This window comes from Pinus tabuliformis, chromosome 4_1 (genome assembly GCF_031772625.1).
Source record: "Pinus tabuliformis cultivar Carrire ecotype Pingquan chromosome 4_1, CPIR1, whole genome shotgun sequence".
NCBI classification, from domain to species: Eukaryota; Viridiplantae; Streptophyta; class Pinopsida; order Pinales; family Pinaceae; genus Pinus; species Pinus tabuliformis.
The window spans coordinates 217,763,422-217,835,510 of record NC_142303.1 but is presented as its reverse complement, the minus strand read 5'-3'; the positions used below and the strand labels follow the sequence as shown (position 1 = coordinate 217,835,510).

The following is a 72,089-nucleotide window of genomic DNA, read 5'->3' as shown; positions in this document are numbered from 1 at the left end:
ACTTCAAAGACTGTCTACTAGAAGAAGTAGCTTGTAGTATGCTACATGATCTCGAATTTCACCCAAAATGCTCATAGAGGTCCTAATTCAGTTGGAAAATGAAAGTATCTTCAAGAAACCATAAGTAAAACCTCCTCTCTCACATTTGGAACAATAATTGATGTCTAGCTCCTTGAATTTATCAATTAACAAGTTTCGTGTGCCAAGGGTTTGAGTTAAATAGAGGGCGAGTCAGATTATTTTGTTGTCTTCAAAAGTTCAAAATGACCAAATGATTTAGAACAAGAGGTGCTAAGTTGATAAGTTTCTTTTTAAAAAAATTGTTTGAAGACTATGCATTTCTCTTAGCTACAAGATCCCTTGTTTCCATAGGAAAACCCTAAATTCTTGTAGTATCACAAAACCAACATTTCCTTGCAAGAAAATGTATGATCATACTTGTGTGGGTTGCATCATACAATGGGAGGGGGATTCAACAAGAGAGAACCCATAGATACAACTTGGATTCATCAAAATCCTGAGGTCAGGATTATCTTAGAATACTTCCACTAGTTAGGGTTCTTTGAGAAATTGAAAAATTACGATGATGAAATTGCCCTAGAATTTGCTTTAAACCTAAAACACCTTGAGAGTTATGACGTATTCAATATAGTTAAAGGATTGATTATATACATTGATGAAGAATTAATTAGCGGATTCACAACCCTTCCAAAAGGAATTCAATGGAGTAAAGAGGAGAGATATGAAGCCATCAATGCAAAAAGAGGATTTTTCCACCCTGATGAGCAACTAGATGAAGATAAAACTAGGATCATAATGGAAACCCTACCACACCCCTGGGATGATATACATATCATATCCTTAAATATATTTCTTTTGAAGGAAGATTAAGCATAGTCTATGCTTATCAATTTAGGATCCTTTATCAACTAAAATTCCAAGTTGGCCTGACTATTCATAAGAGGCTTAGTATCCCACATGAAAGAGATGAGAAAAAAATGATGGAGGGGAATAAAATTATATGGCCCCTCATGGTCTAATTAGATGGATAGTCATGGACGCACTAGAACATCTCTAACACCTTATCCCCTGGGAAAACTTTATTGACATGGATAGGAAAGCCTTCTTCAAGGCCCAAGTTAAATTAGTAGAGCCACAAACAAAGTTGGTTGAGTTAGAATTGACATATACAAGTTAGTAGAATCCCAAGCTTAATTGAAAGCCCCATAGACAAAGTTTTAAAAAGAGATAACAAAGCCTCAAGAGAAATTAATAGAACCTGATAAAGAGTTTAAGAAACCACAAAAGAGGCCAATTAAAAAGAAAAAGAAAGAGGCAACAAAAAGCCCCATAACACATAAAGGAGGGGAAGAGCTTCTCGAGGTGGAAGAAAAAAAAATTGTTGCTACATTGGCAACAATGAGCACTCCAACAAAACCCAAGGTAAGTAAACCTAGTCAACCACCCGCTTACTTCAGAAGAAGAAAAAGTACCAAAGTGCAGTATAGTGTCAAACCAAGGCCTCTATCTTACAATCCTATAACCATAGAAGAAAACCCTAGCCCTAAAAAAGAAGAGCCTTAGAATGTAGAAGGTAAGAAGCTAATGACATCAGGTTTACAAACATCAGTAACACCAATGCGTCACGAGGAAATGAAGCTGCAAATATAACCAGAAGGACTAAGTGCTTAACGACAGGAGAAAACTACATAGCTATAGGAACAAATTGTAGAGCTACAAGAACAAACAACATAACTACAAAAGGTCGACATAATTACAAATAAACTAGCTCCAAGAGGACCTACTTCATTCTTGGATTTAGGCATACAAATTGTTGAAGGAGAAGGAAACTTAGGTTTCAACCCTTGAAACAAATTTGGGCACCATGGCACATCTTTCCCTAGAAGTAGCGAATTGCAGGCAACCATAAAAACCTACTCCTTGTTCCTGAGGGAGCAACGGTTCCAATTTCAAAAAAAATGCTTGCATAAAGAGGATCTCTCCCTCTACAAGATGTCAAGGAATTCATTGACTTTTTCCTTTAGTGCAATATAGAATATAAGGCCAAGGTTGTTGAATTTTACATTCACAACCTTATGTTTCTAGATATGACCATTTGGGACACAAATCCATATTTGGGTGATGCACAACTAATGGAACTAGCATCTTCGCTAAGGCATAAAGAAGTCAAGGTTGAATAAGTGATAAAAACAATGGATGCTAAGCTGAAGGAGCCACTTTGAATTAGGCTAGAACATCCCAATCCATCTATCCTCAGTTCCACCCATGCACTTGATCCTAAAGTAGTGGAAATCTATAAACAGAGGTAAGTGGAGGCAATCCTCCACTTTGAGGATACTTTCAAATTATTGGGAGAAGAGAGCTCACAGGATTGATAGAGGAGATGTAAAACACTACCTTACAATATGAATATCCGAATGTACCATTCCCCTGATAGGTTGTAGGCTGCACTGGCCAAAACCCCTTTATATAAGAGGAACATTCAAAGACTTGAGGTCAAATGGATTGGACTCATATTTAATACACCCTTGTTTTTAGGTATTTAGGAACATTAGAGTCGAGAAGAAGAGTCAAGGGAGTGGTAAGACATTGAGGAAAATGAAAGTTTCTATTCAACATACATGACCACCGCCAACACAACATGGGATCTTAAACAAGTCATCATGGAAATGAATGAGGAAAAACAAACGAAAGAGAAAGAATAGGTCACTTAGAGGATGAAAAACAATTTCATTAGGGGGGTATGATGGGTCTCCCAATTAGGTAAAAAAATAAGGCCCGTCTAACCTTTCCTAGGCACAAAGATTAGAAAGGTTAGAGAGGTTTATCATGTTTTATGTATCTAATGTGATTATGACTCAAGATATTGAGAAGATTTGGCACATATCACGAGGATATCCTGTCAAAGAGATTTATGGGACCTATCCCCTTCTACAGGAAGATCAAACTCAACTAGCTTGGAGCACTAAATACTCCTCCCTGTAGCTACAATGTCACTCAGGAAGCATGATCATGTCTTCTAGGAGTTTTGGAGGGAAATCATTCTTCCTTTCAAGGAGGCTTCCCATCATTCATTTTGTATAAATAGAGGGATTGAGTATCCCATTAGGCAACTAGTTTAAGTTAGTGGAATTAGTAGAAGCATAACACTAAGATCACTCAGAGCTTTAGTTCTGCAACTTTTTATGTACAATAATTTTTCTGATTAATGAAAGACAAATTTGGTTCTTAGAATCCTTTAGGGGTCTAAGCCTCCTTTGGTTAGGGCTCACCCTAGGTGCTCAAGACGCCTTCTCCATTATTATTCTTTATGCACTTGTCCCTTTCTGCAATTTAATTTTTAGTATTGTTTCATGCAGGAATAATTAGTTTGTTTACAATCTTTTCTTGCACAATATTTGAGCATTGGATGGTAGCTTTAGCAATAATTATATTGTTTAGTTAGCATCTCTTTTCATGCATCTGAGTTCACTTTAGTTGTTGATATTTATTTGTTGTCCATTATTGTTGTTTTGTTGTGATTGCAAAGTCCCCTGCTTTTGTAGAGCTACAAGGGACTCTACAACAACCCTTTTTTTGAATAAATCCTTCTACCACTAACATGATGACATGGACATGATTTATTTATCATTTCTCAACTTTCATTAGACTCTATTTTCTTTCAAACTACGTCCTTAGCACATTTCGCTACCCGCAGGGCTATCTCCTATAGCAAAATAGGGACTCCTATAAAAAATTGCATTTTGCTTCTGAAACTCATCCAAACTTCCATCCAACTCATGATTAATCTTCTTTATTGTGTTATAACAACCATGGAACCCTAGAGATGGAATTTAGAAGCAAAGAGACCAAGTAGATACCTTGACGTAGTTTGTTGTAGAATTAGCTTTTTTCCTGCAGAATTAGGGTTTGTTATTTACATGCTTTATTTCAGTTGTGAGTTTTCTTTCTTTGCATAGCGGAATAGCAATGCTTTTATTTCATCATTGTTAAGATGGTTTGCCTCATTTTCTTGCAGTTAGCATAGGTTGCTTATTGGATTTCAATTCCTGCAATTATGATTTTTTCCTATAGCATAGAACAGTAAAATGGTCTTTGAGTAACTAGATCTCACCTCAGTGTTTTCACGCACATAAAACTTAGGAAAGGAAAAGGATAAGTACATACTACACACATAGTGTTGGCCCCTCTTAAGTTTGTATGAACCCAGGGTTGACAATTAAAGTTGAGACCGTTGGAAGTTGAAAAATTGTTGTTGCAATACTAGGGGCCACCACTTTTTGGTGTCGTTTCTGGAAAGTTTTCAAAGTAGGTATTGTCTTCTTCCCTAGTTGATCTACTCTTTTTTTCATTTCACTTCCTGCCAAAAAAAAAAAAATGCATTAGGCATTATTCATTTTCAAAAACAGAAAAATTGTTTTGCATTTTCATTTGTTTTTCGTAAAAACATAAAAATATATTGTTTTCTTTTATGCCTCAAAGAGTTAGGGATAAATCAAGAACCCCCACTTCCACTAACATTCAACCGCTTCTTTTTAACTGTGAGCCTCCAACCCTGTCCATAACAACTATTGAGGCTATTTCAAGTGAACAAGCGAGGATCTCTTAGGAGCTTGAAAAAGGAGAAAGACCTTCATAACCAACCAATACCATGGTTGAAAATAGGTAACTTGAAGCATTTTTTAAAGTCGTCGCCCTGGTCAATCTTGACACTGCAACTCTCTTGACACTGAAACTCCTAGTTCCCATCCCTCAGGCCAAAGTGAGGATCTTCATAACTTTGCACATGGTCCAAGCTCATCATTTCAGGTATTTTCTCTAAAACGATAATATGCTCATAGTGAAGCCCAAAAGAGCCATATAGTGGCAAGAGATTTGTTCTAAAAATTGATTATTGCTCTTGGGTTGACTCCATTTTTGATGATATTTCACAAAGTTCCCATGGGTCCTTTTTTGGCAGTTTTGATGAAGGGGTCTGATCAATGGAACTGACGTTTCGACCACAAAAATATGGTACTCTATTTTATCCTTCACCCCGAACTTTATTGCAATCAATGCAAGTTATACTTCAAAAGTTAAACTATTTCCAGGCTACCCTTATGCTCCTTAGGCATCAATTTTGCATGCAGCTGGCATCCCTTTTCTCATTGATGCCATTCGATGCTTTCCCTCAAACCCCAATTACATCGATTATATATCCCTCGACAAGGCTTTTCTCAGAGGATTTTCAATCATGGCTAGAGGGGTTTTCAAATAAATTTTATCAGATATTCATCAAAAATAACAATGGGAAAATAGAGATATTTTGGGTGTGGGAAAAACAAACTGTCTCATCTCTTAAACTTATGATACAAGACAGATGGGGTCTGCCTTTAAATCATTTGTGTCTTCAATTTGAAGGGGCAGTCATGATAGATCCTCTATCTTTGAAGGATTACAATGTAGTAAAAATATTAATAGTAATCTTGAATTACAGACTTTTTGGGAGTGAAAATGGTTGGTCCTCACATGGCCCCTCAATATCCTTCAAGGATGTTGTCCAAGTGAGGTCCATTGCAACAAAAGGGAAAGACATGTCTCACTTAGAATAGAACCAATATTTTTCCTCTAGTCCATTTTTGTAGACCAAATGGAACAAGCTCCTTCTTTGGAGGTAAAAATTCTCAGGTATCCCATCTATTTACTACATTAGAGACAAAAACCATCATTTGTAGATTTAATGGCTTCTGGCCAAAACTTGAAGCACTTCATCAGTGGATATTTACTTCTTGGACAACGAATTGTGACATTTACCTATGTTCTAAAGGATTTTTGTGGTTCAATTTGATACTAAAAAGGAATTGGATTTAATTCTAAATGAAAGACCATGGTTCTAGGGTAATGCAGGGTTATCAATTACTCCATGGTTTCCTGGTTTTGATGCAACAACCATGGTGGTTTCTTCCATTCCAGTTTGGGTAAGGATTCCAAACCTTCCCCTTCTGTTTTGGGACCACCAAGTTCTTGAAGACATTGGGAATAAACTTGGGAACTTCAAAAAAATGGATATGGAGAGAATAGAAAAAGGAATATTCACCTTCGCTAGGATCTGTGTGGAGATGGATCTTAGCAAAGGATTACCAGACCACATCATCCTGAAACATAACAACTTTCAGTGGACTCAAATTTTGGATTATGAGAACATGACCTTTAGATGTCATGTGTTCTTCAAACATGTCATCTTCAGAGCACTTTCCCACAGGCAAAGAAAATCCCCAAAAAGAAAAAGAAGTATCCAAAGATACCAAAAGGATGGCAGTTTAATGACTCTCCTCACTCAGAAGACGAGGATGCAGAAAACTAAGCGTCACAACTTGATCAATCTGAGGAAAAATTGGAAGGTGAGGCTACAACTCAAAATGTCTCTCTTTCTCTTTCCCCATCGAGCCCGGATATAGAAACCCAAATGTCTTTGGCTAGTCTAGGAGCCACCAAGCAAGTACATGTTTTTGAATCATCGTATTTAGACAAAGAGTCTCCTCGTCCAAATGTGGGCCAAGAACTCACTTTAGTGTTGATAGATCCAGATCCTCAAGTATGGCAGAAGGTGCAACGAAGGAAAGGAAAAAAAGAAAAAAATCAACACCAATGGTCATCCATAATATTTTATTTTCTTTTCTCTTTTTAAGATATGCTTGGCATGTTGGCTTATTTTGACGTGATGCATTTATATATGATATTCTCATGTGATGTTGTATCGCCTTGTGGATTCTTTTGCATACATACTATGTGCGCCTACAAAGTGTAATTTTTATTTTAATTAATAGAAATTACGGGTTTTTTTCTTGGGGGGGGGATATTGCCCCTTAGAGAAACAAATGAATAAGCCAAGATGAAAAACATCAATCCATATAACTTTCCACACTTCTATGGTTTGATTACTGAAGACCCTGCCACTTTTATGTTTGAGTTTGTTGTAGTTTGCATAACTTATGACCAAACAAAATAACCACCATCAAAAGGGTTCATGTTCCTAAAAAAAATATGTTAGAAGTTTTCTAGGCCTTGTTGGATATTATTGAAGATTCATCAAATCCTTTAGCAATATTGCTTCTCCTTTATTTTCACTACTAACAAAAGATGCAAAGTTTTGCTAGACAAATTTACGTTAGAAGGAATTTAAGGAAATTGTTGAAATACTAATGACTGCGCATGTCCTTAGAGGTCCAAAATGGACTTTTCCCTTCAATATCCACACATATGCATCAGATAAAGCGGTTGGGGTAGCATTGGGACAATTTGAAAGTAAACTTCCCTAAGCCATTTATTTTATTAGCAAGAATCTATCCAAAGCTGAGCTTAAATATATAGTTACTAAGAAAGAATTCCTTGCTATTGTACAGTCCTATAAACAAATTTAGGCATTACGTTACTAACTTTTAGGTCTTTGTGGCCAAATTTTTTGATGGATTTTGTGGGTCCCTCAGCGCAGGACCTCCCTTGACTTTGGGTTGGCGGATTTAGCTCTAGGCAACTAAGGACCATTTATGTTCACGTCTTGCCCTATCCATACGAATGATATCTGAACATTATGGATGTTTTTTATAACAATTTTAGGGGCATCCAAAGTTGAAAATAAATAGAGGGGCATGGCTTGTAAAACAGATTTCGGGAGGGTTAACCTCCCTATGAAGTTGAGAGCTTTGAAGGTGCAACATGAAATTTTCTTCTCAAGTTTGATAAGCAAATATTCCCATGATACAAGTCTTAATGAATTTTTTAGGAGAGGAACTCGAAGATATTTAGTGGGAAGTGTAATTTTCTAAATCCTAAGGGTTCTAGGTATACGGGTTTGAATAGAAAGAGGGGTGCTAAAAAATAATAACTAGGATTTGCTGGCATTAATTTGCATTCTTGAGGCTACTTAAAAGTCCTCCAAAATATTTCTGAAAGCAAGGTGTTGTCTACTAACTATTGGTGAGAAGCAGGATTAGATTCATTACAAAGTTTGAGTCCCTTTATATGATTGAGATTTGCTTCAACTTCAATGGTCCTACTTGTTGAAAAGTGTAACTAGGTTCGATCTTCATAATTTGTATCATAACTTTTTTTATGTGAAAGGAAAAAAAAAAAAAAAGAGGAAAAATATATTTTTATTATTGTCTCATTAGTTAAGCATGTTCTTCATTCTTGAAGATTTTGTTGAGTCAAATTCCTATTTGGACTTCTTGTAAAGCAAAAAAGAAAAATAATTTTTAAGATTTATTTTGGGTTAATCCACCTCAAGAAGCCAAGTCGGTCCCTCCTATATGACAAGTAGGCTCACCCAACAAATGTGTATTTTCACATGTTAGAACAACTATATATTGACATATGTTCTCCACCAAAGAGTAAGAAATTTGATTCTTTTTGTATAAGTTCTGAGGCAATATATGCGAAGTTTAGAGGCTGCTCTGTTGCTAAGATATGTGAGTTTCCTGAAGCTATATGTCTGCATAGATATGCAACTTCTTTGAGGTCATGGATCTGCAAAGAGATGAGAGTTTCATGAGATATATATCTGAAAGTTTTATGAGCCAAGATGATATGAGATAAATGTGAATTCTGTAAGTTATTGTGGCTGAAACTGATGTTATTTTTTGAGACTAAGATTGAAGGGATCTACTATGATTTGGAGGGCTTGATTTTGCATCTTGAAGGTTGGATTCTAGGGTCTTGGATTTCTCACTTTGATCTGATTCTATAAGAAGAGAAGTTAATTGGGTTTTCTCTCTCGTGGGGTTTTGCCCTAGCTTTGAGCCTATATTCTGTGTTCATTGTCTTTTGTGATCTTCATGTTTATGTTTTGGTAATTGTTTGATGAAAAAACCTAATAAAATAATGAGAAGCCAACAAACATTCACAAGCAATTATCAAGTAAGAAAAATCTAACCTAATATGCAAGCAACTTGATTTCTCAACATGGTATTAGAGTTGAGGTAAAGGAAGATTAGTTTGAAGGTCACAAATTGTTGGCATATTTACAACAGTTACACTGGAAGGTCATCATCTTTGAAGGTCCAAGGTCTATTTTGCTATATCGAATCTATTGTGGTGACCTGTGGTAGCATTTGTAAAGTATCTAATACTGTTTCTCCTACTCTGTGGAAGTTTGAAAATAGGAGGATAGTGGCTATATGGCATCATATTATATCTCTGAATTTCATGATCTGAGTGACCTGCTGATTAAAAAAAACACCAAGACCTTATAGCTGGTCTCCGTAAGACAACAAATTTGATGACAAATCAAGCGATTGTGAAATATTATGACTTGTAAGTATTCAAATTCGTGCATAAAGGTAACACAGATCCAAATTATGTGGAGCATAACAAAAAGACTGTAATCCAATCCTGTGACAGGAAGTCTGAAATCATTCATGTGACATGTAGCATTATGCTACAGTAAGAATATTACAAGAAAAAGGATGAAGTCTGGACTCATGAATTTTTGTGGAAGGTTTGAATCCTATTACCTGTGCAATTGAGATTAGCTTCATTGAAGAATCAAAGTCTATGGTTAGAAAGTCTGTGTATCCTGTGACAAATGACCTAAGTAAAAGCATCAAAATTCTTATGACAAAAATATGATAAAGCACCTAATTCCAAAGTTTTGGAGAACAATTTCATGTGGATAAGAATACATGATTTGGACCTGTATGGTGGCATCCAAATCATCTTTGTGGCACTAGGCCTGTACGGCATCCAAAATCTGTGAAATATTGATCGGAAGTCTATGTGAAGGTCAGAAGTATATTTTGAGGGAAATCTGAAATCAATACTCTTACATTGCAATCTGAAATGTAGTTCTAGACCGAGACATAGAAATTCAAGAGCTTGTTCTAGATATGTCAATCCCATAGTTAATCCCTAGGTAGAGCCCTAGAGAGAAAATGCTTGATTCAAAATAGTTGTGTTGGAAAAAGAACCAAAAGTATATTACTGTGTGAAAATGCTTGATTCAAAATAGTTGTGTTGAAAAAGAACCAAAAGTATATTACTGTGTGAAAATGCTTGATTCAAAATAGTTGTGTTGGAAAAAGAACCAAAAGTATATTACTGTGTGAAGGATGGAATATCATCATTGCAAAAATTGAACTCATTACAAATCCTTACAAAGGACAGACCTGTGACATTTAGTTTAATTACAGATCATGATTTAGTAAAGGGATCGAAAGCACAATTATGATAGCATCTATGAAGGACCTACTACATCAATTACCAACAACTCAAAGAAAAATGACATCTTGCAGTACAGACGACATCTCTCAAAACATATCTTTCAGAATCCAACTTGAGAAAGATAAAGAATAATTGTATAAATAATCCAAAGACCAAGACTTGTAAACTATGAAATTACTATATTTGAAGATCAATGAAGTTCATCTCTGCGCTATGAATATAAGAAGTTGTCTCTTTTGAATGAAGCTGATAAATGTCAACTCGAGAAACAAAACTAGATCTCTGCAAAAGAGGACATGTAAACCAAAGAGGTACATATAATTTCTGTGACCTACGTCAATTGCCTATAATGATTTAGGTCATGGATATGATCATAAAAAGGGTCTGCACAAATTAGACACAGTGACATGTAAGATATTGATGTTATGTTACATATGAAGACTAGGTCTTGTAATTAAATGAAATGGATAAAAGGCATGTCAAGTAGTATCATTAGGGTTTTGTAGTGTGCTAGTAGAATTTTGCAATGCTTGGATGACAAGTTTTAATTGCAATGAAGGATTTAGGGTTTGTATAGAACTTTGTATTTTTTTAATGGCAGGCATTAAAGGCTTTGATGTCTAGGGTTTATAAACCCTAGCGTAGTTTTTACTAAAAGAAACCCTAGAAACAACACCCTATCTAATCATTTTCGCTGTTAGAAGTCGACCTAACCCTTGATGTTTAATGTGAGAACAAGGTTGGTGAATTGGTCCAAGATTTAGAGGGACTTAATCCTTCTCAAAAAGATAAGTACTCTATATCTCCTTGTTTATTATCTTTGTGCCTTGTCTTTCATGGTCTTCTAATAAAGGTTGCAGGTCAAGACAAGATTTATCTAAAAGCTTCACTGTCAAAAGGAAGAAGTGGAAAAACGTGGCAAAGCATGAAGATGAAGGGAGCAGTTTGAAGATTGCATCAAGAAGGTCAATTAAGGACAAGGAGTTCACTTACCTAAGATGGAAAGAGGGAGTTGTAAATACCCCGATGGATGTGATATTAATTGAAGCTTTGAACACATTGATTGATGATTAAAAGTTGAAGAGCATGAAACAAAACTCTTGCAATATGAAGATAGACCATGCAAAAGAATATTGACCTTAGAGGGAACTAGCAACAAGATTTTGAAATCCCACACCTTCATTAGAAGCTAGTGTGATGTGGAAACTATGATAATGATGGGATATGGTTTGGCTTCTAGGATTTATTGCAAAGATTGTGAAGAAGCTAGCAGTTAAGATAACTTGTTTGATGATATTGTATCAACAATTGTTTGATTTGATTTGACAGCACATGGATTGTGTGGAAAACACTATTGATGACTTGGAAGAGCATGAAGGCATAATTGATTTTTGCAAAGTTGATCACTTATTGAAGAATATGAGGAAAAACCTTGTTATGAAGAAAGAAGGCATGTGCTAGCAGTTGTGAGGAAGTTTGGCTCCTTGAAGATGATAGATAAATCATTTGATGTAAAGTTGCATGATGATTGTCAAGATATAGGAAGGTCGAAGTTCGATATGATGTGATGCTATTAGGAGACGAGAAGCTCTGTAAAGATGTAGAATCCTTACAAGCTACTACTAAGATCTCCATGAAAGAACAAGTATCTAATGAATGAGACAAGAAGAAGCCTATGGTCATGTCTCCCTAGTTGAAAGGGAGTAAAGATCTCCTCCTTGGTTGAGAGGGAATGATGGTGGAAACCGTATTCTCCTTGTGCCATGCATTAGGCCGGGATTAACAACCATAAGTATAGTGAAGGCATCGGTAGGGAGAATGGAGGATTCGATAAGCATCTGGCACCAATACTCCTTGAGGATTGGGAATCCAAGATAGGAGTAGTCTTGAGGACATATACTCTTTGAGGATAAGGAAGAGTATCCAAAATAAGAGTATTCAAAGAGGACTTCTATTCTTTGAGGACTGGGAATCCAAGATAAGAAGTCATATAAGGACATACCTGGTGAACATCCAGATGGGTTATGTGCCTTGATAGGCAGTGGTGGTGTCCAAATGTATGCCTCCTAACATTGTGCTCTAATCTCGTGGAGAGTTAGAACTAGTTAGTCAAGGCCTTGATATATTGAAATCTGATAATGTTGGTTATGATGTTGATGCTTGATGATGGCTTATCAATCTAACTCTTCTTATGAGAATATTTCAATTTGAGAGTATCCTTGTATCCAGTTGTGTAATTATGAATACCTCCCTAGTTAAGAGTGAGCGTTGAAAAGTGTAACTAGGTTCGTTCTCATAATTTGTATCATTATGTATTTTATGTAAAAAGGGAAAAAGAAGAAAAATAAAATATTATTATTATTATTGTCTCATTAGTTAAGCATGTTCTTCACTCTTCTAGGATTTGTTGAGCCAAAGTCCTGTTTGGACTTCTTGTAAAGAAAAAGAGAAAAATAATTTTTAAGATGTTTTTTTGGTTAATCCACCTCAAGAAGCCAAGTTGACCCTCTTAGATCACAAGTTGGCTCACCCAACATATGTGTCTTTCACATGGTAAATAATTATATAATGGCATACATTCTCCACCAAAGAGTAAGCAATTCAATGCTTTCTATGATAAGTTCTGAGGGTAATATATGCGAAGTTCAAAGGTTTCTCCCTTGCTAAGATATGTGAGTTTCCTGAGGCTATATGTCTGCTTAGATATGTGAGTTCTTTCAGGTCATGGGTTTTTTAAGCGATGAGAATTACTTGAGATACACATCTGAAACAAATGAAAAGTTTTTTAAGCCAAGATGATATGAGATAAATGTGAATTCTGCAAGTTACCATGGTTGAAATTGATGTTATTTTCTGAGACAGAGATTGACGGGATCTACTATGATTTAGAGGGCTTGACGTGGCAACTTGAAGGTTGGCATATTGGGTCTTGGATTTCTCACTTTGATATGATACTATAAGAAGATAAGTCGATTGGGTTTTCCCCCTTGTGGGGTTCTGCCCTAGCTTGGAGCCTATATTCCGTGTTCAGTGTCTTTTGTGATCTTCATGTTTATGTTTTGCTAATTGTTTGATGAAAATAACCTAATAAAATAATAAGGGCCAACAAACATTCACAAGCAATTATCAAGCAAGAGAAATCTAACCAAAATACAAGCAACTTGATTTCTCAATGCTACTTAAACATTCAACCATGAGTAGGAAGATGAATGGAGATAAAGGATCTCCTTGTTGAATTCTGCTGGTAGGGGTAAAGGTGGTTGTAGAAGAACCATTAAGCATAATGGTAGAAAAAGATTTGGATACTAAAGCTAAGACCCAATAAATCCATTCTTCTAGAAATCCAAAAGAAGCAAGCATATGGCACATATATTTCTAGCTAAGACAATCAAAGTATTTTGAAAGGTCAAGTTTTATAAACATAACTTGTTTCTTAGAGGTATTTAGAGAGGATATTAGTTCAAGTTTTTAGAGAGTACATTAGTTCTTGAGCCAACAATATGTTATCCATAATCTGCTTATGCTCAACATATCCAATTTGCTTAGCAAAGATGATTTCAAGAAGGATGGGCTTCACTCTATTAACTATGATATTGCAAATGATTTTCTAGACAACGTTGCATAGAACAATAGATCTATAAGCCATTGAATTTTCAGCTTTGCTATCTTTGGGAGCTAGAGTTATAAACATGGCATTAAGGGTTGTTAGAACTATAACAGATCTACACAAATGCTCCACCACTTCCTAGAATTCATGACTTAGTATATTCCAGTGGGCTTGGAAAAATTCCATGGTGAAACTATATTGGATCATTGCTATTCCTTTCTTCATTTTCTTAATTGCTTGTTACACTTCATATAGAGAGATCTCACTTAGTAGAAAAACATTTTGCTCCTAAGTTATGATTTTGGGAATATTCCTTGTGTTTTTCATTATTGATGGTATTATGTCTCGAATAGGTTCTAGAAGTAGTTGTTGATAGTGGGTTTTTAACTCCTCCTCCATGTCTTGGTGATTCTCCAATCTGAGCTCCTGAGAGTTCTTGATAAATGTGATGCAATTGTGTAGTCGATGCTACTAAACAATTGACTTATGGACAAATTTTGAATCATGGTATCCCTCTGTTAGCCACTGAATTCTTGATTTTTGTTTCCATAAAATTTCCTTTTGAGCTTGCCTTTATTCCCACATTGAAGCAAGTTGTGTTTCTTTAATACCTAATCTTTCAATTTTTCCCTTTTCCATGATCTATCTTTATATTACTTCCATTTCTTCCTTGAGTTGGTTTTGATTTGTTTGAAATAGCAAGAACAAAGGATCATATATCTGATACCAAATATTATGAAGACAATGGAAGACTTTGATGTTAACAATTAAACTCGCTAAAACTAATAATTAAAAGATTAGAAGATTATTGAGATTTGATGTTAACAATTAAACTCGCTAAAAACTAATAATTAAAAGGTTAGAAGATTATTGAGATTTGATGTTAATAATTAAAAAAGACCATTAAAATTTGATGTTAATAATTAAAAAGTTATTGATAATTTATGTCTCTCAACACCATTAAAGATTAATAATGTTTTTTTCCAAACCTAAGATATTCTTAACCCATAGTTTTTTCCATAATATTTTTATACTTTTTAAAGATTAATAATTAAAATACTAATAATTAAACTAGGGAAAACTAATAATTAAAAAAAAAACTATTGAAATCTAATGTTAATAATTCTTATACCTTTTAAAGATTAATAATTAAAATACTAATAATTAAAAGAAAATTATTGAAATTTGATGTTAATAATTAAAAAAATTAACCCATAATATTTTTTCCATAATATTCTTATGCCTTTTTAAAGATTAATAATTAAAATATTAATAATTAAACTAACTAAGACTACTAATTAAAAGAAAACTATTGAACTCTTATGTTAATAATTCTTATACCTTTTAAAGATTAATAATTAAAATACTAATAATTAAAAGAGAATTATTAAAATTTGATGTTAATAATTAAAAAAATTAACCCATAATTTTTTTTCCATGATATTCTTATGTCTTTTTAAAGATTAATAATTAAAATATTAATAATTAAACTAGTTAAGGCTAATAATTTGAAATGGACTTTTCCTAGCTGAAATAAACTTGAAAACTTGAAACAAGTAAAGACTATGTGTGGAACTAGAAACTCAATTATGAAAGTGTCCTGCTTTGAGACAGACCATCTAACCAAAAATTGCCCAAAAGCCTCCTAGAAAAATTTTGCTAGAAAGAATCACCACAGATCTACATGGTGGGAAGGAGCACAAAAAGAACATTACATTGTCATCAAGGAAGAATACTCTCCAAAAAGCTCTGAATCGCAAGAAATTGGGCACGAAAGAAACAACTCTCAAGACAAGTAGGGGGAAAGCCCCGGCAAAAAAGTGAACTTGACAACCCCTCAAGCAGCACAAAAGAAACAACTCTCAAGACAAGCAGGGGGAAAGCCCCGACAAAAAAGTGAACTTGACAACCCCTCAAGCATCAACAGTTATGAGGATTCGAATACCGCAGAAAATAAATAGTTGTTGAAGGACAAACACAACAGATCGCGAAGCTAAACGCCAATGTCCCAAGAACCAGAAGAGACAACACCAATCTCACCAAGAAAGATTAAGAACTAAGAAAATTATAATTGGTCTCAGTGGACATTAACCACCACCATCATCATCATCATCAAAAAAATTATTGAAATTTGATAATAATTAAAAAAAAACTATTGAAATTGATTTTATTTATTTTTTATTTATTTTTTTTCTCCATAATATTCTTATCCTTATGTATTTTTAAAGATTAATAATTAAAATACCAATAATTAAATTAACTGACTAATAATTAAAAGAAAACTATTGAAATTTGATGTTAATAATTAAATTTTTTTATTATTGAAATTTGAAAATAATTTTAAAAATTAATAATTAAATTAACTGACTAATAATTAAAAGAAAACTATTGAAATTTGATGTTAATAATTAAATTTTGTATTATTGAAATTTAATAATAATTAAAAAAATTATTAAGATTTAATAATTAAACTAGCTGACTAATAATTAAAAGAAAATTATTGAAATTTGATGTTAACAATTAAATTTTTATTTATTGAAATTTGATAATAATTAAAAAAAGCTATTGAAAGATCGAGATTTGATGTTATTGAAATTTGATATTAATAATTAAATTTTTTTTTATTGAAATTTGATAATAATTAAAAAAATCAACTCATAGTTTAGAATCTTTCGGATTAATCATAGTGTAAAAATTGGGTTGAGGATGAACCATATTAGTTGGTTCTAAATATCAACCCAATCCTTACAATGTGACTAATCCGAAAGATTTGTCTTCTACATTATGGATCACAAAAACCTTAATATCTAACAACCCATAATTTATTTTTTCCATGATATTCATATTCATATGACTTTTTAAAGATTAATAATTAAACTAGCTAAACCAAGTAATGATAATATTGAAATTTGATAATAATTAATATATATATTAAGATTGGATAATAATTAAAAAACACTAGATGTAAACCAAAGATTTGGTTTTGGTTATGGTTTTTTCTATGATTATGATATTGCTTGATTTTAATTCGAAAAAATCCATGATGTGATTAATATGATAATATTCCAAAAAATCCATGATGTGATTAATTGGAAAGAATTTATCAAAATGACTATGATATTCTTAATTGATTGTTTTTTAGTGATAATTATGATATTGCTTGATTTTAATCTGAAAAAATCCATGATGTGATTAATCCAAAAGAATTTATCAAAATAACTATAAAAAAATCCATGATGTGATTAATCCAATTTTTTTTATCAAAATGACTATGATATTCTTCCCTGATGTGATTAATCCAAAAGAATTTATCAAAATGACTATAAAAAAATCCATGATGTGATTAATCCATTTTTTTTTTATCAAAATGACTATGATATTCTTACCTGATAAAAAATTCATGATATGATTAATCCGAAAGAATTTATCAAATAATTATGATATTCTTAATTGATTGTTTTTTAGTGATAATTATAATATTGCTTGATTTTAATCCAAAAAATCCATGATGTGATTAATTCCAAAGAATTTATCAAAATGATAATGATATATTTAGTTTTGGTTATGATATTCTTAATTGATTGTTTTTTAGTGATAATTATAATATTGCTTGATTTTAATCCCAAAAAATCCATGATGTGATTAATCCCAAAGAATTTATATGATATTCTTAACTGATATATTTGGTTTTGGTTAGAGTTTTTTCTATGACTATCCAAATCCATGATGTGATTAATCCCAAAGAATTTATCAAAATGATAATGGTTTTGGTTAGAGTTTTTTCTATGACTATGATATTGCTTGATTTTAATAAAAAAAAATCATTTTTAATCTGAAAAAACTCATGCTCTGATTAACCCGAAAAATGACTATAATATTCTTAACTGATTATTTTTTCAATAACTATGATATTGCTTGATTTTAATAAAAAAAAAATCATTTTTAATATGAAAAAACTCATGCTCTGATTAACCCGAAAAGTGACTATAATATTCTTAACTGAGTAAGTGTAGAACGCGTTCATACTTAAAGCTCAATAGGTTCAATAGATTATTGGCAGCACGGTTTTTTTCTAAATGAAAAGTAAATTACAACGTTGTACATGGTAAATGAAAAGTGGAGAAATTTGTGATTTGCAAATGTTAAAACAAATCACTTACATTACTGGTTGACAGTAGAACTAAAACATTCACATTATTAAAATTTTGAAACCGATTTTAAATTCATGTATTGTATTTTTAAAAGTATTTTGTTTTACATACTTAAGTCCTCAAAAGTATTTTGTTTTACATACTTAAGTCCTCAAATATAGTGGTTTTAGATTCCATTTTGGCAAACCCACCATTCAAAACAATATGTATTTCTCTGGCCCTCAAAGCAAGCTTTTAGCACTTATTAATCTATGCTCTGTCCAAGATACAATTCAAACTTTCATTTTCAAGCATTTTAAGAGGCAAAACAATGCAAATATTTTAAATGTTCTATTTACTTGTCTGAATTTCTACAAATAAAATATATATCTTACATCCCCACCCCACCTTTAAGGGGTTTAAAAAGAAGAAAGAGCGCTCTCAAAAAAATTAGAAACCTTTAATATAAGGTGAATTTTTAAAAATTTACATCAAGAATTTGATTCTGGAAATTTCTGCAATCCCTGCACATCCTTCCTTTTAAAGGGCATTTTACAATTTGGCTTTCCAAAAATGGAAATAGTCTCAACCAAAATTTTCAGTTATACTTTAATCTGTGTCTCCAGATAACAACTCCCAATGATCGCCAGTTCACACAGAACATTGGTCACACACCAATTGCCCCCACTTAACACTGCTTATGCATCACTCATTCGCAATAGGTTAACAGGTTTCTTTGATATCTAATTCTAACAATAGTTTTAGACCATCTTTGTGTTTTGCTTCCTCACATAATCTGTGTCTCCAGATATTTTTCCCTCTACACTCCCATACACTCGTTTTCCTTCTACTCAGACCAATCATCTTCAACTTTGATTTCAAAATACATCACTAAAACTGGAGTGTTGTGGAGAGCTTGCCACTTTTTATTAGATATGGCTACCTATCAGTTAGTGTGACCCCGTAGTTTCTGCCAGAGATACAGAAGTTTCCGTTTGTGGGTGGAATCTTCAAAACCGTTTGCCAATACCCGCCTCCACGTGGTCAAGCATCTTAATCCAAGCTTACCTTTCCATATGGACAATATCAGTGGTCAATTCACAGAATAAGTCAAAGGCAGCTTCTAGGAAGTTGAGGAGGAGTTCACACAGCCAACTTGCAAAGAAAGATGAGGAATACCAGGGTGGGATTTTTATCAAGCCTCTGTAATGAATTGGAGGAAGTGTAGGAAATATTCAAAAAGAGTTCTATTGATATCTGCAGCATTAGTACCAGCACATAAAGCTGGGGATTGGAAATGGAAGACCTTTTATCGGAGATTGTAGCAGCAAGAAAGGAGGCTGAGGAGATCGCTAAAGACGGCCAAATGGCGGAGCAAGCATGGAATGCTGAGAGGGAGAATTTTTTGTCTCTCTTTCGCAGATATGACAAAAGAATTGAAGAGATGTCTATGCAAAACAAAAGGGTTTTACTCCAATATAGGGCGGAAAAGATTGCGTTGGAATCCAAGTTCAATGACTCAAAGGCAAGGACCAAAGAATTACTTGAAAAAATGGAAGAGGACAGATATTTGTGGTATTCTGAAAAGAGAAATTTGGAAGATATTGTTGCAGAGCTGCAAACAAAGCTTGATTGGATGACTAGTGAAAAGGAATTATTGAGTCAGAAAAACAGAGAGGTGAGAACTGAAGCAGAGTCCTTCAAGGCCCAGTTGAATGAATATAACGCTAGATTGGCTCACTTGGAATATGAAAGCCAGCAAAATGAGAGGCTTCTGCTTCAATGTAGAGCAGAAAATATTGATTTGCAATCTAGGCTAAATGAATCCAAAGAAAGGACCCCGGATTTGCTCATAAAAATTGAAGACGAGCGCCCTTTGTGTGTTGCTGAAAAGAGTGACTTAAAAGGCATTGCTGCAAAGCTGCGAACAAAACTTGATTTGATGGCCAGTGAAAGTGGATTTCTTCCTCAGAAAAAGAAAAGGCTAAGCATTGAAGCAGAGTCACAGAATTCCCAGTTGAATGCGTTGGAATCCATGAGGGGCCCTCAAGAATTACTCAAAAAACTTGAAGAAGATTGGCATGTGTGGGATGTGACATGTTTGGAAGACACATTTGCAGAGCTGCTAACAAATCTTGATTTGAGGGCTAGTGAAAGGGGATCCATGAATAAAAATAATATAGAGCTAAGCATTGAAGTAGAGTTCTTGAAGACCCGGGTAAATGAGTGCAACGCTACACTGTTTTCTATGGAAGATGAGAGGCAAGTTTTGAAAGAGGAGTCTGCAAGCAATGAAGAGAGATTGCAAGTATTGCTTACAAAAACTGCTACAATGGAAAATGAAATTAACAGCCTTCAACACGTGAAGGAAGAAGTCAAACAACAGTCAGATTTGATTCAGCAGTACAAGGTAACAGAACATTCTCTTAAACAACAAATTGCAATGCTACAAAGGGAGGTGGACAGTATAAGTGGTTTGCTTGAAACACAAAATCAAAGAGTTGAAGAATCGATTGTCGAAAATGGTAAACTTAGCAAGCAAGTTGAGGAGTTGAATAAAAGAATTGTGGAGTTGCAGGAGACACATGTCAAACTAGTGCAGGAAAAGGAAGAGCAAAAGATGAAATTTGAATCATTACATGCAGAGATTGCCATGAAATATAGACACGCTGAGGAAAAACACTTAGAATTGTTGAAAGAGAATGAAAAACAAGGAAACATAATTGAATCACTGCAAGCAGAGAATGCTGCTCTTCAGAGTGAGGAAAGTTTGCTTCTTCGGAGTCTTAAGGAGGCAACTACGAGATCTGCAGAAATTTCAAAGAAATGTTTGAACAGCTACCAGAGAATGTTGGGCCTAGAGAACCAATCATTCGGATTGCATACAGAACTGGTGGCAACAAAGTGGTGGCAACAAAGTTAAAGTGTGATGAAGTAACTATTCAGCTGAACAAGATAAAAGAAGATAAAAAAATTCAAATGATTCATGCCAAATCCAAGAAGAAATTGAGTCTTTACATGAAAAACTGATGGTAGAACTCTCTAGAAATAAGGCACTGGAAGAAGAGTTTAGGTCAACAAAGTCTTCCTTGGAAGAAATGAAAGAATCGGCTTGCAAGGGTGGACAACAAAAGCATAATGTGTGGAGTGAGCTTTTAGATTTTGCAAGGGAAAAAGATGATCAAATCATTGATATGCAGAGTCAGCTTCTGGCTATGGTAGAGGAGAAAAGAACCCTGTTAGCTGATTTGCAATGTCAACTTTCAGTCCTTGCTACTGCAAAAATGTTTCTTGAAGAGGAAAACAACTATTTACGAACTGAATTGGATAGAAGAACATTGGTTACAGAAGAAGAAAAGGTAAGCCTTAAGGGCAGATTAAGGGAGTTGGAAACAGCCCACGAATCTCTCAAAAAGGATCTTGAGTATCTCCGAGACATAGCAAAGGAGAAAGAGGGCAAGATAGTTGTTCTCCAATATCAGTTTTTGGAACTTTCAAAGTCAAAGATGTGTCTTGAGGAGAAATACAACTCTTTACTCACTCATTTGAACAAATGTACAATGGCTTCAGAAGAAAATGCCCATCTTCAGGACAGAATAAGGGAATTGGAGAATGCACTGAATTCTTTCAACAACGATCCTGAATCCAAAGATATTCGGCCCCAAAAGTTGAAAAAACATGAAGCTTTGCAGGCAAAGTCACTTGTGCCGAAATGTGGAAAACCAAATTGTGGAAAACCAAATTGTGTGGATGAAAGTGAAAATGTTGCAATTGGAAAGAGAACACCAAAGCAGGTGCCTGAAAAGCCAAAAAAAGTATGGCAGCCGTGAAGATGGGCTCTGTAGACATTTATCATTCTTCTTAAATTTTATCCCAGTTGATTTTTCAATGATAAGAATCAACAATGGAGTACAGATTGTACAATATATTTTAAAGGTTGTACTTGTACACTTTGTCATGGCACTTATGATATAATGCATTTGTACTTAGAATTGAAATGATTGATGTATCTTAAACCAAAGGAAACCAAGAGCTAGTACATCATGGCAGCATTCCAAAGCTTGAACCATGGCCTCAATACTCCATGTGTATTCGACGCTGCAGTCCACCCCTCCATCAGTTTTTTCCGCAATTACCTGTAAACATTTTTTATAAGTGTTTGGAAATTAAGAGTCTACACTGCTTTGAATGGATGGTGAATGAGTGCACTCCATGCGAAAACTTAAAATCTCCCCCACCTAAGTACTAAAGTACCACACTAGTCAAAAGCAACCAATACTCTGATCTGGGAGAGAGTTTGATGATCATTTTGGGCAGCTCAACGTACCTGCTGAATAGGTTTTTCGTACTCTGTAGGGTTTATAAATTCCGTTACTCCAAATTGTTTTGCTGAGAAAGGAAAGATTACAAGAAAGGGTTAAAAAGGCAATTCTACAAGTCAACATATGTACACAGATTTTCCAATAATGGAAGTGGGAAATATACAATTACCTCGTTCATATCTCTCATTATTGAAATCGATTCCAAAGCTTCTATCACAAGTAAGCCCTAACAAATAATTGATCAATACATTCGCAGAACCTAGCGGCATACTATCAGAAAATTCTGTCATAGAAAAGATAGATTCCGTCTGCTTAATTAAATTGCTTTTAATTTTTAGATGATCTGCTCATCAATGCGGGAATCAGTGGTCTTCTTTGATAATTCCCGCAGAACATACTTTATTCCTTTAAAGGAAGTGCAGAACATACTTTATTCCTTTAAAGGAAGTGCTTCTGATATGTATGACACTCATTTTAGATACTACTGACTTTCAGCAGCTGTGAAAATCTTTTACAGGTTTTCAAATTAAACAATAAGAAATTCTTTGAATAAATAAAAATTACGACAATGAACGGCATACCTCGAAAAATATTCCAAATAGAGTGGAAGGAATCTGTCTGCCGGACTCTCCTGCTTCCACGTTGAGGGAAATCGTCTGGTTCTCCTGCTGCGCACCAACTCCAAGCACAGCGCACCATATGACAACAAAGGTCATCAAATGCCTCAGAATTCCATACATTTCTTCCATGTTCAGATTTTAACGAGCAATAATAGCAAGAACACACACGCCAGAACAAAGCCGAGAAGCTCGAAACTCAGTTCAACTCGTAAAGTGCCTGACCACAGAATTGATACAAATACAACAATCTTAGCATTCAGACAACATTATACACGAAAATATGTCTATTCAGGGCCTCAAATTACAAAACAGACACTCGAAATACAATCTTCAAAGATTTCGAAGGTTTCCGTGTTAAATCCGTCTACACTTCTTTAAATTCTTTAAATTCTTGCCGAAAAATTCTGAAGCTATTACTTACAACCTCTTTAAATTCTTTAAATTCTTGCCGAAAAATTCTGAAGCTATTACTTACAACCGCATTCCCTGAAATTGAGAACAGACTTCTAAACCCTATCGAATGCAGAGGGAGGAGTGAGTTTGTGCAGACAGGTGCATGCACCTGGACTTGGGATTGTGCTGCACCCAAGTGGTGTACTGGAACTCCCGCATAAAATGGGTAACAACTGACTGTGAAATCGGCTGCAGAAACCACTCCGCCAGGTGTCAGCCTGATAATCAAGCCTGAACAAATACGAAGCAAATTGCCCACTGCCAGGTGTCAGCATGAGGAACAAAGAGACGACGAAAGTCTCTTTGTAAGGAAGGCCTATCGGCCTAATAAGCAAATCAGCTAAAACCAATAATCTAATTAAAAGATTAGCTAAGACTAATAACTAAAAGATGATTAGCGAAGGCTAATAATTAAAATATTAGCTAAGACTAACTTCAGTGATATTCTTCTGTCCATTTAAAGATTTGTAATTAAAATACTAATAATTAAATTAACTAAAAAATAATAATTAAAATACTAATAATAAATAATAATTAAAATACTAATAATTAAACTAGTTAAATCCAATAATTAAAAGATTAGCTAAGACTAATAATTAAAAGATTATTGAGATTTGAACTCTATCATGGTAGAATAGATTCGGAGTTAAACATCATGGTATATCCAGATTAAAATAGAGTATTAGATTCTGAGTTAAACCTCATGGCATATCGAGTATATCCGAAGTTAAAATAGAGTTAACAAAATAAATGCTTATATCCAGAGTTAAAATAGAGTTAGCAAGATAAATGCCCAATTAATTTAGATAAGATAAAGATAAGATAAATGGCTAAAAGCTAGCATAACGTCAAATTCCAATACATACTCTCTCTGCAACATGCCGAAGGAAAGATAAATGGCTAAAAGCTAGCATAACGTCAAATTCCAATACATACTCTCTCTGCAACATGCCGAAGGAAAGCGAGTCTCGTATTCTAATCAAATGTACTGGTAGATATATAACATTGTACTGAGCACTTGTATGTACAGTCACCAATGTATATATGTACAAAAATCACCGTATTCATACGAAAGCGGTATACGTTTCAGATGTCTTGTAAACTCCTACCTTTCCATGGTATTCACAAAAATAAATTTGAAGTATATATACCGGCTATAGCTTTATGGCTCACAGAATGCCCAACAAATGACATCTGCTTATTTCCGGATCCCTTCAGGAGGAGGCGACATTATGCTGCCTTAGCCTTTCGCGGAGCAATTTAGAGGCAGGATTCTGACCATCACCAGAGGCAATCGCTTCCTCCCGCTCTCGGCGGCCTCTTTCCAGAATCTCCTCGGCCGTTCCCCACTCCACCTCGGGCGGCTTCTCAGGATCCTGAAAGTAAGCAATGCGCGTGACAATGTTCGTCATCACGCCAGTCGCCTGAGTGGACGGGACGCCGCTCCGAACCTGCTCGATGCTCTCCCTCGCCCGCTCTTCCAAAGCGTCAGACTGCCCAGAGGCTGTAGGCACAGTAGACGATGGCGGCGAATTCGATAGCTCCTCCTTAACCTTCTCTTCCACGTCCTCCAGCGGCCCGCCGCTTGACTTGGTTTGCTTGCCGCCGCTGACATGCACTTCATCTTGTTCCGTGTAACCGCCGACCACAGAAAGGTGCCGAGACTGCTGGAAATTAGGGTATGGATCAGGGATTTCAGTGCGGTGAATCCCGATCGACTTCGTTGTCGACCCTCCCGTCGGATTCAAGTCGGCATTGGAAGTTTCAGACGCTGAATCCTTCCCGGAAATTTTGGTAGACCCCCTTGAAATCGATTCCTCCGCAGCTCGCTTGGTTTCTTCTGGTTTTTCCTCGCCCGCATCTTTCCTCTCCTGCCTTAAAATATCCTCCCCTTTTTCTTCCTGAATTCACAGAACGGCAAGCCGGTGAATTAAAACTCAAAATGGAATCATACACACGACGATTTAAAATTTAAAGCATTAGAATTCAAATCCAACCAGTGTTCTAAATTTTAAAGTAATTGACAGACAGAGTTCCACAATATGGAGGATTACAAAATATAAAGATCGCTTTACAGAGGATTTATCCGCGCAGTGATTTAAAATTTTAAGTAATTGACAGAAAGTTCCACATTATAGAGAATTACAAAATTTAAAGATCGCTTTACAGGGGATTAATCCACGCAGTGGTTTAAAATTTCAATTAGACAGAGTTCCACACTGGAGAATTACAAAATATAAAGATAGCTTCACAAAGGACTTATCCACGCAGAGATTTAAACTTTAAAGTAATTGACAGACATAGTTCCTCACTACAAGGAATTACAAAATATAAAGATCACTTTGCAGATGATTTATCCACGCAGTGATTTAAAATTTAAAGTAATTGACAGACAGAGTTGCACACTATCGAGAATTACAAAATATAAAGATCGCTTTACAGAGGCTTTATCCACGCAGTGATTTAAAATTTGAAGTAAAATATAAAGATCGCGTTGCAGACGATTTATCCACGCAGTGATTTAAAATTTAAAGTAATTGACAGACAGAGTTCCACACTATCGAGAATTACAAAATATAAAGATAGCTTTACAGAGGCTTTATCCACGCATTCATTTAAAATTTGAAGTAATTGACAGACAGAATTCCACACTATCGAGAATTACAAAATATAAAGATCATTTTACAGAGGATTTATCCAATTCAAGGTTTAATAAATGATTCTGAGATTGAGTAAAACGCTGAGAACAGACAATGAATTGATAATCTTAATTATTAGAGACATTACCTCGCCTTTTTCCCTTGCAAAGGTTGAGGGCACCGGCGCCCTGACGCCGTGCACAGCCGCACGTTCGCCGGGCTTCGCCACCGGTGACATGAACCTCCTTCCGGCAATGGCAGCCGCAGCTCCCATATTCCTCCACCTGCGGGCTGCCACTGCTTGTCTTGCTTACAACATCTTCAGTTACGGTACGATATCGCGAGATTTTCCTGTGTTTTTGCGACGATTATGACTCAGTTCGCAGCGACCATCTAACGATTTCCAACCGTAGGTTTTCAGCGCGGCCAAGAACTTGAGAATGCATATATGGGTACCAATTGCCCTTCTTAAATTTGGTGTAGCCACCTGTCTTTGTCACGCCACGTGTACGTATACGTATACGTGTCCCATTTTTTCTCTGTCCTTCACCTCTCGAAGTTTCAAGCATCGTCTCAATAAATCTAAAGTGAGTGCCGTCGTACTGTGGAAATAGAATTTTTTTCTCGATCCTTTACCTCCGGAAGTTTCCAGCAGCGTCTCAAGTGTTCAAAAGTGAGCACCATCGTATTGTCTATTATTTTTTTTATGAATTTGCGAGTGATGGTTTAAATCATAAAAAAAAAAAAAAAAAATTATATTACTAATTTACATGGAATCTGGTTCATATAATTCTCCATCCTTCTCTTTTGGGTAATTTTATGACAGCAAAAATTATTCACTCGACACAACAATTTGACTTCATTTATTTCTGTTTTTACATTTTCTCTTGGATGTAAATATTTATGGTATAATGTGATTTTATTTCAATTATTATCTAGATGAAGGTTTTTTTAATATAAAAAAATAGCATTAATTTGAAAAAAAATAAAAATTATATTAATAAATGTGGTTGATATATGTAATTGGACATATATCAATAAAGAGTCCACAAAAATAAACCACATACAGAAAGAATTCATACATACAAAAAAATATGCCTTTATTAACTTGGATCCATATGCATTGTTATTCTTGAAAGAATTTTAACTTTGAACAATAGAAATGGAAAAAAATTAAACACATTTATTTAATTTTAAAACTCGGTGCTACTTAGCTTCATAAGCATTGCTATTCTTGAAAGAAGTTTAACTTTGAACAAAGGAACTTTGAAAAAAATGAAAATTAAACACATATATTTGTTTTGAAAACTCTTTTCTACTTCCAAAATATACAAGGCTATCAACATTATTATACATTTCCTATCATTATAAGTATACATATTTTTTTAAATTAAATTACCAACCTAGATCCATTTAAGATACAAACCTCTTTTAAAGTGAAAAGATATTTGATCTCCCTCTGCCATGATAGATCTCAGGTTAAGATGGATCTAGGCTTGTTTTTAAATACACACATACCATATCTAATTCTTTCCCTTTCTCTCCTCTCTCTCTCTCTTCCCTCTAATACTATGTCCCTCCCTCTCCTCTCTCTCTTCCTTGCCCTCCCTTTCTCTCCCCCCATCTCTCTCCCTATCCTCCAACTTTGTCACTATCTTCCTCCCTCTCCCTCTATATGTCTCCCTCTCTCTTCTCTCCCCCTTCCATCTCTTTGTCTCCCTCTCTCTTCCTTTCTATCCCTCTCTCTCATCTCCGTCTCTCTCTCTTCTCTCCTCTCCTCTCTCCCTCTCTCTCTCTTCTCTCCTCTCCTCTCTCCCTCTCTCTCCATCTCTCTGGTCTCTACCTCTATCTCTCTATGTTTTTATTCTTCCCTCCCTCTCTCTTTGCCTCTATCTCTCTATGTTTTAATTCTTCCCGCCCACTCTCTCCCCCTCCAACTCCATCTCTCTTTCCCTCTCTCTTACACTTTCTTCTCTCTCTCTCCACCCTCTAGCTTTGTCACTATCTCCCTCCCCCCACCCTCTCCATTTTACATTTTTTTTTAATTGTGAAATGAGTTATGACTTTTTGGCATGTGGTATTAATAAGCCATGGTATTAGCCAATGGTATTGTAACAAAACCTATTTAAAGTTAATAATATCCATGGTAAAGTTGGGGTGGATATCTATGATTAAGAAATTTGTTATATAATTATTAGTCCCTGTTGAGGCATGACTCTAACACAATTTGTTGATCGATATTAGTTTAGCATTAACCAATGCAAATTATAATGTTTAAATTTGAAAAAAAATATTTATTTTTCAATATTATTAAAAAAAAAAATTCAAACATTTGATTGGACCGTAACTTTAAGGTCTTATTGCAGCCTTTGCATAATATAATGCCATGTGGATAATTACTTTACACGTTTTATGCCATAATTTATGAATATGGCTGCAATATTTAAGCAAGCCTTTGCATAAAAAATGGATAGGAATAAGATGTAAAAAAAAAGGAGTTACTTCCCACCATTATTTATGTTTTCTTCAGCACTTATGTAGGAGTAAAATTGTAAATGTGTAGACTTACTAGTAGTTACTACCCACCAAAATTTATGCAAGTTCTTCTCCTTGAGCAAACAATTTACTTATCCACTTCACATCTTAATTTATTAGTTATTGCCAAAGCAAGACTATAGGATGATTTTTCTATCAACCATTATTAATTTACCATTGACCATGTAACTTATAATTATTTATGCAAATTTTCCCATAGCATAATTTCTAACTTGAATTGGAGGGGCTAAGTTGCCCTGCAAAACAAAATTACAATATAACAAATTGAATTTTATTATTTTTATTACTTTTAACTTTTTATTATTAATTGAGCCAAGATTTAAATGTTTACACTACAACATCTCCACCATACTCAGCTCTATATTACTTTTAACCTTTTATTATTTTTTAATTGAACCGACATATAAATGTTAAATATTTATGTTAAATGTTAAACATTTACGCCTACACATCTACTCATATATTGGGTTGTAGAGCGCCTCTTGATGTAATGAAGGGGTATCTAAGAACACATCCAACACTACCTTCTCCCACCAAAGGATTCATGAATTTAGAATTAAACAATGAAATTAGATCATAAAGTTATTGTATAAAGAGAATTATATGTATAATTGAGTTGAACTTTCGAAGTTAGTTGAAGCTATGGTTACTTTTACAGTGGAGTCATGAGCCTTCCATTATCTGTATAATTGAGTTGAACTTTAAATGTTAGTTTAAGCTATGGTTACTTTTGTAGTGGAGTCCTACAATATGTCTAGAGCCTTCCTTGGACATAGAATTCGCTTCAGAATTCCTCTCCCTATAGATGTGACTGCAAGAAATAAAATTAGAAGTTTGTTTTAAGTGGAAAATCTAAAATCTCTTCAAGAATTGGAAGCAGTGTGTGGTTGTGACATCTTTGAGAATCATTAAACCAATTTATAACATTTAAGGAGTCCCTGAAGACTTGAAGAGAGTGACAATCATATTCCAAAGCCTAGTACATAATAAGTTTTAAATATAGAAGTTTTATGTAATTGTTAAGGCACTTGCCTACACCAATTTTTGACTTCAGATAATGTTGATCATTAATGTATAAAATGAGACCATGCCCACAAATTCCCTCCTCGGTTGAAGCTCCGTCAAAGTATGACCAGAGAATTTGTTGATTGATTTCTTCTTCAGTAACATTGCAAGGGATATGGATATATTTATTAGTAGGAAGGAGAGCATAAATAGCTCCAATATGTACTGTAGTGAGATCACTAATAGACGAAGTGCCCCTAAATGTGGCTTTGTTCATAGCAATCCAAACTCCCCCATAGATAAGAGGAGGAATGTTTGTGAGAATTGCTTAACAAATTCCACCAATTTTTCCATGCCTCAATAAAATTGTTGCCCCTCCAATCCATATTGCAACCCAACAATTGTTTAGTTTTAGACCAAATATTTAGAGAGAAAGGGAAAAGTAAGAACAAATTTGAAACTCACTCTTCTGCATTTTTGCACAGGATGCACCAACCAAGAATTTATTTATGTCCCTTTTGTAGGTTATCCCAAGTTGGCATTTTATTTTTGAGTAAACACCATAGAAACAGTCTTATATTAGTCGGACAAACAAGCTTCCTAATCGGATTCCACCACCACTTTGGATTTACCCTTAGTCTATCAACAATTTGATGATTGTAACCTGATTTTAGGGTATAAATCCCTAAAAGGGAATGTACCCAACATAAAGTGTCCTCACTGTCTCTGATTCTGATGTGTGATCTTTTGAGAGAAATAATATAGTTTGTCCATATGTCAGTGAAATCCCCATGAAGATCCAGTTGGGACACACTTTTCCATCCTTGTGACCAAAAGGTAGTCTGATTCTCATCCACATTCAGGTTAAGAAAAACATGTCCCTGCTCATTCAGAATAGTCACCAATTAGTATGGATTCAAAATTAAAATAGATGTATACTAATATATATTGAATATTAGGTTTATAATGTTCATAATTATAAAAAATAAGTAAAATTCATTAATTTTTTATTTTATTTTTAAAGATCAGTATAGTTACTTTATATTATTGCCTAAAAAAGCACATTACATCATTTGTGGACATGTTTGGTCTACCGTTAGGGTGACCTAATCAATATCAAAAATTCAAAACTTTCAAATTGCCCTTGGATTTGAGACAAGGCATAATATAGATAAAATTACAGAGAAGATTACATACACAAAGCATTAGGGGAATTTTGAGGTCTAAAGTGGGTCTCCTAAGGAAAATAATAAAATAATAGAGAGAATAATAAAATAAGGCATGAATTAAAAATAATAATAATAATAATAAATAAATAAATAATAAAAAATTTAAATTATTGTATCTTCCACTTATCTCCTTGTAGGTTCACTCAAATTTCAACAGTAGACACTTGTAAGATGCAAAATCAAATTCCAAATCCGACGAGTACCTACTCTATATACTTATGAGTAGATTCACATAAAAAAATGAAAATACATTTAAAAAAGCATGTAAAATACAATAAAGAAAAAAAAAAGTAGTTTTCTTAATTTCCCTATAAAATATTTTCCCCTAGGGATGACATCACCATCTTGAATCCTATTGGTTCTTTTAAAGTTAACAGTATTAATACATTTTTTGTTTTGAGGCCTATTTTTTACCTCAAAATTCCCTTAATGAGACAAAATACATTCTAAGACTAGTTAAAAAAAAAAAAAAAAAACAAACAAACAAACAAACACAAACAAAAACAAAAACAAAAACAAAAAAACAAAAACAAAAACAAAAACAAAAAAAAACAAAAAACAAAAAAGCAAATTGAGTGTATTGTCATTATGTAGGTGATGAGCTTGAGTTAGAAAGGGAGAGTCCTCGCCTATGCCTGATGGCACGGTGTGGTGCCAGAGAGTTGCTTGTGGAAATGATTGAGCTTATCATTCATATTATCGATTTCACTTTCCATGTCCATTCTTTCCATAATTTTTGTCATGATTAAGCTTATCATTCATATTATCGATTTTACTTTCCATGTTGTCCATTCTTTCCATAATTTCTGACATGCAAATGAGTATTTCCTGTTGGGTCTAAGCTCTATCGATTAAAACCATACCCATAAGTGTTTTTACATGCAAGTACAGATTGATTGTCTACATGTAGGCAGAGGTCCTTTCCCTAGTGGATTTTCCAATGTCGGGAATCCAATCTTGAGTTTCCCTTTCAACACGTTGATCTAGGACAAATGCTCTTACTTGTTGAACCTGCATTTCAATGTCAGTAATTGCTCTTTGCACAACTTCTAGTATGACGCATCGGTACCTATTCATTGTTGCTCTAGCGGAGGCCTATACATGGGTGGCATGCAGGGTGGGAGATGTAGGAGAGGGCGACTAATTGGGTTTTCTCCTGCATGAAGCCACAGGAGGATTATTCAAGCGACGATGAGCCATGTTACAGTGAGTAGGGTTGAGCACAAGGGGAAGAGCTGAGAGTTGAGAAAAGATAACAAGTTGAAAAATATTCTTAAAAATATCAAAGCTCTTTTGTCCCTATTCCAATTCTATAAAATGTATCATTTTATTCACTTGAATGATCATGAAGCACACAAAATGGCCAATAAAGGGGCCATCTTATAAATAAGTAAATTATGAGTTAATTTACAAGCCTCCATATACCCCATTCCATAATGCTTAGGTCAATTAACTTAAATAATAAAAGGTACATCTACCAGTTGGACCAAATTTCCCAGATAATTGAGGCAAGTGACTCTTCCCAAAGCCTTGTTGCATGTCATGTGTTGTCACCCTATGCAAAATATGTCATCAGTGGAACTAAGCGCATATCGATGATCAAATGAGTTGGGGCAAGCACATCAGCGATCGCAACATCACAAACATACCATAAGTTGGCAATTCTAGAAGCAATCACTATGAAGAAATTGTGGGAAAAGAATGTCGATAGTCTTAAAGCGTCGGGAGGGCTGTAAACAACTTAACAAAGGAAACCAGTTGCAAAACTAGAAGAGGGCTAACTGTTTCTCTCTTCTTGAGGGGGCCACATGGCAGAACATCCTTGGATTCGATAAATGAAATGTGGCTACACATGATTGGTTCTGATACATGACACTTGGCAGCACATGGTTGGTTCCGATAAGGGACACGGTGCAGCTGATGTCAACATGATGTGGCGGTATGGTGGACACGTGGCAGGAAGATTCGACATTTTGAGGGGTCATAAGGGCCAAATCAGGGCGACATGTGTCACCACTCACAAGGTGACACGTGATGCAGTGATGAAGTCATTAATCACAAATCGACATTTGTAGGATGAGGCATGTTGTTACGTCAAAGTTAAAACCCTGATTGGGATTTGCCAATAAAGGGTCTCTGATACAGGAGTGTAGAAATTTTGAATAATATGACACTTATTCACAGAGATTATCCTGATTATACACCTTGCGGAATCCATGCATAATACATAACCTCCTCTACGTTGATCATCAATTTTGCGGAATTAAAAACAATGAAACATCAATCGCATGCACACATTAACACAATATGTAACCTGGGGAAAGCATACAGCTGAAAACCCCACACTATTTGTATATTATAATGATTGAGAACATGTAACAATACATAGTACAATACTCCTCGCAAGTACTCAGTACTATCTCCACCTGTTACACACAAACTAGCTCAGATCTGAATCAATCACAGGTTCAAATCTCCTCCGCTGCTTGTCTGCCTCCACTGCGCAATCCTGCATGAGAATAGTTGAGAATGGCTGATCCAAACTCGTATTTCCCTTGGCTGAACCAAGCAATCCTCATTGGCAATTCTCAATCCATTGATTTTGCAAATCTCATGCACAACTATAGTCACAACTGACACCTGTCTTGCCCTTTCACTCACCTCTAACACTTGTCTCCACTGAACTGTCCATGCACTGAGTTAACTGATGTATTCTTTAGTTGCTTTATGAGTTAATAATTAGTGAATTAATTAATAATTAATTCACATCACTCATCACTAGTGTATTCTGCAGTTAGACTAAATACAACTAGTTCAACCAAGTCAAACTGAACACAACTCCATCAACTCCTCAATCAACTCCACCAAACTCAACCACTTGAGTTCTAACTGAAGTCCATCATGCAATAGCTCAACTGACCCATAAGAAAAGCGTATTTCCTTCTGACAGCTGCATGTTCCACATCCGTAGCTCGAACTGAAGTGATCCAAGAGGAAAAGATAATGTTTATAGTCCAAATATTATTAAGAGCTAATAATATTCTACTGTTCTATTTTTAGCCTGGTAGTCTAAAAATAGACTCTGCCCATATGTCTAAAAATAGAAGTCCATCTATTTTTACCAACATGACCAATCATCCACAAACAGCATCCTGCAACTCATAGACCATGATCCATATGTCTAAAAATGGACATAGTCTAAAAATAAACTTTGTGCCAAAAATAGCCTGCGGGCCCACTTAGTGAAGGCGAATTCTTTTCACTAAGCTCCATCATCTTGTTGCATTTTCAACACTCCCTCTCAACAGGATATGGATTATCTGCAACCCCTATCCTGCAACTCTGGAATGTTCTACATGCAAGACATTTGCCTGGTCCACTTGCTCCAACAACACTTGGAACAAAAACACTCCCAACTGACCACTCTGTTGGGCTAGGGACATACTCTGATGCTGAAGCTCTACCTGCTGCTGACAAGTGCTCCCTCTCTGACATCTACGCTACTGCAACATCTCCATGCATCTCGCACCATTGCACACTTCTCTGTGCCACCTAGCATTGTGCAAAACACTTGTGCCTCTCGCATTGCTGCAGCCTGCTAGCTATGCACTGTCCTGGGATTCCCTACATTGTCGCTCTCTCTGCCGCTCCATTCGCATCTGTCTCTACCCAATCAGTCAGTTCCTGCTACTCCACATCAGGGCTCCCGTAGCAAGGTCTCATCCAAGAGGTTGGGTACCTCAAGGATCCTACCCCTCCTCCTCGGGACGATTAATCCACATCACCCCACCTCCTACCTGGAGGTATGGCTGCATGCGATCCCTCAGCCCACCTGGCTCGAAGTTTCCCCCTACTGGAGGTCTATGCATGAGTAGATGTCTCTACTTTATCTCCTCTCAGCTTCCCTTGTTGTGGCTGCTCCACAACCTCCTGAAGCTGCTGCACTAATCGTGGCTCCTCCACAATCATCGAAGACTTTTTCTGGCTCTGCATGTTGAGAGGTAATATATGCTCCCTCTCAACCACCAAGTCTCCATCAGTTGCCTCATTGCTCAAGTATTTGCATGCATCTTGAACCTCAAGGGCATACAGGTTCTTGACCTGTGAACCAATCTGATTCACCTGTCTAGTGATGATGTGTCTAAGGAAAACCTTTCCCTCACTCAAGACTACATCATAGCCTCTGTCTTCCAACATCGCGATCGACACCAATTTTCTCTCCAGTCCTGGTACATACTTGACATCGGTCAAGGTAACGCGAGCTCCATGCTCCCTCTGAAAAATAAACGTGCCTACACCTGAGACACTATGCTTCTCATCATTACCCATCGCTATGAGTATCTGGAGATCTTTCTCCTCCAAAGTACTGAACAAACTCTTGTCACCGGTCATGTGGAAATAAGCTCCACTGTCAAGAATCCAACCACTTCCCACCATGGATGAAACCATGCATGCGAAGAGTGTGAAATCCAACTCAAACTGTGAAGTAAGTGCCTCACCTTCAGATCCTTCCCCAAATCCCTTCTTGGATTTCTTCTTTGGACAATTTACAGCATAATGGCCCACCTCATGACAACGAAAGCATCACACTTTCGATTTGTCAACCTTCTTCCCATCATTGGAAGAACTGGATTCGGAAAGAGAACCCTTCTCCTTCCCCTTCTTTTCTTTGGCAGCCAAAGCACAATTTTCTTCATCAGATTCCTTTGATGAAGATCCGTCCCTGGTATTCCGCCTGATCTCCTCTTGCACAAGATCCGACCAAAGTCTCTCCCATCCTGGAAATTTCTCCCGACCATTGATAGAGTCCTAATAAGAATGCCAACTCTTCGGAAGACCAAGGAGAGCCAAGCTCACCAAGTCCTCATCATCAACAGTCACCCCCACACTTCCCAGCTCATCCTGGCATTGGGTGAACTTCGTGAGATACTGGGGCATACTGTCTCCATTCTCACACTTAATGTTTCTGAGTTTATCCTTGAGCGCCAACTTCCTCTGGTCGCTCTTGCTTTGAAATAGATCTGTCAACGCTTTCCACATCAAGTATGGAGAAGCCTTTCCATGCAGGCTGGACACAATGTGATCCTTCATGCCCTCCAACAGAATCCTTCGACACTTTGCTATCTTCTTGTGCCAAACCTCAACGTGAGCATCATCAGTAGGCTTTGGGACCTCAGCCTCTATGAACTCCTTCAGCCCATTTTCATCTAACACCACCTCCATCCTATCTTTCCATGCAATATAATTCGAGCTGCCCTCAAGAGCATACTCCAATCGCAATCCGTTGAAAAACATTTCAACTTTGACACCAAGAAAAAACTGCTGCAAATTCGAATTCCACCAGCTCAAAACTCAACCGCTTTTGATCTAAAATTCGTGAGAACAAAGTATTTCTCGTACAGAGATTGACTATATGGGCTTTTACTAGATATCTCACCTTCCAAAGGAAGGATGAATCCAGAGGCTACTTGGCCCAATTCAAACTCTACCTAAAGAAATAAAATGTAAACACTTTCTAAATAATAGATCTGATGATCAACTCCGCTCTAATACCATGTAGAAATTTTGAATAATATGACACTTATTCACAGAGATTATCCTAATTATACACTATTGCGGAATACATGCATAATACATAACCTCCTCTACATTGATCATCAATTTTGCGGAATTAAAAACAATGAAACATCAATCGCATGCGCACATTAACACAATATGTAACCCAGGGAAAGCATACAGCTGAAAACCCCACACTATATGTATATTATAATGATTGAGAACATGTAACAATGCATAGTACAATACTCCTCGCAAGTACTCAGTACTATCTCCACCTGTTACACACAAACTAGCTCAGATCTGAATCAATCACAGGTTCAAATCTCCTTCGCTGCTTGCCTGCCTCCACTGCGCAATCCTGCATGAGAATAGTTGAGAATGGCTAATCCAAACTCGTATTTCCCTTGGCTGAACCACACAATCCTCATTGGCAATACTCAATCCATTGATTGTGCAAATCTCATGCACAACTATAGTCACAACTGACAGCTGTCTTGCCCTTTCACTCACCTCTAACACTTGTCTCCACTGAACTGTCCATGCACTGAGTTAACTGATGTATTCTTTAGTTGCTTTATGAGTTAATAATTAGTGAATTAATTAATAATTAATTCACATCACTCATCACTAGTGTATTCTGCAGTTAGACTAAATACAACTAGTTCAACCAAGTCAAACTGAACACAACTCCATCAACTCCTCAATAGCTCAACTGACCCATAAGAAAAGTGTATTTCCTTCTGACAACTGCATGTGCCACATCCGTAGCTCGAAATGAAGTGCTCCAAGAGGATAAGATAATGTTTATAGTCCAAATATTATTAAGAGCTAATAATATTCGACTGTTCTATTTTTAGCCTGGTAGTCTAAAAATAGACTCCGCCCATATGTCTAAAAATAGAAGTCCATCTATTTTTACCAACATGACCAATCATCCACAAATAGCATCCTGCAACTCATAGACCATGATCCATATGTCTAAAAATAGACTTTGCGCCAAAAATAGCCTGCGGGCCCACTTAGTGAAGGCGACTTCTTTTCACTAAGCTCCATCATCTTGTTGCATTTTCAACAAGGAGTTGACCTGCGGTGACATAAAGAGCTGAGGAACTAGGGGCTAAACCAAAGGGGGCCAAACGAGATCGGGACTTAATGTTTTGTAATGCCTTTAAGAGTAAAAGTCCCGATGCAGTAAAGTCCCGGTAGTATGGGATAGAACTTTGAATGCATATGGGTCTGCAACTGCAATATTAAATGAAGGCATGGAGCAATGGTAAATTAGTATGGGGGCTGAGGAAGACTTAATGCCTCAACGTGGAGCTCCACTCAGTCATATAATGCAAGATTAACAGGTCAATCTTCACTTTTGCTATGTGACAAACCAACATAGTTGATCACTACCAACTCCAGAGAGTGGTGAAGTTAGGCAGTTAAGGCGAAAGCTACGGGAACTGACTGAGCAGCAGGAAAGGCATATCATGGGAGAGACATGGCATGTGTTGAGCCTCAAACCTGCACCTTCCTATACACCCTCTCAGCCTTCTTTTTCCACTTACTTCATCCACCAAATTGTTAAAATCATTGCATTATAGTCTAAAAAGATCTTTTCACATGGTTTTTTGACTATGCTTATGACTATCGTTTGGTTTAGATTTTTGTTCAGACAGCTACGGAAACTTGTCAGTTTCCGCAGCCAGCACAGGTTTCCGCAGCCAGCACAAGATTCCGCAGCTATTTTGTTAAAAGCTATGCTACAGGTGTCCTATGAAGAAATGAGGCACATGAGCAAGCTACAGGTGACGGGTACATGGAACGTGTCCTTTCAAATCAACCAAATCATCCATAGAAGATCACGGTCAACAAGGGTCAAAGGCAAAGCCAACCAAGGATTTTAGTGGTGGCACGTCTCTGTTTTGAGCACGTGAACGTTTACGTGGCACAGTCCTCAGCCCATGAAGACACCGGCATACCTGGAGATCATCCCCGTAACCTGCTACCACTCCGAAGCTTTAATAGACATGATGACAGTTACGCTAGATCTCGGCTGAGGAGATCTACGCGTCCTTGGCAACACAGTTAATAGCATAGGATTCAGTTAGTTAGTTTCAGTACTTTTTCATTATAAATAACGCGTTGATGAACGCTGTGTAAAAGCTTTTGCGATGTAATTTTTGGAACTGTTTCTATTAGCACCCCACTGTACTTTGTTTTATATATGTTGCTGCTGCTTTAATACATGAGAAGACTACTTTGCTGAGCTCGTTATTGTGACTGTTCGTTGACTGGCTGAGGTGGCAGAGGGCCCCTGCGCACTAAAGCCCTGTATAGTTGTTTTCATTATGTTTTTGTCTTCATAATCATTAGCTTGTATATAACACGCTGTTTAGATGTTTTTAAATTCACTACTGTTTACATGCTCACTTCCGTTTTTATAGCTGTCAACTGATCAATGTTTTTCTGCAGGTTTTCTTAGGCAGCTCGGGCAAATTTTCATCTTTTTGATAACTATTGACATATGAGATCATCTTGTCCTTCCTGCTAACTTTCATTTTCTGAAGTTTAATTCCAACAATGTTCTTTTTTTAAAGTTGTGATTTGCTTATTTATTTTTCTGTTACTTGGACATCATACTACTCATCAGTTTATGGTTTCTTTCTATAGTCAAGTGACTCTATTAGTAAGAAATCAGAATATTACTTATTGTAGTGTGATTTAGTTATCATATTGCTTAAACTCATTCATGATTGCTTCCCACAAGGTAGATTGAGCTGAAGGGTAAAGGATCAGAAGAGTTGAAGTAGTGTGATTAGTTTCATTTTCTGCAATTTAATTTCTTGCCATCTATGATATCATATTGCTTGACTTGTTCATGATTGCTTCCCACAAGGTAGATTGAGCTGAAGGGTAAAGGATCAGAAGAGTTGAAGTAGTGTGATTAATTTCCTTTCTACAATTTAATTTCTTGCCATCTAGATATCATATTGCTTGACTTGTTCATGATTGCTTCCCACAAGGTAGATTGAGCTGAAGGGTAAAGGATCTGAAGAGTTGAAGTAGTGTGAATTAGTTGCTTTGCTTTTAGTTTGAGTTGCTTTAAGTTCAGTTTTTACTTTCTTTTTCATTCAGCAGCAAGGATATTGGGCCATTGTCATTAGTTCACTGTTTAATACATTGATTTCCTCTTAAAAATTGATTTCATTACAGTTGTTTTAAAGCTTTCTTTTTGAGCACTTTTAAGTTTTGGAAAATCACTGTACAAATCACCATCACCATCCATACTTAACTTTCATTTTCGCCATCACACATTAGGGAAAGATAAATCCAAAAACAAACTAAAAAACTCAAAAACGACAAAAGACTAAGGAAATGGTTATCTAGTACATATAGTACACTTCACTTCGTCAGTTTACGAACCCCGGATTGACATTTTAAATAGAAATTTAGAACACACTAAATTGACCAAACATTTTGGCGCCGTTGCCGGGGAAGTGAAATTAGGTAGCCAATTTCTTAAAAAAAAAAAAAAAACACAAGACAATTTCAAGGAAGGAAAATCGATAACCTCTCAAAGTATGCTCTCTTCTTGCACCTAGAGTGATCTGGAGGATCAGAAAAGAGAAAGTTATTGGTTTAATAGTTTCTTGAGTATGCTCTCTTCTTGCACCTAGAGTGACCTGGAAGATTAGAAAGAGAGTTATTAGCCTGACTTGAAGAAAAATAAAAAAAATGACATGCATAGAGCAAGAGACTCTAGGGGAAGGTTTTTAGCTAGAGCCAAGAGTTCGTTTTTTACAACTCCTTCTACTTCAAGGAATAGACAAGAGACACCTCCATCATCTCCTAGCCCTAGGATTCCTGGAATTCAAGAGGTAGTAGTTGACTCTCCCACACCATCCATCGAATCTGAATTAGGAATAGATCCTTTCTTTTCTTCTACAAGGAGACACATTGTAATTGAAGAAGTAGAATCACCTGGGGAAGAAGAGGGAGAAATTCCTCCTCGTTTGCCATTAGTAGAAGAACCAGAGGACTCTGAAATCTCTGAGAAAACTACCATGACAGAAGAGGGAGTAAATGGATTTGGTAGAGGTAGAGGTGGAGCAGGAGGAGGAGGAAATAATGGAGGAGGTAGAGGTGACAATGGGGGAAATAGGGATGGAGATAACTCATTCGGATTTCCTATAGTCGATGAGGATTCTCGAGCAAAAATGAAAAATATTTCACCATATGTCCTCCCAAACTTTCATGGGTTAAGAAATGAAGATCCTGAAACATTTATATTTGAGTTTGAGGTCGTGTGTCGAACCTATGATTATCTGGAAGACTCTCAAAAACTCAAACTGTTTCCTTCAACATTGAAAGGAGCAGCTTTGAAATGGTTCATGGGATTACTCACTCAATCCATTAGGACTTGGAATGATATGAAACAAACATTTTTGGGTAGATACCTGGACTATTGTATGCCCACCAATCACAAGGATGAGGTATTCAAAATGGTACAAAAAGAAGACGAAAACTTGGAGGATTTACTTGAAAGATTTCAATACAACCTGAAAAGAGCAAAAATGAGTAACTTAGATGAGGATACCTTGAAAGCCCTTCTATTAAAAGCTATTAGAGATGAATGGATAGATATTTTGAACATGATGGGAAAAGGAGATATATCTCGACTTCCACTTCATGATATAGCAGAACTATGTGTCCATCTCTCAAGAGGAAAATCTAAAACTGGAAAAGGGCCTAGAGATCCTTCTCTCATCAGAGCAAACAAATCTGCAACTGGATCAGTAAGTAGGGCTGAGATTGGCAACATGCTTGATGAATTTAAAACTGATATCTTAGGGAGTCTTAGTGAGCAACTAGACACTCTTAAGATCCACAATAAGCAGAAAGCAGAAGCCGAAGCTTTAGCCATATTTTTCCCAAAATGTAGAAAAAAACATGCTTTCAGGGAATGTCCCTTGGATGCGAAAGTTGTAGAAACATGTGTGATCTGTTCAGAGAATCATGAGACCAAGGATTGTCCTTCAATTCCTGGGCTCAAAGCTGTCTTTCAAGAAGATCCAAATACAATTGAGTCTCTCTGTTTTGTTGCAAGGAGACCTTGGCAGGGGCAACAAAATCAAGGGTTTAACAACTCTATGAACTTTCAATCCCCACCAAATTGGAATCCTTGGCAACAACCTTGGTCCCAACCTCAGAATCCTTTTCAATCATGGGTACAAGGTATGCAAAATCATTATGGAAGATTTGCTTAATTTTATCAATATCCTCCATCTTTTCAAAACCAACAAGCTCCACAACTTCCAAATCAAAACCCACAACTATCATTGCCATTTCAACAACAACAACCTTCTCAACAAAACCCAAATTCTCAACTCTTGCTTCCATTCCAACAGAGGTCAAATCAACTTCCTTCTCAGCCATTGCCAAACCCCAATAATAAAAACCCTCAAAATGCTTACATGATAGAAGGTCAACAATTTCCTGCCTATATGATTGTTCCTCTCAATGATGTACAACTCAGATCTGGTAGAGTTCTAGATAATCCTTCTATAGATGCCCAAAATCAAAGCATTTCTGAGGAAGAGTCTCTTAAAGCCAATAAGGGTTCTGAAGCATCTCTTCAAAACCCAAACACTCAGAAAGAAAAAGAAAAAGAGCTAACCCCCACAACTCCTATAGTTGTGCAACCTGCATCTTCATCCACACCTCCTTTTCCTGAAAGATTACAAATTGAAAAAGGGGTGGAAAAACAAATCTTGTTGCCTGACTATGATTTTCTAGATGAATTGAAGAATGTCTGTATCAAGATTCCCTTGTTACAAGCCATCAAAGAGATTCCTATTCTAGCAAAAACAATAAAGGAGTTGAGTCTTAAAAGACCAGGAAGAAAACCTAGAGACACAAGAAGAATCCACCTGGTAGGGAAAATTGCAGACATCATGATGGGAAAAATTACTATGCAGAATTATGTAGATCCTGGTAGTCCAGTTGTCAAAACACATATCAATGGGGTTGAAATTCCAAATACTTTGATTGGTTTAGGGGCTGCTATCAACATTATGAGTAGACAGACTATGGAACATCTGAAACTTCCTAATCTTCTCTTTACACCTACTTTACTGCAACTTGCAGATCGATCAATTATTAAACCAGATGGTGTATTAGAAGACATTTCAGTCTCCTTAGACTCTTGGGAATATCCAGTGGATTTCATGATTTTAACTCCCAAGAGTAATTTAGGAGGACATCCTCTCATCTTAGGAAGACCTTGGCTAGCCACAGCCGATGCTTTCATCAGTTGTAGGTCTGGGGATATGTATATTTCTGATGGTAATTCGACAAAGAAATTCAATCTGTATCCTCCAGCAAAAGCAATTACAGAAATAGGAGATAATGAGTGGGTTGATGATGAAGATACTATACAACCTGTCTTTACCATTTCTGAAGTTAGTGAAGATAGTCAAATTCTGAACACATTAGAAAATTTTGAAACATCTTCAGAATATGACCACACACAATTTCAGTTAGATTCCGACATTGAGTATCTATCATCTAGACAAATGTCTCTTTTCTCTATGGAAGAATTTGGTAGTTCCGCCATTGAGATCTTTCCAGGAAAAACATTGAATATCAACAAAAATTTGGAAAGATCACAACAGGAAGAACTAACCAAAATCTTGCAAAAACATTCTACTGCATTTGCATGGGAGTATACTGATATGAAAGGTATTGACCCTAAGACTTGCATTCATCACATCTACATTGAGGAAAATAGTAGACCAATCAGACAACCTCAGAGAATGATGAATCCAAACCTTAAGGAGATCGTGAAAGAAGAGCTCCAAAAGTTACTTAATGTGAACTTCATTTATCCAATTTCAGATAGCCGATGGGTTTCTCCTTTGGTTATAGTACCTAAAAAGAATGGTAAATGGAGAGTATGCATTGATTACAGGGAATTGAACAAAGCAACTCTGAAGGATCACTTTCCTTTGCCCTTTATCGATCAGGTATTAGATACTTTAGCAGGCAAAAAGTATTTTTCATTTTTGGATGGTTTTAGTGGTTACAATCAGATTCAGGTAGCACTTGAAGATTAGGACAAGACCACATTTACCTGTCCATGGGGAACTTTTGCTTACTGAGTACTTCCTTTTGGATTATGTAATGCACCCGCAACATTTCAAAGGGCAGTACTAGGAATCTTTTCCGATCTAATCCATGATTGTGTAGAGGTTTATATGGATGATTTTACAGTTTATGGTAATTCGTTTGAAGAGGCATTAGGGAATTTGGAAAGAGTCCTTATAAGATGTAAAGAAACAAACCTATCATTAAGTCATGAAAAATGCTTTATGATGTTTACTGAAGGGATTGTTTTAGGACATCATATTTCAAGAGATGGGATTAAAGTTGATAGATCAAAAGTTGAGGTCATCTCCAAGTTGCCTATTCCAAATTGTCAAAAAGATGTTAGAAGTTTTCTTGGATTTACTGGATACTATAGAAGATTTATTGAAAACTTCACCAAAATAGCATCTCCACTCTTCAAATTACTTACAAAAGACTGTGAATTCAAATGGGATCCTAATTGTCAATCTGCATTTGAAACTTTGAAAACAAGAATATCTGAAGCACCCATTTTGAGAGGTCCAAATTGGAAACTTCCTTTCCATATTTCTACAGATGCTTCAGATACAGCTCTAGGAGTTGTGTTGGGACAAAAGGATTTAGTTCCCTATGCCATTTACTACACCAGTAAAAATTTGACTCCCACCGAGTTAAACTATACAATGACTGAGAAAGAGTTCTTAGCTGTTGTTCATGCAATCAACAAGTTTAGACATTATATAACATGCTATGAAACTTTTGTCCATACTGATCATTCTGCAATTAGATATCTCATGAACAAACCTGCTACTAATGGCGGAGTTACAAGATGGCTTTTACTTTTACAAGAATTCAATATTACTGTGTTGGATAGGCCAGGGAAACAAAATACAGTAGCTGATTTCTTGTCTAGAATCCAAAATACTAACGAAGATTCTCCTGTAGAGGATAAGTTTCCAGATGAATATTTGTTTGCAGTAACTACTAAGACTCCTTGGTATGCAGATATTGCTAAATACTTGGTTACAGGGAAGCTACCTCCACATCTATTTCCTGGTGAAAAAAGAAAAATTATTCAGGAGAGCTCAAGTTACTCATGGATTTCTAATGAATTGTTTAAAACAGGGCTAGATTGTGTGGTCAGAAGATGTGTTCGGGAAGACGAAATACCTGACATCCTCAAGGCATGTCATGATGAACCATGCGGTGGACACTTTTCTGACAAAAGGACGGCCTATAAAATCCTTTCTTTAGGATATTATTGGCCTTCCCTTTTCAAAGATGCAAAACAATATGTCAGAAGGTGTGACAGCTGCCAAAGAGTTGGGAGACTGAATCTTTCGAATGAAATGCCATTACAACCACAGGTACTCATCGAACCATTTGAAAAATGGGCTTTAGATTTCATTGGACCCATTAATCCACCATCTAAACAAAAGAAGTATATATTGGTATGCACTGATTATGTCACTAAATGGGTAGAAGCTAAAGCATTGCCTTCTGCCACTGAAAATTCAGTTGTTCAATTTCTTTTTGAGGATATTTTTACTCGTTTTGGTGTCCCAAGAGAAATTGTGACAAATCAGGGAAGTCAATTTACATCTAACTTGATGGAGAAGCTGATGGAAGAATACAAAATCAAGCATAGAAAATCTACTCCTTACCATCCGCAAGCAGATGGCCAAGTGGAATCTACAAACAAAGTTCTTGAGAATATCATCACCAAAACTGTTCACCTACACATAAGAGATTGGGCAGAAAGGCTCCCTGAAGGTTTATGGGCCTACAGAACTACATGGAGGAACACAACAAGACATTCTCCCTATGAACTTGTTTATGGGAAAGAAGTCCTGCTCCCCATTGAGTTTCAAGTCAAGACTTTCAAGATGGCAGTTCAGTTGGGGATGAATCTATCAGAAGCCCAAAAGCACAGAATGGAGCAGCTGAATGAGCTAGATGAGATCAAACAAGATGCAATTTTAAGGACTGATCTAGTTCAACATCAAAGAGCTAAGTGGCATGACAGATATATCAAAGAGAGAAAGTTTCAAGAGGGAGATTGGGCGTTACTGTTTGATTCCAAGTTTAAAGACTTCAAAGGAAAATTTCAGACTCATTGGCTTGGGCCATATGAGATTGACAAAGTCTTTAACAATGGAGCAGTAAGAATCAAGACCATTGATGAGTTTCAAACTCCTCTCATTGTGAATGGCCACCGATTGAAAATTTATCATAAGCCACTCTCAAAAGAGGAATTTGTCAAAATGTTCCAAGAGAATTTTGCAATAAGGTTGGTGGAGAAGAATCCTTCTCCCCCATCAGCCTAGCCTTTGTTTCTTTGCTAAAAATAAATAAATAAATAAATAAAATTGTATGGGTCTGAAAACCAATCATAGATTGGCAGTCTTATACAGAAAATATAGAGTGAAAATCAGGGACACCTGACACTCTATATTTTCCAAAAAAAAATCTCCTCTCCTTCTCTTGCCATCTTCACTCCATCTCATTTGCCATTTCACTTCACCTCCATCTCATTCTCATTTCCATTTCACTTCATTCCACTTCATTTTCATTTCATTCCACTCATTCCATTTCACTCCATCAATAAAAGTCCCTTCCAGGACTATTTTCATTCAGTTAGTTCTTCTCTAACTATCTTTGTGCAGTTAAGGGGGTGTTGTCTCAGTTTCCGCAGCTGGAAACCGTTTCCGCAGCCAGAAGCAGTTTCCGCAGCCAGAAACAATTTCCGCAGCCAACATCACTCTGTTTTCAAAATTCACAGTCAACTGTTAGTGCCATAATCATGAAATGCAGGTGTAATTGAGCTAAAGACATGGGGCATCTCAAAGACATCAAAGAAGAGCAATTGGTTAGAAGCCTTGAGCTAGAAATGACAAAGTTTCCAAAGGTATGATAAAAAATCTTTATCAAATAACAATACAAGTCGTAATTATGCATAGTTATTAAACCATAACAAGTTCTACTATGTGCAATGATTTGATACGATAGCTCCACTACCACTCCTATTCCACGATATCACTCCACACACCTTGCATTCATTTTCCAACGGTCTCATGATTATTCCGAGTTTAAACTCAAGATTGACTACACTTCTATTTATTACCCGTACTCTTGAGACGTGACCTATTGTGTTACGACTCTTCTTAGCCGTAATTTCCGCAGCCGTCTGTTGAGACGTGTAAAAATTTCATACACAGTCACCCGATTCGAAAGAATCCCGCCATTATTCCACTCGTTTACCACTCCACTAATACCATACTCCTCGCATGCATCCACATTTTAAACTTGTTCACTGCTACTCACCCTCTGTTCTTCCGGTAATCTGAGTACTTCCATTCCCTGTTCTCCATTTCCGACTGCAGTCACTACAGTCATCCTAAAACCCCTACTGCAGTCACTACAGTCTATCCTAAACCCTGTAACAGAGCCGTTTTTTTTTTTTTTTTCTGAACCCTCACACGCAGAAGAACTCTCAGTTGGAATTTAAAGCAGCAGATGGGAAAATTACTGAGAGCCGAGCCAGAAGGACCGAAATACTTGGAGGGTTATCCTCAAACTAAGGAATTGCTGAAGAAAGCCAGATGGCTACGATTTATCCAAAAGTTTAAAGGGCATAACAAGGAGGTGACCAAAGCTTTTGCGCGGTCTTTTGATGGACAAACAGTGGAGATTGGAGACTTAAAGTTTACAGTGACTGAGGCCACAGTAGCAGCTGCCACAAGCCTACCTCAAGAAGGTGAAAGGTGGTTTAAAAATAGAAGTGTGGACGATCAAATATGGAGAATCATGCTACAAAACCAAGGTATGGATACCACTGTATTTACAAGAGGCATCCCTGTTCATGCACTAAAAGAGGAATGGTCTAGTTTACTGTTAGTCATCCAGAAATTTATCACGTGTGAAGGTCGTTTTGGTTCTATGTATATGTATCATGCCAGACTGATGATGAATTTCATAGAGGGTCACACTCTTAATTTGCCTCATTTTCTGCTATTAAGTTTGAAAAAGATGAGTTTTACAGTTCAAAAACACGTAGGCAACATTGAACCTCATCTTTACCATCATGGATTCATAAAAATTCTTATTGAGGACCAGTTAAAGAAAACTAAGGATACTTGGGAGCAATTCTTGACAAGGAACTACTTCCAAGAGTCGTCTGAGGCCTCTGGAAGTAGTCCACAAAAGATTCCAAGGAAAAGTAGGAGGAAAGAAAAGAACATTATAGTCTAAGACTCCCCTACAATAGAAATTCAAGAAATTGTCCAAAAAGAAGAAGAAGATAGAGCTAAAAATAAGAAACAAAAGAAAGAAAAAGGCAAAAGAACCATTCAAGAAGTCTATCCATCCCCTGAGCAATCCATAGAAGAGGATTATCAACCTCTGTCAGAAAGATTAGTACACCTTCAGGTTGCTGCTATAGCCAAGAAAAAGCAAAAAGGAAAACAGAGTGCACAAGAGAAGAGTATTAGTCCATACTTAAGGAGGAGCACTAGGCTAAAAGGGAGAGGGAATAAAACCCAAGAAAAACAGTCTCACTTTATTGATTTAGGTGAAGAGACACTTGAAAAATCTCCAGCTCAGCCAAGCATTGAATCAAGTCCTCCACGTGAGGAAATCCCTTTTCGGCCAGAAAGAGAGAGCAGTCTTCCTCCTCCACCAAATTTTGAGCCTAGTCCGAGAAAGACACCTGAGGTAGATCCTAATCAGCAAGAGGTGTATAACTACCTGGAATCCTTAGAACAATCAGCTACAGGACCGAGTACTACTTTGCCACTTGATGCACAAGTTCAGTCTTTGAAACAGGAAGTATTTGAATTAGAAGTCCTAAATAGGCATATCAAACAGGAAAATGAAGCACTCAAAGAGCAGAGTAAGGTAGACAAGATTGTCCATGATAATACTATGCTCCATTTAGGACTGTGGCAAAAGAAAAACAGGAGGCTGAAGAAACCAAGGATGATGTTAGCATCAAAGAAGAAGAAAAGAGGGCTAGATGTCCTTGCAGAAGCCTCAGAACATATGGATTAGAGGGAAATAACTAAATTTTGGTTGCATGAGGACATGCAACACCTTCACAGTGGGGGTATGTTGAGCCTCAAACCTGCACCTTCCTATACACCCTCTCAGCCTTCTTTTTCCACTTACTTCATCCACCACGCTGTTAAAATCATTGCATTATAGTCTAAAAAGAGCTTTTTACATGGTTTTCTGACTATGCTTATGACTGTTGTTTGGTTTAGATTTTTGTTCAGACAGCTATGGAAACTTGTCAGTTTCCGCAGCCAGCACAGGTTTCTGCAGCCAGCACAGGATTCCGCAGCTATTTTGTTAAAAGCTATGCTACAGGTGTCCTATGAAGAAATGAGCCACATGGGCAAGCTACAGGTGACGGGTACATGGAACGTGTCCCTTCAAATCAGCCAAATCATCCATAGAAGGTCACGGTTAACAAGGCTCAAAGGCAAAGCCAACCAAGGATTTTAGCGGTGGCACGTCTCTATTTTGAGCACGTGAACATTTACGTGGCACAGTCCTCAGCCCACGAAGACACCAGCATACCTGGAGATCATCCTCGTAACCTGCTACCACTCCGAAGCTTTAATAGACATGATGACAGTTACGCTAGATCTCGGTTGAGGAGATCTACGCGTCCTTGGTAACACAATTAATAGCATAGGATTTAGTTAGTTAGTTTCAGTATTTTTTCATTATAAATAACGCGTTGATGAACGCTGTGTAAAAGCTTTTGCGATGTAATTTTTGGAACTGTTTCTATTAGCACCCCACTGTACTTTGTTTTATATATGTTGCTGCTGCTTTAATACATGAGAAGACTACTTTGCTGAGCTCGTTATTGTGACTGTTCGTTGACTGGCTGAGGTGGCAGAGGGCCCCTGCGCACTAAAGCCCTGTATAGTTGTTTTCATTATGTTTTTGTCTTCATAATCATTAGCTTGTATATAACACGCTGTTTAGATGTTTTTAAATTCACTACTGTTTACATGCTCACTTCCGTTTTTATAGCTGTCAACTGATCAATGTTTTTCTGCAGGTTTTCTTAGGCAGCTCGGGCAAATTTTCATCTTTTTGATAACTATTGACATATGAGATCATCTTGTCCTTCCTGCTAACTTTCATTTTCTGAAGTTTAATTCCAACAGTGTTCTTTTTTTCAAGTTGTGATTTGCTTATTTATTTTTCTGTTACTTGGACATCATACTACTCATCAGTTTATGGTTTCTTTCTATAGTCAAGTGACTCTATTAGTAAGAAATCAGAATATTACTTATTGTAGTGTGATTTAGTTATCATATTGCTTAAACTCATTCATGATTGCTTCCCACAAGGTAGATTGAGCTGAAGGGTAAAGGATCAGAAGAGTTGAAGTAGTGTGATTAGTTTCCTTTTCTGCAATTTAATTTCTTGCCATCTAAGATATCATATTGCTTGACGTGTTCATGATTGCTTCCCACAAGGTAGATTGAGCTGAAGGGTAAAGGATCAGAAGAGTTGAAGTAGTGTGATTAGTTTCCTTTCTACAATTTAATTTCTTTCCATCTAGATATCATATTGCCTAACTTGTTCATGATTGCTTCCCACAAGGTAGATTGAGCTGAAGGGTAAAGGATTAGAAGAGTTGAAGTAGTGTGAATTAGTTGCTTTGCTTTTAGTTTGAGTTGCTTTAAGTTCAGTTTTTACTTTCTTTTTCATTCAGCAGCAAGGATACTGGGCCATTGTCATTAGTTCATTGTTTAATACATTGATTTCCTCTTAAGAATTGATTTCATTACAGTTGTTTTAAAGCTTTCTTTTTGAGCACTTTTAAGTTTTGGAAAATCACTGTAGAAATCACCATCACCATCCATACTTAACTTTCATTTTCGCCATCACACATTAGGGAAAGATAAATCCAAAAGCAAACTAAAAAACTCAAAAACGACAAAGGACTAAGGAAATGGTTATCTAGTACATATAGTACACTTCACTTCGTCAGTTTACGAACCCCGGATTGACATTTTAAATAGCAATTTAGAACACACTAAATTGACCAAACAACCTGATCAGGGGAAATGTCATAAATGGAATAGGGATAGTTCTTCCATCATCATCCAATTTTCCTTTTCTTATTATTTCTGTAATTTATGTTTATTTTTTATGTCTTGCACTTTAAAGAAGGAATCAAATCCTGATTAAAATCATTGTGGGTAGCAGAGTTATCGCGCGCTGAGACAAATAGTCTATCACAGAGTTGGCCCTTGGCTGAGATATTTTGTAACTGATTCAAAGCTCCCCCTATCCTTATAAATAGGGGGAGAGTTACTTAATAGAGTTTCCAGAATTATGCACCCGAGTGGTCTAAATTTTGTGATTCCACTTTGCTTCTAATTACCTATTCATGAGGGACTCAAGCGATGTATGGCTAAATGTAATGGATTGGTATATTAGACTCATTTTGAGGATTAATGAAATTCTTTGGTGATTCCACTGATCCAGATTTAAACAGGAACGCAACAAATTACAGAGATAACCATATACACAAAGATGCAGCGGAAATAATACTTCATTTCATTAATGGAAAATACTGACATATGCTTACAAACAGAAATGGCAATAAACTAGTTAGGGCGATGGTAGCTTATCTCTGAGAAGAGATGTGATGGCTACATGCCTCTGAACTGTTCTGAACTGTATTACAATGAGGCTCGAAGGCCTATTTATTGTTGAGAAACAATGGAAAACCCTTCACATACCGAAACCTAACCCTAGAAGATGAAACGCCAAATTGTGGGCCCCGCTTGGGTAAATTGGTACATCAATTTCCCGGGGTCGTAACTTTGGCATACGATCTCCGTTTGACGTGTCCGATAGCTCGTTAGAAAGATCTATCCAAGTACTACCACTTTGGGAGGCGAAGCAACAGAGGGCTCGGTCGCCCCAGAATGCCAAAAAAACATCGTTTAGGGCCTCAAAACGGCTCCGGAAGTTCAGGACCCGAAAAACTGCTAAAAATAGTAAACTGTGCTACAATTAAGGAAACTGAAAATGCTGAGAAAGACAATGGTGGGGGTCCAGGTGGACCTGGCAGGTGGCCACCAATATCCACCTGGATCATTCCTCCCCCCTTAGGAAGCAATGGTCCCCATTGCGTTGAGCTCCTCCATGAGATGAGGAAACCTCTGCTGAACTTGTTCCTTGGTGAGCCACTTGCCCTGCTGAAGGAGTTGGCCTGCTTTGACAACTCGATACAGTTGGATATGCTGTTGGCGAGTGTTCTTGATCTGTGTGTCCATGATCCGATCAGTTGCAGCTTGTTCCATGCAATCGGGATTTAATTCTGTGGGTTTGAGCTGTTCTGCAATGTCGGATGTGTCTAGCAATGGTGGAAAGTATGGCCGAAGGCGGTCCACATTGAACACTGGGTGCAGGCCAAGGAATGGGGGAATGCTGAGCTCAAATGCATTGTCTCCCATAGCCTTAGTAATGGTGTAAGGACCATATCGAAGTGGTCTCAATTTCCGATAGGCTCCAGTAAGGCGTTCCTTTTGCAAATGCAACCAGACTTTGTCGCCCACCTGAAACTTGTGTGGCACCCGGTGTTGATCATGTCGCTGCTTGTACTTGGCATTTGATTTCTCAAGAATGTCATGGACCTGCTGGCGAATATGTTGGATGCGCTCAATGAAGCTGGTGGCCTTATCTGTTTCGGACTGGACATGAGCTGAATTCATGTGAGTAGCTGCAAGTGGCATGGCCACATCAATGGGGCATAGTGGCTGGAATCCTAAACCCACCTGAAAAGGGCTATGGCCAGTGGAGCTGTGAAGAGCTCGGTTGTAGCTGTGCTGAACATAGGGGAGGCTCTCGTCCCATGTGCGTGGATGCTTTGAGTTATACATGCGCAGAATGTGCACAATCATCCTGTTGACAACCTCTGTCTGGCCATCAGTTTGAGGATGGAAGGCTGTGGACTTCGTGAGTTTGGTGTCCAGCATTGACCAGAGACTGGACCAAAATGTGCTGAGAAACCGACTGTCCCGATCTGAGATGATAGACTGTGGGATCCCAAAGTGCACCCACACTCGTTCAAAGAAGAGTTTAGCAGTGGCTTCTGCTGTGATATTCTTCTTGCAGGCCATCATAATGGCCATCTTTGAGAACCTGTCGACGACCACAAAAACACAGTCATTTCCATGCTTAGTGGAAGGAAGGCCTGACATGTAATCCATGGAGATGGATTCCCAAGGTCGACTAGGGGTAGGCAACGGGGTATAGAGGCCTTGCTTCTTAATGGTCGGTTTGGCAATGGCACAGGCAGTACATGATCGGATGTACTTCCCAACATCCTGTCGAAGATTCGGCCAATAGAAATAGTTTTGCAGTACTGCCACTGTTTTCTCGACCCCGAAATGCCCAGCAGCCCGACTGTAGTGTGCTTCCCAAATCATCTTGGCACGCTCGCTTGAAGGAACACAAAGGTGACCGAGGTGGCATAATAGGGCATCCTGGAGGTGAAAATCTGCAACCTGCCGACCCTCCAAGAGTGTCTGGTATGTGTGGCCGAATTCTGGGTCGCTTTTGTAGAGAAGTGGCCAATCAGAAGTCTCGTGCCCGCAAGAGTTGAGCACGGTGGTTAGCGCCATGATCGGTGGTCGACTGAGGCAATCTGCAACATTATTGGTGCTGCCCTTTTTATACTTGATATTCAAGTGAAACTGTTGCAGGTATGTAGACCACTTCTGATGGCGATCATTCTGCAATTTCCCTTGGGTCTGTATGAATTGCAGAGGTCGGTGGTCTGTGTGGATGACCGTTTCCTTCCCCAAAATGTAATGCTTCCATTGTCGGCAGGCCTGTACAATGGAATACATCTCTTTATCATAAGTGGGGTACTTCCGGACTGTGTCTGAAAGTGTTTCACTGTGATATGCCACTGGATGTCCATGTTGAGTAAGGACTGCCCCAATAGCATAGTCAGAGGCATCTGTCTCGACCTCAAATGGTTGTTGTAAATCTGGTAACGCGAGCACTGGTGCCGTGCAGAGGCGATCCTTCAACTCCCTGAATGCCTTCTGTTGAGATTCAGACCAAAAGAATTTTGCTTTCGCCCCGCCCTTGGTGACTTGACTCAAGGGCCAAGAAATATGAGAAAATCCCAACACAAACCTGCGGTAGAAGTTGGCAAGACCTAGAAAGCTGCGGAGCTCTGTTAGAGTGGTTGGAGAGGGCCAATCCCGAATGACTTGGACCTTGGCTGGATCGACATGCACCCCCTGTTCATCAATGATGTATCCCAGATACTGGACCTCGGTCATGCCAAAAGTGCATTTCTCCAAATTGGCACATAGCTTGTGTTGCCGCAGTGTTTGGAGAACCTGTCGGATGTGGTGGAGGTGCTCTTCCCAACTCTGGCTGAAGATCAGAATGTCATCCAAGTATACTACTACAAAGGAGTTGGTGAATGGCCGCAAGATGTCATCCATTAGCCTCATAAAGGTTGCAGGAGCATTCGTCAATCCGAAAGGCATGACCAACCATTCGAAGAGGCCCTCCTTGGATTTGAAGGCAGTCTTCCACACATCTGAGGGTTCAATTGGTACCTGGTGATATCCTGACTTCAGATCGATCTTGCTGAAATATTTCGCCCCCTTTAGTTGGTCTAGGAGGTCATCAATCCGCGGGATCGGGTACCTATTACGGACAGTGATCTTGTTCAGCGCCCGATAGTCAATACAGAGTCTCCACGTCCCATCCTTCTTCTGTACCAACACTATCGGGCTCCCACAGGGCGAAGAACTCGGACGGATGTGACCTTTCTGTAGGAGCTCCTGAATCTGCCTCTTGATTTCATTGTTCTCCAGAACGGAGCGCCGATAAATTGGTCCATTGGGTAGCGGCGCACCTGGGGTCAGATCGATGGAGTGCTTGACTTGACAGTGCAGAGGAACCCCTGCCGGGGAGGTGAAGATGTCTTCGTACTCCTCCACAATCTTGTCCATTTGTAGCTGTCGTGCAGAGGGACCTCGTTTGGAGGCCGCGGCCACTGTCTTCTTCTTCCCTTGAGGGCGTATCATCAGGAAAACAAATTTCCTGGTTTTGGAAATGATCTTACTGCATTGTTTTGCAGTAATCAAAGAGATGGCGGCAGGTGGTGCTACCTCTGGTATCCTGAACAACTTATTTCCCAATGTAATAATAACAGCACGGGGCCTTGATTCATACACAGCATGTCGCTTCCACAAGTATGGTTGTCCTAGTAATACATCACAAACTTCAAGGGGAGCAATGTCACACAATACCTCATCCGTGAAGGGCTTGATGTTGTATGGAAGGCGACACTGCTGGCTCACGCGAAGATCTCGCCCTTGGTGAAGCCACCCAATGGTGTATGGTTGTGGATGTGCTGTGGTCGGTAAGCCCAACCGCTTCACGACCTCTGCCGAAATGAGGTTCTTTTGACTCCCGCTATCAACAATGAACTGTATCGGGGAGCCCTTGACCCACATCTGGGAGTGGAAGAGACGCTCCTCCTCCTCTGGATCTTCGGGTTCATTTTTCTGGATCTTTGCGGTAGCAACAGTGGCGCTGGGATCCGCATCAATGATCTGCTTCCCTTTTTCATACCCCTTATCGGGTTCTGACTCAGAGTCGGAACATGCATCTGATTCTGAAACCTTTAGCTCAGCCACCAGTGACTGTTTGGCCCGACACTCACTTGTGTTGTGAGTGGAGCTCTTATGGAACTCGCACCATTTTCCAGTGTCCTTTCTCGGCTTCGCGGCGTTGCTCTTTGCTTGCAGCTTCAGCTGGTTGTCTTGGGCTGTCCCGCCTTGGCTTTGTCCTTTGTTCTGTGGTTTAGGGGCACCTTTCCCCTGCTTTGGATTCGCAGATCCAAAGTCTCGCTTCTTTTGTTTAAACTTCTGCTCGACTTTGACGGCATACCGGTATGCTGCGCCGAGCGAGGGGATGTTTAGGAACTGTATTTCTTCCTGGATGTACTTGTGCAGGCAGCCACGGTATTTGAGTATCAAATGTTGCTCCGAATCCTTGATACCCAACTTTGTGCGAAGGGTATGGAAAAGATTGGTGAACTCCGGCACATCTTGGTCCCTTCCCTGCCGCAGCGTGGTCCACTTTATGTATTCATCCTCATAGCTTCCGACAGGGTAGTACTGCTCCTTGATGGCATCCCGGAACGAATCCCAGGTGGGTGCGGCTGAAAATAGTGAGCCAGTACTTTCATCCTTCTGCTCGCAGTAGGTTTCCCACCAGTCCTTGACGTGGGGGGCTGCTTTGAGAAGAGCAAAAACAATCTTTTCCCGACTCGAAAATTCATGAACAGAAAAATAACCCTCTAGCAGATTTAACCATTTATCTACGGCATCGGCGTCTATCTGACCCTCGAATATGGGGATTTCAAAATTAACTTGTACCTTAAAGGGTGTGGCGTTTCCAGAGGAGCTGCTGGAAGCCGATGCGCCGCTTCTGGGTAGCCGCTGAAGGATCTGCGCAAAGCTGTCCATCATCGCGTTCCGTTGTCGCTCGAGCGCTTCTTCGAGCAAGATTTTGATGGGATCTCCTGCCCCCTCGTCTTTCTTCTCGTCCGCCATGGGAGGCCGTCGGGATTTGCGAGGCTGGTCTTGCAAAGGTTCAACCAGTTCAAGCCCTAACTCCTTATATCCCGACCTTGTTGGGGACATGCAAAGAAAAACAGAGAAAAAGCAGACCGCTCTGATACCACTGATCCAGATTTAAACAGGAACGCAACAAATTACAGAGATAACCATATACACAAAGATGCAGCGGAAATAATACTTCATTTCATTAATGGAAAATACTGAAATATGCTTACAAACAGAAATGGCAATAAACTAGCTAGGGCGATGGTAGCTTATCTCTGAGAAGAGATGTGATGGCTACATGCCTCTGAACTGTATTACAATGAGGCTCGAAGGCCTATTTATTGTTGAGAAACAATGGAAAACCCTTCACATACCGAAACCTAACCCTAGAAGATGAAACGCCAAATTGTGGGCCCCGTTTGGGTAAATTGGTACATCAATTTCCCGGGGTCGTAACTTTGGCATACGATCTCCGTTTGACGCGTACGATAGCTCGTTAGAAAGATCTATCCGAGTACTACCACTTTGGGAGGCGAGGCAACATAGGGCTCGGTCGCCCCAGAATTCCAAAAAAACGTCGTTTAGGGCCTCAAAACGGCTCCGGAAGTTCAGGACCCGAAAAACTGCTAAAAATAGTAAATTGTGCTACAATTAAGGAAACTGAAAATGCTGAGAAAGACAATGGTGGGGGTCCAGGTGGACCTGGCAGGTGGCCACCAATATCCACCTGGATCATTCCTCCCCCCTTAGGAAGCAATGGTCCCCATTGCGTTGAGCTCCTCCATGAGATGAGGAAACCTCTGCTGAACTTGTTCCCTGGTGAGCCACTTGCCCTGCTGAAGGAGTTGGCCTGCTTTGACAACTCGATACAGTTGGATATGCTGTTGGCGAGTGTTCTTGATCTGTGTGTCCATGATCCGATCAGTTGCAGCTTGTTCCATGCAATCGGATTTAATTCTGTGGGTTTGAGCTGTTCTGCAATGTCGGATGTGTCTAGCAATGGTGGAAAGTATGGCCGAAGGCGGTCCACATTGAACACTGGGTGCAGGCCAAGGAATGGGGGAATGCTGAGCTCAAATGCATTGTCTCCCATAGCCTTAGTAATGGTGTAAGGACCATATCGAAGTGGTCTCAATTTCCGATAGGCTCCAGTAAGGCGTTCCTTTTGCAAATGCAACCAGACTTTGTCGCCCACCTGAAACTTGTGTGGCACCCGGTGTTGATCATGTCGCTGCTTGTACTTGGCATTTGATTTCTCAAGAATGTCATGGACCTGCTGGCGAATATGTTGGATGCGCTCAATGAAGCTGGTGGCCTTATCTGTTTCGGACTGGACATGAGCTGAATTCATGTGAGTAGCTGCAAGTGGCATGGCCACATCAATGGGGCATAGTGGCTGGAATCCTAAACCCACCTGAAAAGGGCTATGGCCAGTGGAGCTGTGAAGAGCTCGGTTGTAGCTGTGCTGAACATAGGGGAGGCTCTCGTCCCATGTGCGTGGATGCTTTGAGTTATACATGCGCAGAATGTGCACAATCATCCTGTTGACAACCTCTGTCTGGCCATCAGTTTGAGGATGGAAGGCTGTGGACTTCGTGAGTTTGGTGTCCAGCATTGACCAGAGACTGGACCAAAATGTGCTGAGAAACCGACTGTCCCGATCTGAGATGATAGACTGTGGGATCCCAAAGTGCACCCACACTCGTTCAAAGAAGAGTTTAGCAGTGGCTTCTGCTGTGATATTCTTCTTGCAGGCCATCATAATGGCCATCTTTGAGAACCTGTCGACGACCACAAAAACACAGTCATTTCCATGCTTAGTGGAAGGAAGGCCTGACATGTAATCCATGGAGATGGATTCCCAAGGTCGACTAGGGGTAGGCAACGGGGTATAGAGGCCTTGCTTCTTAATGGTCGGTTTGGCAATGGCACAGGCAGTACATGATCGGATGTACTTCCCAACATCCTGTCGAAGATTCGGCCAATAGAAATAGTTTTGCAGTACTGCCACTGTTTTCTCGACCCCGAAATGCCCAGCAGCCCGACTGTAGTGTGCTTCCCAAATCATCTTGGCACGCTCGCTTGAAGGAACACAAAGGTGACCGAGGTGGCATAATAGGGCATCCTGGAGGTGAAAATCTGCAACCTGCCGACCCTCCAAGAGTGTCTGGTATGTGTGGCCGAATTCTGGGTCGCTTTTGTAGAGAAGTGGCCAATCAGAAGTCTCGTGCCCGCAAGAGTTGAGCACGGTGGTTAGCGCCATGATCGGTGGTCGACTGAGGCAATCTGCAACATTATTGGTGCTGCCCTTTTTATACTTGATATTCAAGTGAAACTGTTGCAGGTATGTAGACCACTTCTGATGGCGATCATTCTGCAATTTCCCTTGGGTCTGTATGAATTGCAGAGGTCGGTGGTCTGTGTGGATGACCGTTTCCTTCCCCAAAATGTAATGCTTCCATTGTCGGCAGGCCTGTACAATGGAATACATCTCTTTATCATAAGTGGGGTACTTCCGGACTGTGTCTGAAAGTGTTTCACTGTGATATGCCACTGGATGTCCATGTTGAGTAAGGACTGCCCCAATAGCATAGTCAGAGGCATCTGTCTCGACCTCAAATGGTTGTTGTAAATCTGGTAACGCGAGCACTGGTGCCGTGCAGAGGCGATCCTTCAACTCCCTGAATGCCTTCTGTTGAGATTCAGACCAAAAGAATTTTGCTTTCGCCCCGCCCTTGGTGACTTGACTCAAGGGCCAAGAAATATGAGAAAATCCCAACACAAACCTGCGGTAGAAGTTGGCAAGACCTAGAAAGCTGCGGAGCTCTGTTAGAGTGGTTGGAGAGGGCCAATCCCGAATGACTTGGACCTTGGCTGGATCGACATGCACCCCCTGTTCATCAATGATGTATCCCAGATACTGGACCTCGGTCATGCCAAAAGTGCATTTCTCCAAATTGGCACATAGCTTGTGTTGCCGCAGTGTTTGGAGAACCTGTCGGATGTGGTGGAGGTGCTCTTCCCAACTCTGGCTGAAGATCAGAATGTCATCCAAGTATACTACTACAAAGGAGTTGGTGAATGGCCGCAAGATGTCATCCATTAGCCTCATAAAGGTTGCAGGAGCATTCGTCAATCCGAAAGGCATGACCAACCATTCGAAGAGGCCCTCCTTGGATTTGAAGGCAGTCTTCCACACATCTGAGGGTTCAATTGGTACCTGGTGATATCCTGACTTCAGATCGATCTTGCTGAAATATTTCGCCCCCTTTAGTTGGTCTAGGAGGTCATCAATCCGCGGGATCGGGTACCTATTACGGACAGTGATCTTGTTCAGCGCCCGATAGTCAATACAGAGTCTCCACGTCCCATCCTTCTTCTGTACCAACACTATCGGGCTCCCACAGGGCGAAGAACTCGGACGGATGTGACCTTTCTGTAGGAGCTCCTGAATCTGCCTCTTGATTTCATTGTTCTCCAGAACGGAGCGCCGATAAATTGGTCCATTGGGTAGCGGCGCACCTGGGGTCAGATCAATGGAGTGCTTGACTTGACAGTGCAGAGGAACCCCTGCCGGGGAGGTGAAGATGTCTTTGTACTCCTCCACAATCTTGTCCATTTGTAGCTGCCGTGCAGAGGGACCTCGTTTGGAGGCCGCGGCCACTGTCTTCTTCTTCCCTTGAGGGCGTATCATCAGGAAAACAAATTTCCTGGTTTTGGAAATGATCTTACTGCATTGTTTTGCAGTAATCAAAGAGATGGCGGCAGGTGGTGGTACCTCTGGTATCCTGAACAACTTATTTCCCAATGTAATAATAACAGCACGGGGCCTTGATTCATACACAGCATGTCGCTTCCACAAGTATGGTTGTCCTAGTAATACATCACAAACTTCAAGGGGAGCAATGTCACACAATACCTCATCCGTGAAGGGCTTGATGTTGTATGGAAGGCGACACTGCTGGCTCACGCGAAGATCTCGCCCTTGGTAAAGCCACCCAATGGTGTATGGTTGTGGATGTGCTGTGGTCGGTAAGCCCAACCGCTTCACGACCTCTGCCGAAATGAGGTTCTTTTGACTCCCGCTATCAACAATGAACTGTATCGGGGAGCCCTTGACCCACATCTGGGAGTGGAAGAGACGCTCCTCCTCCTCTGGATCTTCGGGTTCATTTTTCTGGATCTTTGCGGTAGCAACAGTGGCGCTGGGATCCGCATCAATGATCTGCTTCCCTTTTTCATACCCCTTATCGGGTTCTGACTCAGAGTCGGAACATGCATCTGATTCTGAAACCTTTAGCTCAGCCACCAGTGACTGTTTGGCCCGACACTCACTTGTGTTGTGAGTGGAGCTCTTATGGAACTCGCACCATTTTCCAGTGTCCTTTCTCGGCTTCGCGGCGTTGCTCTTTGCTTGCAGCTTCAGCTGGTTGTCTTGGGCTGTCCCGCCTTGGCTTTGTCCTTTGTTCTGTTCTGTGGTTTAGGGGCACCTTTCCCCTGCTTTGGATTCGCAGATCCAAAGTCTCGCTTCTTTTGTTTAAACTTCTGCTCGACTTTGACGGCATACCGGTATGCTGCGCCGAGCGAGGGGATGTTTAGGAACTGTATTTCTTCCTGGATGTACTTGTGCAGGCAGCCACGGTATTTGAGTATCAAATGTTGCTCCGAATCCTTGATACCCAACTTTGTGCGAAGGGTATGGAAAAGATTGGTGAACTCCGGCACATCTTGGTCCCTTCCCTGCCGCAGCGTGGTCCACTTTATGTATTCATCCTCATAGCTTCCGACAGGGTAGTACTGCTCCTTGATGGCATCCCGGAACGAATCCCAGGTGGGTGCGGCTGAAAATAGTGAGCCAGTACTTTCATCCTTCTGCTCGCAGTAGGTTTCCCACCAGTCCTTGACGTGGGGGGCTGCTTTGAGAAGAGCAAAAACAATCTTTTCCCGACTCGAAAATTCATGAACAGAAAAATAACCCTCTAGCAGATTTAACCATTTATCTACGGCATCGGCGTCTATCTGACCCTCGAATATGGGGATTTCAAAATTAACTTGTACCTTAAAGGGTGTGGCGTTTCCAGAGGAGCTGCTGGAAGCCGATGCGCCGCTTCTGGGTAGCCGCTGAAGGATCTGCGCAAAGCTGTCCATCATCGCGTTCCGTTGTCGCTCGAGCGCTTCTTCGAGCAAGATTTTGATGGGATCTCCTGCCCCCTCGTCTTTCTTCTCGTCCGCCATGGGAGGCCGTCGGGATTTGCGAGGCTGGTCTTGCAAAGGTTCAACCAGTTCAAGCCCTAACTCCTTATATCCCGACCTTGTTGGGGACATGCAAAGAAAAACAGAGAAAAAGCAGACCGCTCTGATACCACTGATCCAGATTTAAACAGGAACGCAACAAATTACAGAGATAACCATATACACAAAGATGCAGCGGAAATAATACTTCATTTCATTAATGGAAAATACTGACATATGCTTACAAACAGAATGGCAATAAACTAGCTAGGGCGATGGTAGCTTATCTCTGAGAAGAGATGTGATGGCTACATGCCTCTGAACTGTATTACAATGAGGCTCGAAGGCCTATTTATTGTTGAGAAACAATGGAAAACCTTCACATACCGAAAACTAACCCTAGAAGATGAAACGCCAAATTGTGGGCCCGTTTGGGTAAATTGGTACATCAATTTCCCGGGGTCGTAACTTTGGCATACGATCTCCGTTTGACGCGTACGATAGCTCGTTAGAAAGATCTATCCGAGTACTACCACTTTGGGAGGCAGGCAAGGCAACATGGGGCTCGGTCGCCCCAGAATTCCAAAAAAACGTCGTTTAGGGCCTCAAAACGGCTCCGGAAGTTCAGGACCCGAAAAACTGCTAAAAATAGTAAACTGTGCTACAATTAAGGAAACTGAAAATGCTGAGAAAGACAATGGTGGGGGTCCAGGTGGACCTGGCAGGTGGCCACCAATATCCACCTGGATCATTCCTCCCCCCTTAGGAAGCAATGGTCCCCATTGCGTTGAGCTCCTCCATGAGATGAGGAAACTCTGCTGAACTTGTTCCCTGGTGAGCCACTTGCCCTGCTGAAGGAGTTGGCCTGCTTTGACAACTCGATACAGTTGGATATTGCTGTTGGCGAGTGTTCTTGATCTGTGTGTCCATGATCCGATCAGTTGCAGCTTGTTCCATGCAATCTGGATTTAATTCTGTGGGTTTGAGCTGTTCTGCAATGTCGGATGTGTCTAGCAATGGTGGAAAGTATGGCCGAAGGCGGTCCACATTGAACACTGGGTGCAGGCCAAGGAATGGGGGAATGCTGAGCTCAAATGCATTGTCTCCCATAGCCTTAGTAATGGTGTAAGGACCATATCGAAGTGGTCTCAATTTCCGATAGGCTCCAGTAAGGCGTTCCTTTTGCAAATGCAACCAGACTTTGTCGCCCACCTGAAACTTGTGTGGCACCCGGTGTTGATCATGTCGCTGCTTGTACTTGGCATTTGATTTCTCAAGAATGTCATGGACCTGCTGGCGAATATGTTGGATGCGCTCAATGAAGCTGGTGGCCTTATCTGTTTCGGACTGGACATGAGCTGAATTCATGTGAGTAGCTGCAAGTGGCATGGCCACATCAATGGGGCATAGTGGCTGGAATCCTAAACCCACCTGAAAAGGGCTATGGCCAGTGGAGCTGTGAAGAGCTCGGTTGTAGCTGTGCTGAACATAGGGGAGGCTCTCGTCCCATGTGCGTGGATGCTTTGAGTTATACATGCGCAGAATGTGCACAATCATCCTGTTGACAACCTCTGTCTGGCCATCAGTTTGAGGATGGAAGGCTGTGGACTTCGTGAGTTTGGTGTCCAGCATTGACCAGAGACTGGACCAAAATGTGCTGAGAAACCGACTGTCCCGATCTGAGATGATAGACTGTGGGATCCCAAAGTGCACCCACACTCGTTCAAAGAAGAGTTTAGCAGTGGCTTCTGCTGTGATATTCTTCTTGCAGGCCATCATAATGGCCATCTTTGAGAACCTGTCGACGACCACAAAAAACACAGTCATTTCCATGCTTAGTGGAAGGAAGGCCTGACATGTAATCCATGGAGATGGATTCCAAGGTCGACTAGGGGTAGGCAACGGGGTATAGAGGCCTTGCTTCTTAATGGTCGGTTTGGCAATGGCACAGGCAGTACATGATCGGATGTACTTCCCAACATCCTGTCGAAGATTCGGCCAATAGAAATAGTTTTGCAGTAGCCACTGTTTTCTCGACCCCGAAATGCCCAGCAGCCCGACTGTAGTGTGCTTCCCAAATCATCTTGGCACGCTCGCTTGAAGGAACACAAAGGTGACCGAGGTGGCATAATAGGGCATCCTGGAGGTGAAAATCTGCAACCTGCCGACCCTCCAAGAGTGTCTGGTATGTGTGGCCGAATTCTGGGTCGCTTTTGTAGAGAAGTGGCCAATCAGAAGTCTCGTGCCCGCAAGAGTTGAGCACGGTGGTTAGCGCCATGATCGGTGGTCGACTGAGGCAATCTGCAACATTATTGGTGCTGCCCTTTTTATACTTGATATTCAAGTGAAACTGTTGCAGGTATGTAGACCACTTCTGATGGCGATCATTCTGCAATTTCCCTTGGGTCTGTATGAACTGCAGAGGTCGGTGGTCTGTGTGGATGACCGTTTTTCCTTCCCCAAAATGTAATGCTTCCATTGTCGGCAGGCCTGTACAATGGAATACATCTCTTTATCATAAGTGGGGTACTTCCGGACTGTGTCTGAAAGTGTTTCACTGTGATATGCCACTGGATGTCCATGTTGAGTAAGGACTGCCCCAATAGCATAGTCAGAGGCATCTGTCTCGACCTCAAATGGTTGTTGTAAATCTGGTAACGCGAGCACTGGTGCCGTGCAGAGGCGATCCTTCAACCCTGAATGCCTTCTGTTGAGATTCAGACCAAAAGAATTTTGCTTTCGCCCCGCCCTTGGTGACTTGACTCAAGGGCCAAGAAATATGAGAAAATCCCAACACAAACCTGCGGTAGAAGTTGGCAAGACCTAGAAAGCTGCGGAGCTCTGTTAGAGTGGTTGGAGAGGGCCAATCCCGAATGACTTGGACCTTGGCTGGATCGACATGCACCCCCTGTTCATCAATGATGTATCCCAGATACTGGACCTCGGTCATGCCAAAAGTGCATTTCTCCAAATTGGCACATAGCTTGTGTTGCCGCAGTGTTTGGAGAACCTGTCGGATGTGGTGGAGGTGCTCTTCCCAACTCTGGCTGAAGATCAGAATGTCATCCAAGTATACTACTACAAAGGAGTTGGTGAATGGCCGCAAGATGTCATCCATTAGCCTCATAAAGGTTGCAGGAGCATTCGTCAATCCGAAAGGCATGACCAACCATTCGAAGAGGCCCTCCTTGGATTTGAAGGCAGTCTTCCACACATCTGAGGGTTCAATTGGTACCTGGTGATATCCTGACTTCAGATCGATCTTGCTGAAATATTTCGCCCCCTTTAGTTGGTCTAGGAGGTCATCAATCCGCGGGATCGGGTACCTATTACGGACAGTGATCTTGTTCAGCGCCCGATAGTCAATACAGAGTCTCCACGTCCCATCCTTCTTCTGTACCAACACTATCGGGCTCCCACAGGGCGAAGAACTCGGACGGATGTGACCTTTCTGTAGGAGCTCCTGAATCTGCCTCTTGATTTCATTGTTCTCCAGAACGGAGCGCCGATAAATTGGTCCATTGGGTAGCGGCGCACCTGGGGTCAGATCAATGGAGTGCTTGACTTGACAGTGCAGAGGAACCCCTGCCGGGAGGTGAAGATGTCTTCGTACTCCTCCACAATCTTGTCCATTTGTAGCTGCGTGCAGAGGGACCCCGTTTGGAGGCCGCGGCCACTGTCTTCTTCTTCCCTTGAGGGCGTATCATCAGGAAAACAAATTTCCTGGTTTTGGAAATGATCTTACTGCATTGTTTTGCAGTAATCAAAGAGATGGCGGCAGGTGGTGGTACCTCTGGTATCCTGAACAACTTATTTCCCAATGTAATAATAACAGCACGGGGCCTTGATTCATACACAGCATGTCGCTTCCACAAGTATGGTTGTCCTAGTAATACATCACAAACTTCAAGGGGAGCAATGTCACACAATACCTCATCCGTGAAGGGCTTGATGTTGTATGGAAGGCGACACTGCTGGCTCACGCGAAGATCTCGCCTTGGTGAAGCCACCCAATGGTGTATGGTTGTGGATGTGCTGTGGTCGGTAAGCCCAACCGCTTCACGACCTCTGCCGAAATGAGGTTCTTTTGACTCCCGCTATCAACAATGAACTGTATCGGGGAGCCCTTTACCCACATCTGGGAGTGGAAGAGACGCTCCTCCTCCTCTGGATCTTCGGGTTCATTTTTCTGGATCTTTGCGGTAGCAACAGTGGCGCTGGGATCCGCATCAATGATCTGCTTCCCTTTTTCATACCCCTTATCGGGTTCTGACTCAGAGTCGGAACATGCATCTGATTCTGAAACCTTTAGCTCAGCCACCAGTGACTGTTTGGCCCGACACTCACTTGTGTTGTGAGTGGAGCTCTTATGGAACTCGCACCATTTTCCAGTGTCCTTTCTCGGCTTCGCGGCGTTGCTCTTTGCTTGCAGCTTCAGCTGGTTGTCTTGGGCTGTCCCGCCTTGGCTTTGTCCTTTGTTCTGTGGTTTAGGGGCACCTTTCCCCTGCTTTGGATTCGCAGATCCAAAGTCTCGCTTCTTTTGTTTAAACTTCTGCTCGACCTTGACGGCATACGGTATGCTGCGCCGAGCGAGGGGATGTTTAGGAACTGTATTTCTTCCTGGATGTACTTGTGCAGGCAGCCACGGTATTTGAGTATCAAATGTTGCTCCGAATCCTTGATACCCAACTTTGTGCGAAGGGTATGGAAAAGATTGGTGAACTCCGGCACATCTTGGTCCCTTCCCTGCCGCAGCGTGGTCCACTTTATGTATTCATCCTCATAGCTTCCGACAGGGTAGTACTGCTCCTTGATGGCATCCGGAACGAATCCCAGGTGGGTGCGGCTGAAAATAGTGAGCCAGTACTTTCATCCTTCTGCTCGCAGTAGGTTTCCCACCAGTCCTTGACGTGGGGGGCTGCTTTGAGAAGAGCAAAAACAATCTTTTCCCGACTCGAAAATTCATGAACAGAAAAATAACCCTCTAGCAGATTTAACCATTTATCTACGGCATCGGCGTCTATCTGACCCTCGAATATGGGGATTTCAAAATTAACTTGTACCTTAAAGGGTGTGGCGTTTCCAGAGGAGCTGCTGGAAGCCGATGCGCCGCTTCTGGGTAGCCGCTGAAGGATCTGCGCAAAGCTGTCCATCATCGCGTTCCGTTGTCGCTCGAGCGCTTCTTCGAGCAAGATTTTGATGGGATCTCCTGCCCCCTCGTCTTTCTTCTCGTCCGCCATGGGAGGCCGTCGGGATTTGCGAGGCTGGTCTTGCAAAGGTTCAACCAGTTCAAGCCCTAACTCCTTATATCCCGACCTTGTTGGGGACATGCAAAGAAAAACAGAGAAAAAGCAGACCGCTCTGATACCACTGATCCAGATTTAAACAGGAACGCAACAAATTACAGAGATAACCATATACACAAAGATGCAGCGGAAATAATACTTCATTTCATTAATGGAAAATACTGACATATGCTTACAAACAGAAATGGCAATAAACTAGCTAGGGCGATGGTAGCTTATCTCTGAGAAGAGATGTGATGGCTACATGCCTCTGAACTGTATTACAATGAGGCTCGAAGGCCTATTTATTGTTGAGAAACAATGGAAAACCCTTCACATACCGAAACCTAACCCTAGAAGATGAAACGCCAAATTGTGGGCCCCGTTTGGGTAAATTGGTACATCAATTTCCGGGGTCGTAACTTTGGCATACGATCTCCGTTTGACGCGTACGATAGCTCGTTAGAAAGATCTATCCGAGTACTACCACTTTGGGAGGCAAAATAGGGCCCGGTCGCCCGAATTCCAAAAAACGTCGTTTAGGGCCTCAAAACGGCTCCGGAAGTTCAGGACCGAAAAACTGCTAAAAATAGTAAACTGTGCTACAATTAAGGAAACTGAAAATGCTGAGAAAGACAATGGTGGGGGTCCAGGTGGACCTGGCAGGTGGCCACCAATATCCACCTGGATCATTCCTCCCCCCTTAGGAAGCAATGGTCCCCATTGCGTTGAGCTCTCCATGAGATGAGGAAACCTTGCTGAACTTGTTCCCTGGTGAGCCACTTGCCCTGCTGAAGGAGTTGGCCTGCTTTGACAACTCGATACAGTTGGATATGCTGTTGGCGAGTGTTCTTGATCTGTGTGTCCATGATCCGATCAGTTGCAGCTTGTTCCATGCAATCTGGATTTAATTCTGTGGGTTTGAGCTGTTCTGCAATGTCGGATGTGTCTAGCAATGGTGGAAAGTATGGCCGAAGGCGGTCCACATTGAACACTGGGTGCAGGCCAAGGAATGGGGGAATGCTGAGCTCAAATGCATTGTCTCCCATAGCCTTAGTAATGGTGTAAGGACCATATCGAAGTGGTCTCAATTTCCGATAGGCTCCAGTAAGGCGTTCCTTTTGCAAATGCAACCAGACTTTGTCGCCCACCTGAAACTTGTGTGGCACCCGGTGTTGATCATGTCGCTGCTTGTACTTGGCATTTGATTTCTCAAGAATGTCATGGACCTGCTGGCGAATATGTTGGATGCGCTCAATGAAGCTGGTGGCCTTATCTGTTTCGGACTGACATGAGCTGAATTCATGTGAGTAGCTGCAAGTGGCATGGCCACATCAATGGGGCATAGTGGCTGGAATCCTAAACCCACCTGAAAAGGGCTATGGCCAGTGGAGCTGTGAAGAGCTCGGTTGTAGCTGTGCTGAACATAGGGGAGGCTCTCGTCCCATGTGCGTGGATGCTTTGAGTTATACATGCGCAGAATGTGCACAATCATCCTGTTGACAACCTCTGTCTGGCCATCAGTTTGAGGATGGAAGGCTGTGGACTTCGTGAGTTTGGTGTCCAGCATTGACCAGAGACTGGACCAAAATGTGCTGAGAAACCGACTGTCCCGATCTGAGATGATAGACTGTGGGATCCCAAAGTGCACCCACACTCGTTCAAAGAAGAGTTTAGCAGTGGCTTCTGCTGTGATATTCTTCTTGCAGGCCATCATAATGGCCATCTTTGAGAACCTGTCGACGACCACAAAAACACAGTCATTTCCATGCTTAGTGGAAGGAAGGCCTGACATGTAATCCATGGAGATGGATTCCAAGGTCGACTAGGGGTAGGCAACGGGGTATAGAGGCCTTGCTTCTTAATGGTCGGTTTGGCAATGGCACAGGCAGTACATGATCGGATGTACTTCCCAACATCCTGTCGAAGATTCGGCCAATAGAAATAGTTTTGCAGTACTGCCACTGTTTTCTCGACCCCGAAATGCCAGCAGCCCGACTGTAGTGTGCTTCCCAATCATCTTGGCACGCTCGCTTGAAGGAACACAAAGGTGACCGAGGTGGCATAATAGGGCATCCTGGAGGTGAAAATCTGCAACCTGCCGACCCTCCAAGAGTGTCTGGTATGTGTGGCCGAATTCTGGGTCGCTTTTGTAGAGAAGTGGCCAATCAGAAGTCTCGTGCCCGCAAGAGTTGAGCACGGTGGTTAGCGCCATGATCGGTGGTCGACTGAGGCAATCTGCAACATTATTGGTGCTGCCCTTTTTATACTTGATATTCAAGTGAAACTGTTGCAGGTATGTAGACCACTTCTGATGGCGATCATTCTGCAATTTCCCTTGGGTCTGTATGAATTGCAGAGGTCGGTGGTCTGTGTGGATGACCGTTTCCTTCCCCAAAATGTAATGCTTCCATTGTCGGCAGGCCTGTACAATGGAATACATCTCTTTATCATAAGTGGGGTACTTCCGACTGTGTCTGAAAGTGTTTCACTGTGATATGCCACTGGATGTCCATGTTGAGTAAGGACTGCCCCAATAGCATAGTCAGAGGCATCTGTCTCGACCTCAAATGGTTGTTGTAAATCTGGTAACGCGAGCACTGGTGCCGTGCAGAGGCGATCCTTCAACTCCTGAATGCCTTCTGTTGAGATTCAGACCAAAAGAATTTTGCTTTCGCCCCGCCCTTGGTGACTTGACTCAAGGGCCAAGAAATATGAGAAAATCCCAACACAAACCTGCGGTAGAAGTTGGCAAGACCTAGAAAGCTGCGGAGCTCTGTTAGAGTGGTTGGAGAGGGCCAATCCCGAATGACTTGGACCTTGGCTGGATCGACATGCACCCCCTGTTCATCAATGATGTATCCCAGATACTGGACCTCGGTCATGCCAAAAGTGCATTTCTCCAAATTGGCACATAGCTTGTGTTGCCGCAGTGTTTGGAGAACCTGTCGGATGTGGTGGAGGTGCTCTTCCTAACTCTGGCTGAAGATCAGAATGTCATCCAAGTATACTACTACAAAGGAGTTGGTGAATGGCCGCAAGATGTCAAATTAGCCTCATAAAGGTTGCAGGAGCATTCGTCAATCCGAAAGGCATGACCAACCATTCGAAGAGGCCCTCCTTTGATTTGAAGGCAGTCTTCCACACATCTGAGGGTTCAATTGGTACCTGGTGATATCCTGACTTCAGATCGATCTTGCTGAAATATTTCGCCCCCTTTAGTTGGTCTAGGAGGTCATCAATCCGCGGGATCGGGTACCTATTACGGACAGTGATCTTGTTCAGCGCCCGATAGTCAATACAGAGTCTCCACGTCCCATCCTTCTTCTGTACCAACACTATCGGGCTCCCACAGGGCGAAGAACTCGGACGGATGTGACCTTTCTGTAGGAGCTCCTGAATCTGCCTCTTGATTTCATTGTTCTCCAGAACGGAGCGCCGATAAATTGGTCCATTGGGTAGCGGCGCACCTGGGGTCAGATCAATGGAGTGCTTGACTTGACAGTGCAGAGGAACCCCTGCGGGGAGGTGAAGATGTCTTTGTACTCCTCCACAATCTTGTCCATTTGTAGCTGCCGTGCAGAGGGACCTCGTTTGGAGGCCGCGGCCACTGTCTTCTTCTTCCCTTGAGGGGCGTATCATCAGGAAAACAAATTTCCTGGTTTTGGAAATGATCTTACTGCATTGTTTTGCAGTAATCAAAGAGATGGCGGCAGGTGGTGGTACCTCTGGTATCCTGAACAACTTATTTCCCAATGTAATAATAACAGCACGGGGCCTTGATTCATACACAGCATGTCGCTTCCACAAGTATGGTTTCCTAGTAATACATCACAAACTTCAAGGGGAGCAATGTCACACAATACCTCATCCGTGAAGGGCTTGATGTTGTATGGAAGGCGACACTGCTGGCTCACAGCGAAGATCTCGCCCTTGGTAAAGCCACCCAATGGTGTATGGTTGTGGATGTGCTGTGGTCGGTAAGCCCAACCGCTTCACGACCTCTGCCGAAATGAGGTTCTTTTGACTCCCGCTATCAACAATGAACTGTATCGGGGGAGCCCTTGACCCACATCTGGGAGTGGAAGAGACGCTCCTCCTCCTCTGGATCTTCGGGTTCATTTTTTGGATCTTTGCGGTAGCAACAGTGGCGCTGGGATCCGCATCAATGATCTGCTTCCTTTTTCATACCTTATCGGGTTCTGACTCAGAGTCGGAACATGCATCTGATTCTGAAACCTTTAGCTCAGCCACCAGTGACTGTTTGGCCCGACACTCACTTGTGTTGTGAGTGGAGCTCTTATGGAACTCGCATTTTCCAGTGTCCTTTCTCGGCTTCGCGGCGTTGCTCTTTGCTTGCAGCTTCAGCTGGTTGTCTTGGGCTGTCCCGCCTTGGCTTTGTCCTTTGTTCTGTGGTTTAGGGGCACCTTTCCCCTGCTTTGGATTCGCAGATCCAAAGTCTCGCTTCTTTTGTTTAAACTTCTGCTCGACTTTGACGGCATACCGGTATGCTGCGCCGAGCGAGGGGATGTTTAGGAACTGTATTTCTTCCTGGATGTACTTGTGCAGGCAGCCACGGTATTTGAGTATCAAATGTTGCTCCGAATCCTTGATACCCAATTGTGCGAAGGGTATGGAAAAGATTGGTGAACTCCGGCACATCTTGGTCCTTCCCTTCCCTGCCGCAGCGTGGTCCACTTTATGTATTCATCCTCATAGCTTCCGACAGGGTAGTACTGCTCCTTGATGGCATCCCGGAACGAATCCCAGGTGGGTGCGGCTGAAAATAGTGAGCCAGTACTTTCATCCTTCTGCTCGCAGTAGGTTTCCCACCAGTCCTTGACGTGGGGGGCTGCTTTGAGAAGAGCAAAAACAATTTTTTCCCGACTCGAAAATTCATGAACAGAAAAATAACCCTCTAGCAGATTTAACCATTTATCTACGGATCGCGTCTATCTGACCCTCGAATATGGGATTTCAAAATTAACTTGTACCTTAAAGGGTGTGGCGTTTCCAGAGGAGCTGCTGAAGCCGTGCCGATGCGCGCTTCTGGGTAGCCGCTGAAGGATCTGCGCAAAGCTGTCCATCATCGCGTTCCGTTGTCGCTCGAGCGCTTCTTCGAGCAAGATTTTGATGGGATCTCCTGCCCCCTCGTCTTTCTTCTCGTCCGCCATGGGAGGCCGTCGGGATTTGCGAGGCTGGTCTTGCAAAGGTTCAACCAGTTCAAGCCCTAACTCCTTATATCCCGACCTTGTTGGGGACATGCAAAGAAAAAACAGAGAAAAAGCAGACCGCTCTGATACCACTGATCCAGATTTAAACAGGAACGCAACAAATTACAGAGATAACCATATACACAAAGATGCAGCGGAAATAATACTTCATTTCATTAATGGAAAATACTGACATATGCTTACAAACAGAAATGGCAATAAACTAGCTAGGGCGATGGTAGTTATCTCTGAGAAGAGATGTGA

The 72,089-nt window shown here is 40.0% G+C and overlaps 2 protein-coding genes across 3 annotated transcripts; both read right to left on the bottom strand.

The window, feature by feature from the left end:
• Positions 1-21,817: 21,817 nt before the first annotated feature.
• Positions 21,818-24,178, bottom strand: LOC149175015 (alcohol dehydrogenase class-P-like). 2 transcript variants are annotated; one of them, XM_089419492.1, is made up of 5 exons: positions 23,373-24,178; positions 22,859-23,114; positions 22,447-22,503; positions 22,283-22,344; positions 21,818-22,091 (listed from the first exon to the last, which is right to left on the bottom strand). In XM_089419492.1, the coding sequence occupies exons 2-5, from the start codon at positions 22,974-22,976 to the stop codon at positions 21,942-21,944; spliced, it is 387 nt and encodes a 128-aa protein (XP_089275618.1). In that variant the 5' UTR covers positions 22,977-23,114; positions 23,373-24,178; the 3' UTR covers positions 21,818-21,941. The 2 variants fall into 2 exon arrangements, with proteins under 2 accessions (XP_089275618.1, XP_089275619.1); XM_089419493.1 differs by lacking the exon at positions 22,447-22,503.
• Positions 24,179-24,507: 329 nt separating this feature from the next.
• On the bottom strand, positions 24,508-26,439 carry LOC149175014 (uncharacterized). Its single transcript, XM_089419491.1, has 2 exons — positions 26,138-26,439; positions 24,508-25,251 (listed from the first exon to the last, which is right to left on the bottom strand). The coding sequence occupies exons 1-2, from the start codon at positions 26,261-26,263 to the stop codon at positions 24,565-24,567; spliced, it is 813 nt and encodes a 270-aa protein (XP_089275617.1). The 5' UTR covers positions 26,264-26,439; the 3' UTR covers positions 24,508-24,564.
• Positions 26,440-72,089: the final 45,650 nt, after the last annotated feature.

What these genes read in the sequence shown, in the direction of transcription:
- LOC149175015 (XM_089419492.1), bottom strand. Translation starts at nt 22,976, where the DNA reads ATGGTGCGCTGTGCTTGGAGTTGGTGCGCAGCAGGAGAACCAGACGAT. An exon ending in TAATGAGAGATATGAACGAG is followed by an intron (nt 22,345 to 22,446) that starts GTAATTGTATAT and finishes TTCCTTTCTCAG; the next exon opens with CAAAACAATTTGGAGTAACG. An exon ending in ACGAAAAACCTATTCAGCAG is followed by an intron (nt 22,092 to 22,282) that starts GTACGTTGAGCT and finishes AAATGTTTACAG; the next exon opens with GTAATTGCGGAAAAAACTGA.
- LOC149175014 (XM_089419491.1), bottom strand. Translation starts at nt 26,263, where the DNA reads ATGGGAGCTGCGGCTGCCATTGCCGGAAGGAGGTTCATGTCACCGGTG. An exon ending in TTGCAAGGGAAAAAGGCGAG is followed by an intron (nt 25,252 to 26,137) that starts GTAATGTCTCTA and finishes CTGTGAATTCAG; the next exon opens with GAAGAAAAAGGGGAGGATAT.